The sequence below is a fragment of the Diadema antillarum genome, unplaced genomic scaffold (assembly GCF_040938485.1).
Source record: "Diadema antillarum isolate AM-2024a unplaced genomic scaffold, OU_Dant_1.0 scf00000204, whole genome shotgun sequence".
NCBI classification, from domain to species: domain Eukaryota; kingdom Metazoa; phylum Echinodermata; class Echinoidea; order Diadematoida; family Diadematidae; genus Diadema; species Diadema antillarum.
In genome coordinates, this window is record NW_027271093.1 from 1 (window position 1) to 72,089 (window position 72,089).

General features: G+C 39.2%; 4 protein-coding genes across 4 annotated transcripts; all 4 read left to right on the top strand.

The window, feature by feature from the left end:
• Positions 1 to 871: 871 nt before the first annotated feature.
• On the top strand, positions 872 to 2,335 carry LOC139723958 (uncharacterized). The gene is made up of 2 exons (XM_071635158.1): positions 872 to 914; positions 1,581 to 2,335. Exons 1-2 carry the CDS (start codon positions 872 to 874, stop codon positions 2,333 to 2,335), a joined length of 798 nt encoding a protein of 265 aa, XP_071491259.1.
• A 70-nt stretch (positions 2,336 to 2,405) lies between these two features.
• LOC139723959 (uncharacterized) lies at positions 2,406 to 4,169 on the top strand. The gene is made up of 3 exons (XM_071635159.1): positions 2,406 to 2,740; positions 2,823 to 3,777; positions 3,828 to 4,169. The coding sequence occupies exons 1-3, from the start codon at positions 2,406 to 2,408 to the stop codon at positions 4,167 to 4,169; spliced, it is 1,632 nt and encodes a 543-aa protein (XP_071491260.1).
• A 293-nt stretch (positions 4,170 to 4,462) lies between these two features.
• On the top strand, positions 4,463 to 28,446 carry LOC139723960 (uncharacterized). Its single transcript, XM_071635160.1, has 23 exons — positions 4,463 to 4,748; positions 6,198 to 6,461; positions 8,121 to 8,164; positions 8,700 to 8,903; positions 9,722 to 9,784; positions 11,460 to 11,559; positions 12,460 to 12,597; positions 13,128 to 13,185; positions 13,959 to 14,079; positions 14,859 to 14,932; positions 15,952 to 16,078; positions 16,821 to 16,924; positions 17,627 to 17,729; positions 18,403 to 18,559; positions 19,118 to 19,184; positions 19,626 to 19,692; positions 20,533 to 20,618; positions 21,261 to 21,387; positions 23,378 to 23,419; positions 23,998 to 24,096; positions 24,811 to 24,955; positions 27,570 to 27,685; positions 28,288 to 28,446. Exons 1-23 carry the CDS (start codon positions 4,463 to 4,465, stop codon positions 28,354 to 28,356), a joined length of 2,661 nt encoding a protein of 886 aa, XP_071491261.1. The 3' UTR covers positions 28,357 to 28,446.
• Positions 28,447 to 36,391: 7,945 nt separating this feature from the next.
• Positions 36,392 to 49,811, top strand: LOC139723961 (uncharacterized). Its single transcript, XM_071635161.1, has 7 exons — positions 36,392 to 36,509; positions 38,628 to 41,896; positions 43,091 to 43,175; positions 44,567 to 44,949; positions 46,897 to 47,007; positions 48,394 to 48,621; positions 49,596 to 49,811. Exons 2-7 carry the CDS (start codon positions 38,687 to 38,689, stop codon positions 49,647 to 49,649), a joined length of 4,071 nt encoding a protein of 1,356 aa, XP_071491262.1. The 5' UTR covers positions 36,392 to 36,509; positions 38,628 to 38,686; the 3' UTR covers positions 49,650 to 49,811.
• The last annotated feature ends 22,278 nt before the right edge of the window (positions 49,812 to 72,089 follow it).

Sequence of the window (72,089 nt, forward strand, 5' to 3'; positions counted from 1 at the left end):
CACAACAGTCCCAAGTCCATCAGCAACAAGTTCAGCAGCAGCAGCAACCACCGCAAGTTCATCAAGGACACCAGAATCAGCTTGCTGGCCAGCAGCCATCAATGGTTCATGCAGGACATTCTCATCCACCAGTATCAACAGCTACACATACACCTCCAGTACACCAGCCTGCATCAGTACCTTCCCAGACCCTGCTTCAATCCACTCCTCAGTCAGGTGTCAATGTTACTTCTATATCACAGCAGCAACAAGTGCCTAGTTCAGTGGTGACATCGATGGCTAGTGAGCAACCAGTATCTACAGCTCATTCTCATCCGGTGTCAGTAGCTCCTGTGCATGCCAGTCAAGGGCAGCATGTTCCAACAACACCAACCCAAGTGGCTAGCTCTGTTCCATCATCAACCCATATGCAGTAACACATCTTGTCTCATCCTCATCGAGCCAAGCAGCTGGTGCTCAAGAAAACTCTTTAAAGTTGCACCAGCCACACGTTGGTCAGGCTCACAGTGCCTCACTGGACGCTGTGCACACAACCACTCAGTCTTCCTCACAAGCTCCAGGGCACGCACCTCCTCAAGTTCCACAGCAGGCCCAACCAGGTGTGAACATTGCTTTCAGCCAACCACCACCCTCATTAAACACCCCATTGCCTCAAGTCCTCAGTGGACCACAGCCGCCCTCGTCTGCAGCTGGGTCAGTGTCTGCCCAACAGCCCCCTTCTCAGGCTCACCCAGACAGGAGTCTGGTGCTCGTCCAACTCAAGACCCTGTAGCACAGGCACAATCTGGTGCACCAACATCACACCCAGGGACATCATCCACAGGATCAACAGTACTGCCTCCTGCCACCTTGCCTCCAGGACTACCTTTACATGGCATGCCTCCAGGTCCTACTGGTCCTCCTGGTACTGGAATGTAAGTTCATGTCACCTCAGCTGAGTAAAGTCGAGTGAGCTTTATTCAAGGCATTCAATCTTGTTTTTGAGCATCTTATCATGCACACTCTAAGGCCTATTTTTAAGACAACTAAAGATGTGTTTTATGCAGTGTATACAAGGCCCTACAAAAATTTCACAAAGAACTTGCATTATTGGGCAAGCTGAAATCTCTCTCTATCTTATGACAAAATTTTAAATTTGCAATCTCTCAAAACTGATGCGGGAAAAAAGATATTGATGGCTCTACAAGGTGGCAGAGGATTTTGCACACATCGCCATGTTTGTGTTATAGAGCTGCTAAAGTTTGATTTCATTGTGCTCACAAAGTCGTAATCCAAGTGAGCATGTGAAGTGCTTAATGGAGTTCACTGCATTATTAGCAGTGACATCTGCTGCAAAGCACATGACTTACCAATATTTCAATAAGAAATGAGTTCATCAGATTTCAATACTCATTCTGCATGGGTGCATTGTACTGTAACTCTTGAAATGGGTAAAAATCAGGCACCAGTTTATATTCATTCCTTGCACTACAGGGTCCTTCAACAATGGCATCATTGTACTTAGATGAACATCATCATTTTGTGTAATTGCTTCAGTGACCAATAAAAATGTGCTCTTCATGTTATGTCTTTTTCTACAGGTATCATTCACATGATAAGGAAGCAGATGATGTTGCTCAGGAAATGGAAAAATTTTGCCAAGATCAGAAAAGGGTGTTGCAATCACCACACAGCTCATACTCCTACTCAAGAAGCTCGCGCTCATGGACCAGCAGCTCTGGATCCTGGTCCCGCTCCCGGTCTCGTTCGAGGTCCAGGTCTGGATCTAGTTATACTTCATGGTCAGGGTCCAGGTCAAGATCGCGGTCTCGTTCTCCATATTCAAGATCCTGGTCCAGATCCAGGAGAATTAGACCAGACTCGCGAGATCGGTCTTTTTCACCAAGGCGGCGACGGTCACGTGACAGGTTTGATCCACGGGGCAGACAGTTTCCCCCGAGGAGAGGTCACTCTCAATCTCCACCACCAGATTTCAGGCGAAGGGGTAGAGGAGGCTACTACAATCAACGTCACTTTCAACCCCGTGGCCATCCCCGATATGGTCCAAGGTTCTCACGATATGAGCCGAGGCACAGACCCTTTGATCACTTTGATCAGAGGTATGGTGAGCCACCACAGTATGCTTCATTCAACAATCCTCCCAGTGGACCACCAGGAGGCCCACCCAATGCCCAAGCAGGAGGCCCCCCTGGGCAAGGCATGGTTCCTCCTCACCTACCACCTGGACCGCACAATATTCCACCACCCCACAATATTCCACCCAATATTCCACCACCACACAATATGCCTCCCATGGCCCTCCCCTTGGCCCACCTCCAAACTTTCCTCCTTTTGACCCAAACTCTCCAAACTTTGCCCCCAAGGTCCACCTCCACCACGAATGGATATGGCCTATAGCCAAACGTATGAGGGACACAGGACAATGCACCGTACTGGGGTCCGTCTCAGGGTCCCAGGTTCTCCAGCCAGGGTCACGCTTTCCACCTCAAGGTAGTGAGGGTGGTCCTCCACCTCTGTTTCCGGAAGGAGAATACCCTGGTGAAGACTACAGAGGGCGTCAGGGGTGGAACCGGAGAGGAAGGGATCATGACAGAGAGAGGACAAGAGATAGGGATCAGAACACGGATCGAAAGGCCAGAGAGTCAGACTCAAAAATGTACAGAGAGAAGAACAGGGACAGTAGGGACAAAGAGAAACACAAGTCTGGACCAAATGAGGAAATGCTGTCAAGAATACTGATGTAGATGTAAAAGAATCAAGTAAAGAGTGACAATAAGGAGAAGATAAGGATAAGAAAGAAAAAGACAAAGAGGAGGATGAAGGAAAAAGACTTCTCAAGAAAAAGGAGATGATAAACCTAAGGACCGGCAAAGGAGGAAGGAGAATGTAAAAGATAGTGAATACGACCGTGACAGAAGTCGAGAGAATGATCGTGACAACAGTCGTGAGAATGACCGTGACAGACCAAGGGAAGACAACCGCGAGAGAGGTCATGAGGTTGACCGGGACAGAGGTCGGGATGCTGATCGCGATCGCGCTCGAGAGTCAGACCATGACAGAAGTCGGGACACTGACCGTGAAAGAGGTGGAAACACTGATCGTGACAGAGGTGGCAACACTGACCACGATAGAAGTCGGGACACTGACCATGACAGAGGTGGGAACATTGACCGTGACCGAGGTCGGGAATATAACAGAGAAAGAGGAAGGGATAGTGACAGAGATCGCTATGAACGAGAAAGACTGCAAGAAATCTCATGGGAGCGTTATGACAGGGAGAGATACAGGCATGATCCTGACAGGGATAGATTCTATGACAGGGACAGGGAAAGATACGAGAGGGAACGGGAGAGATATGAAGCAGAACGGGCTTACAACAGAGACAGAGACAGGCACCCAGACAGGGAACGGGACCTCGGCAGAAATAGAGATCGTTACCGCGAAAGAGACTATGAAAGAGAACGAGAAAGGCACTACGATGACAGAGTCGACCGAGAGAGGGACAGGAACTATGAGAGAAACTTTGAGCAGGAAAGATATGAAAGGGAAAGGGATCACGACAGAGAATACACAAGGGACAGGGACGATGATCGGGACAGAGAAAGACATCAAGAGCATGACAGGGAGTCAGAGAGGGACAGAGAACGAGACTATGACAGAGACAAGGAAAGGGAAATTGGTCGCGATCAAACACAAGATTCAGGAAGGGAGAGAGGGAGAAGCAGAGAATATGACAAGGAAGATGACAGAGAATCTTCAAGAAGCGAGAGGAAGATAGTAAAAGCAAACGGAGAAGAAAGGAAGAAAACGACAACGACCGGGAAGAGCGGATGCGTCAGGAGAGAATTGGAGATGAGAAATACAAAGAAGAGAGGGAAAGAGACAAAGAAACAAAACACAAAGACAGAGAGACAAAACACAAGCCGAAGCGAAGGCACAGTGAAAAGAGAAACGAAGAAAGGGAGTCATCAGTGGATGGAGTGGAGAAACAAGATCAGAATGTACGTAACAGATCTCGAAGCCCTGGGGAAGACCAGCATGAACAGCAGCAGTCTAGTAATGAGGTCTTGAAGTCTTCCAATGCAGAGACAAGTGTTAAGAAAGCAAAGAAGAGGAAGAAGCAGAAGGAATCAAGGAAAAAACAAAGAGGTCAAAAAGCGCAAACCTAAAGCTGAAGAAGACAACAGCCAGGAGTCGGGTGTTGAAGTAGAGGAAGGAGATAAAATGATGAGAAGTTTGAAAAGGATAAAAAGAAAATCAAGAAATCCAAGGATGTTGAGCCTGAGATCAGTGACCAGAAGTAAAGAAGGTGAAGAAGAAGAAGCCTAAATCTGTTGCCGTTGAAGTCATTCATGATGATGTCTTCTCATCTGGTGGACCCTTGAAAAGCCCGCTGAAATCCACAATCAACATAGTAGATTACTCAAGCACTAGTTCTGCAGGGTTGAGTCCAAAGTCCAAGATGGCAAAGATGATTGATTCACCACTTCCTAAAGGATCAAAATTAGAAGGCAGACTCGGTGCGACAGTCACTGACAGCAGACGAGTTGTGGTTGCAAGGTCACCAGACAGGCCCCGTGACAGGTCCCCTTCTAGGAAAGGTGAGCCAAAAACATACAAGAGGACAGTCACGCAGATTGATTCCAAGCCAGTGAAGGTCAAGTCTGAAAAGTCAGAGCGACTCAACCCGACAAGCATAAAGACGGTGATGACGAGGGCACGCATAAAAAAGAAAAAGGAAGAAGAAGGTGAAAAAAGTGAAAGTTAAGAAGGAAAAGTCTTTGAAAAGAAAAAGCAGTGGAGATGCAGAGAAGGATCATATCAAGAAAATTAAAGTGGAAAGGCAGAGTGATGATGAAGACGATGATAAACCGGTGGAGACGGAAGAAAAGCCCATGGAGACAGATGAAAAAATAGAAGAACCTAAACATAGTGAAGTTGAAAATAAAGAAAAAGAATCTAACGATGAAGCTAGTGACATGAAAGAGAAGAAAGAGTCTGCACAACCTGATGACCCGGAAGATGAAGGATGCAAGTCAGTCCAAGATGACAAGATGCAAAAAAGGGCAAGACAGCAAGGCTGTCGGTCGATCTGGGTCATGATGAGGAGCAATTCAATCCGGACTATGAGGAAGATGCAGAGGACGTGGACGCTCATCATGAGGCAACAAAGAAAGCGCGTTCCAGCGCTGGTGACGAGGAATCTGACCATTCTACGCAGAGTGAAGAAGAAGAGGAGGAGGAAGAGGAAGAAGAGGAGGAGGAGGACAGGAGTGCATCTGTCAGCCCCACAAGGACTGATGGTAAGCTCATTTTCTTAATCCATCGTCACTAATTGTTCATACTTCATCATCATCTTCCTCTGCTTCTTCTTCCACTGGAAATTCCACGATGAATAAGTCATCTCTATGTCAATGTTGGAGCGTCAAAAAAAAAAAAAAATAAAATAAAAGGATTTTTTTTTTTTTTTTACAATCACGATTCCTTTCATTAACTCAACGAGCCCTGGTCATCACAAAACGACCCTATCATCATCATACCTGACGATTCATGAAGTTTGACGATCTCAAAATTCCCATGGATCTGCATGACAATTAACAACAACCAGCTGATAGAGCTCATTCATGAAAAAAAAAAGACTCAAAATATATTCCCTCGTTTAAGAAGGAGAGTATAGTTTTGCTGAAGATGGGACTTCAGGTGTGCAATTTTTTTGTGTGAGATAATGACAAAATTCTTAAGAAATATGAAAGGGCATATATTTCTCAGGGGAATTCAAAGTTTATTCGATGAAAATATGGTTTTGAGATGGCTGAGGTATCCAAAGCAAAGTCACTCCTTTTATTCAGATCGCTGTGTTTTCCTTTGTATTTGGATGTTGTGGTAATTTCAAAACCTATTTTCATCAACAAACAAAAAAACAAAAAACACAAAAAAACAAACTTTGAATTCTTCTTAAATATAGGATGTTAAAAGCTGAATCCTCATCCAAACCGATACTACTCCATACCTTTAATGTATTTGGATTCTTTTACCATGCTGTTATTTTTGTCGTTGTCGTTGTTATATTTCATGGGTTTGATTGGAGAGTAACTTCCAGGAAAAGTTCGAATCTGATCCAGAGGCACCAATATCATATCAGCATATAAGAATATTAAATAAAACAACTATAACAAAACTAATTTGCATTCTTCAAGAAGAAATTCGCAGGCGGAGGGCATTAAGGAAACGTCCACGTCGGAAGGCAATGTACGATTACCATGGTCGACCCCATGGCGATGTCGGCGGAGATACACATTCCCGAGAGACATGTGAGCAAGCCCACTCGACTATCGGTGTCACGACGAATTCCCGCGGGGTGTCGACAGCTGCTGGAACCACGCGGACATCGACTCCCGCCTCCCTGGCAGGACTAAATCTGGGTGGGACCACTGAGCCCACCACGGAGCGCATCACTTCGCGTGAGTGCCTGGTCACCATGGAGACGTTTGCTGAAGGCCTTTTACTTCCCGATGGTTTCATCAGGGCTCACCATGATGGAAGAATTCCATTTGCCACTGTCATTTTTTTTCTTCGTCTACCACATTTTTATCAATTTTGGAGGGGATTATTTTTCTGTTATCATTAGTCGATCACGTCGACTGGTATAGTTTGGTTGGAAGCTGCGTGGTGGATTTGCGTGATTGCTGATATTGAGCGATCCTTTGTGGCAATCCGGATTCGGTGGATAACCATCCCATTTCTCCTGGATATGGCATTTCGTTTCAAAAAAGAATCACAAGATCATGTGCTCATTAATAGAAACAGTGACGCATCACGTTAGCCTATACATCTATACATACGCCTACTCTCTAATTTCTATAATATCATTTTTTCCTCTCTCTCTCTTTCTCTCTAATCAAACGTTGTTGTTCTGTTCTGCATGGAAAAATCGCTTGTGCATGTTCTAGATGTTCGCTTGTGTTTTGCTTGCATGTGTTTTTCATTCATTATTGTCGCATATTGATACAACGTTTTACGTCTCATCGCCCGATTGCGTTAAAAAGTACATTTATTTAGATTAGTATAGTTACGTCAGTGGAATCGATATCACTCTAAATACCCACAGAATACAGTCTTGTTTCAAAATCGCAGTCGCAAAAATTCACTCTTCCATAATATTATGTTGCACTCACCCGCAACTTTGCCCCGCCTGTCGACCATACAATCATATCCACCGCCACATCATCACATTGTGTAATACACTGCCCCACCTTTTTTGACACTTTCTTGATATCAATATTATCCCTCAACAATTATTTAGCCTATGTCATATTTCTTTTATTTAGTATCTCTTGCAATCATATTACTCGATAAAAGAAAAAAATCAAGCATGACATTAACATTATATGATTTTGTTGTTGTTGCATTCATGTTTCGCCCTTTCGTTTTGGTGTGATTGACCGCATTCTTTTGCAATTATCACATGCGTGCATTTTGTCAATTCTACTCTCAGCATGCAACGATGTGGAATCGTGATAAATGCTGACTGTTATCTGTTATCTGTTATCCATTGTTTTCCATGTGCATTATGTCGCGACAGGAGCATTTGAATTATGAGCACGTTTTGATAGCCATACACTTCCATTAAGGTACAGTATTTTATCTATTAAAAAGCACCACACACACCAAAAAAGAAAAAAAGAAAAGGTAACTTTGTCATTGGAGCGTTATTTGGTTATTGAAAACATAATGCTCTGTGAAGAAATATTTATTGACTACAATCAAACGGCTCTTTAATCGGGATTTATACTTCATAATCTAAGTCGTGCGTTTTTGAACGCTTTCTGTCTACAATGGAATATGTGTAATGTTAGATATATAATACCTGTATGTGGGCCTGTGTTATGTTATAATCATGTTATGTGTCTAAGATTTATTGAATATGAAATGATCCAAATTGTCCTTCTTGTAACCTCAATCAATCATGTATGATACAAACAAGGTGTAGTTGTATCACATTAATGCAAAGGTTTGTCTTTACATTCATTTGGTAACACGCAGTGATGTTCTACCCTAACCTCTAAAGACTTAGGGGGGCCTACCTCTAACTTTCCTTGTTTCACGTTTTGTTTGTACAGCTACCACCCCGTCTGGTTGCCTGGTTGATTGTCCTAAAAATGAGGTATGAATCGAAAAAAAGAATAGACTTCGTTGGGTTTTCGATATCATTTATATCTATTCATGTTTAATACACGCGCATTGAAGTTTTTGCTCCAGAAAATGAATTATATATGTAAATGTATATATGCATTTCTAGAAATTTTTAAAATTTTTGACGTAAAACTTAAATACTCTGCTTGATTTTCTTGGTTTCTATTTTTTTATTTGCTTTGAGAAGTTTGAGATTTCACTTTGAGGGAAAGAAATGGTGGCAAAAACCAATCGGCCAAGGAAATGCATGCTTTAAAAAAAAATGTTTTATTGAAGAATCTGGATTCGCGATATGCTTTTTTGCATCATCCGATAGTATTATAGAAAATTACGTCGAATGTTTTTATATTTTTATCTCTTTTAGGAGATTTGGGACTTTCGTTCCTTTTGTGTTTGTGTTTGTGTGGTTTGGGGTTTTTTTTTTATTGTTTGCTTGGTTGTTGGGGTTTTTTTTTTGCATTCTTATCTATTTTTATGTACCTATCATTTTTTTTTTTTTTTTGCAGACCACCACTCGTCTCTTACCGTCAGCGGCTGTTCCCGATCCCGATCCCGAACTTTCCGAGAACGTCACTCAAGTCCTGCAAGCCACCCAGAACAGCTCTCGTTTCGCCTCGCCGGACTTCGTGTCCAAGGTCGAGACCTGGTTGGTAGAGCACAACGAAATCCCCGACGACTTTGATGATGACGAGCGATTCGACTACGCAAAGGTATATATAGCCTTAAAGGCATTATCAATTTACCATTTGCAAATGGAACAAAAGATCCAGATTTAGTGCTTCAAATTAATTCTTAAATGTGAGTTAGGGATAGAAACAACCAGCGTAAAAAAGTTAATCGATATAATCATGTTAAGTAGGCCCTACAAAATGTGAACAGTAGTTATGATAAAATTGTTTCTAGACTAAACTGTCTACAGTCACGACAGTTATGGTTTAGTGGGAAAATAACGATATCTCCTTATATTTCAGGCTTTATTGCAAATCTTTTACATGGTAGGCTGTTTTGTGATACAATTGACCTATACATTATGCATCAAGCGTGATAACTCGAACATTCTTAAATCACTGCTCCCAATGGTAAACAGTACCTTAAGTGATATTCTGAAAGATGAAAATACATCAACATAGGTTCCATGATGCTGTTGTGCACTGTCATCATTGTTGGTCAAATTTTTATTAAATTTTTATTAATATTAGAGGCGCTATCACGGATTGTTATTCCAAGAAATAGAAGAAGCTGTCAAACCTAACTTGTAACTTGCCATATTGGTCATATCAACTACACCTGTTCCAGGTGTATTTGCATTTCTTGTCCTATTAAAATTCCTTCTTTTTCATTTGTTCTGTCTTCTACATTACTTATTTTTGTATTTTTGTTTGTCTTTTCATGAAACATGACACATACAGCGGGATGTCAGATTATACTTACATTTTTATTCATGTCACTTCGGCATAAAAACTATTGGAGAAAGATCAGTTTTATAAAAGTGAAAATTATTCTCCCTTTCACATTTTGACCCGCACAGGATTTCCTTGGAGTCTGCAGCAACGTATTTAACGTCGACCTGATAAGGCTGAATCGAACCGAAGTAAGTTTGAATCGTTAGTGTCAGAGCAATCTAAGCACCTTGGGAATGATAATTTCCACCATCATCGTCATGAGCAGTCAATATTTGTATATTGTGTATTGTACATACATATTGGTTTTGCTGACCCATTATCAAAATTGATTTTATAATCATTGCGGGGATGACTATATTTGTGAAGCAGTTACTGTGTATTATTTGTGTATAGCAGAATAATCAGAAATTGACGCAATGACAGTCCTAAGAATTACTTTGTAACATTTTGTAATATGTTTGAAATGTCACGCAGCTAGCAAGAATTGAATGTTCAATTGTAATCAAGGATGGATGATGGAATCGAAATAAAATACTGTTTGAAACAAAAATATTGCTTTTAGAACGTACAGCCACATCGTAGGTTCTAGGTTACAGGATAAAAAATAAAGAATTTCTTTATTTGAATATATAAATGCTCTGTAATTCTAAACAGTACTTGTGATTATTGCATATACTTTGTTTTGTGTTATGTTTGTTTTTCATTAACATTTCTATGTACATTCAACTGCATTGTATAATACGCAGCTCTTCCTTCAAAAGCAGAATTTCTCAAGTCTTGTAATTTCAATTCAATTCATATGAATTTATTGGAAATTTTCTGCATTGAAGATATATGAAAAAATAGAATACAGCTATTTCTTTTTATTTTCAAGACAGTAAAACATACAGTGTGTACATCCGAACAAAACTGAGATATAAATGTACAGATAAAAGAAAAGAATTATAGGAGAAGGGAACCACTCGGGATTAAGTGAATCAAATGATCTGATTGAATTATGGCGCATGTATTTGGAGTGTGAATGCAGAAGACTATCGTCGAATAAGTATTTGGCTTGAAAATACGAAAACCTTGAAAGAGAAGAAAATGGGCAAAACGTATATCATGTTTATTTATCGAAAACAAAAGAAAAGAAAAAAAGACAAAGTCATTCTGGCATCGCATTACGAAAACAAAAATTGTATAGACACAATAATTATGTACAGAGAATGAGGTGAGTGAGGTGAGTGCTGGTGCAAGTGAATCATGTTCTTGATTTTAGAATGTAAATTGGGCTAAACATAAAACGCCAAGACCTCCAATAGAACCCACTATCATTATTACTGCTATTGTCAATACTATTATTACTATTATTATTATCATCACCATCGTTGCTATTATCATAAATACTATCATTATCATCATTATTGGAATCTTCAATATTACTATCAGCATTATCATGATCAGTACAGTGATGGTAGTAGCAACAGTAGTTGGGGGGGGGGGGGGGTCATCCCACTAGACCGACACCACGAGTTCGACATTGAAAACATGCCCATGAGTCATACAGCCCATGAGTTCGACACTAGGCAAATAAAGCCCATTCGTTCATTACTAGGCAAAAACAGCCCACGAGTTCGACAGATACAACACGGCGCTTAATGTGTCGGTCTCGTGGGCCTTCTAGCTTAGTGTGGAACTAATGGGCTGTGCGACTCGTGAGCTGTATAACTCATGGGCTGTATAACTCGTGAGCTGTATGACTCGTGGGCTGTATGACTCGTGGGTATCGGTCTCGTGACGTGCACCCAGTAGGGGTAGTATTAGTAAGTATATTGCCAAATAACACGGTTTCGTTACCTTGGCGTTGCCTCTTCAAACCAGGCTGCCTCGAAAGTCGCCGATTCCTGCAGTAGTGTGGCTGAGTCCTTGACCTCTGACCTCGACGCTGGAGAATCTCTCGACATATCCAGATCCAACATTGGTGAGAGAGAACATAGTAGCACTTTAATTGTAGAATTATCAACCCAATCAGCATTGACTCATCCCTTTAATTCATCATGCGTAAATTACAACAATTATCTCACCGGCGTGACAGAAATCAGTTTAATAGAAATATTGATCAAAGAATTCATAAAAAGGAAACTTGTGCATTCAGTCTCGGTACCTGGAAAAGTTCACAAATAAGGAGAAAATTAATAATAGAAATGATTGAAAATGTATGAATGATATAAAATATACAGTATATAAAGATATGTAATTATTTCAAATGCTCTCAGTCCTTAACGCTCATCATGTAGAGCCTCTCTGACGACGATAATAATAATAATAATAATAATAAAAATAATAATGATAATAACAATAACAATGATAATAATAATAATAATGATAATTATAATAAAAATTAATGATCATAATACATTTATTATAATGATAAATATGAATGAGATATATAAACGGTGATAAGTTATCATTATCTGGGCGCCTTCGAATGTTTCTCAGATAAATGGCGCTATATAAATGTTGTTTCATCATCAGCATCATATGCTTTAGATACGAATATGATTACAGTTGTATTACAATGTTATTTCATCATTATGTTTATTATATATCATCATCTTTATCATCATAATCAAAATAATTATCGTTATCATCATTGTGCTCGTTGTTGCTATTCTCATTGCCATTCTTTAGACTACGATTGCCACCGACATGTATTATATGACTTTATAAAATGGTAGCTCAGTAGTGGCCTAGTTCTGATTTGAGGTCTTCGAAAACTGTCCAGGTGATTCCTGAGAACAGTATGAAATATAAAATATGTGCTAGAGATAATACACATCAGATAGTGCGTAGAAACATTTGGGGACATTTGCGTTCACAGACGTGCATGCAGAGGTGGAGACCACGCTCAACTTTACGGGCTTCTTGTACAGCTTCGAAGGCGAGGACGAGAACGATGCCGACGACGATCAGGTCGTCAGTATCTCCCAGAATATTGTGGACGATCTCGGTTTGACTGGTGCGTAAAAAGAAATTAATAATCAAACTTCATTACAGGACTGTGTATGTTTGATTCAAGCAAAAGTCATTTAAACATACGGAAATATCTTCTTTGTTTTTTTTTATTAAGATCAAATGCATTCGCCTGTATACATTAGTGTCCATCTATAGGGGATATGAAAATAAATACAAAGAAATGAGGAAATAAGATATTACCTTTTGTAAACGAAGAACCCAAGATATGTCTGAGATTCAAATTAAAAAACCATGATGGTCTTTAAAGTGTTCAAAATTACTATCATTCATATTTCATTACTGCCTTGATTATCGCTATTTTTATCTTAGTTACGTATTTTCATCATGTATGTTTGTCATTTTTGTAGTGTTCTACTAGTTTTATTATGACTGCCATAAAGAATAATACTAGTCATGTATAGTATATGTACCACTCTTATCATCATCAAAAATCACAGATAACATGATTATTGATAATTGTGGTAACTTACGTCGATTTTTTATTTCTTATCATTTTTTTTTTTTATTATTCAGGAGACGATACGATTGGTATCACTATAGTATTGTACAAGAATGGCCACTACATATCGGGGTAAGTTGACTCGGTTTAGTTTGTACGAAATGTATGTATCAGATCAATGAATGTTGACAGATGATCTGACCGAACTGTGAAGTTGCTACTCGTATTTTTACAAATCATACCCTCATTTTTTGAATGTATATATTCAATTGAATATAGAGACGTTTATGGTCAGCAACCCGTGTGTTTCTATAATGTAGACGCACTCAGCATCATGATATTGAAATCATGTAATTTACGAAAAGGTTTGAGTGTTTCCATTAGGTTGTTGGTTTTTCTTTCATTCTGTGAACGTTCGAATTGACTGTGTAACATAAAGTAGTTCCTATATATTATGTGACCCTGCATCACAAAACCAACAAACAGTCGCCAGACACAGATTTTTAGATAAGGGCAGATTCTGAAAGAGCAGACTCTAAGCTTTAAAATGATGTATAGCTCAACTGAAATTGACCCTTCTAACCTATCTAAATATTGGGAAGAAAACACACACTCTGGAAAAGTGTGAACCGAGAAAAGAGGCTCTGAAGTACAGGGTCTATTCAGCTATTAATCTTCACCAAACCGTGTTGGCTGTTGGATGAATAGGACAAAAAACAGATGACAAAGTGAATGATATCACCTTGATATTAAACTGTGTAAGTTCCACACTTCGGGAGATACTCCGACCTATTTCTGGTCTATATAGCGTATAGGTGGTTACTTTAAAATACTTTTTAAGTATAAACGGATTCGAACTTGAGCTGTAGAAATCTCTTCACATGTACCACTTTGTCTCCATACAGTCATGACAACGATACTATCGAGACCAACGATCGTCCAGCCGGTCCCGTAGTCTCCATATCAGTTGCTGTCAACAAGAATCTCACATCCGTTCCTGTAGCGTTCAAACTACCGAACTATTTGGTGAGTATTTTTTTTTTTGGATGATGATGATAATGATGATGATCTAAAACAAAAAACCCAGCGCTATTCGGAAGCTATACATTGCTTGCAAGAAGGGATTAATGCATTAGGGCCTATATTTCATTACAAAGTTATCGCATTTCCCTTTAAAAGGCCAGTATTCCTTCAGTGATGGAGGTCGTATGTCTTGTTTGTTGGGGAAAAATATCATAGCGGAAATGTTATAGACAGAAGAGGAAGGGTGGATCAGAGTCTACGGCCTCATAATGTGATGAGCCCCTGCGTTTTGGTGTGTTTGTTTGTGGTGTGTTTTTTTTTTGTCAGTAAGTGGTGGCACTTAAGGGGCTTTGTCCATCAAAAGAGAAACAGTATAACGGGCGAGAAATTTTGATAGCAATTCGTAGATATGTTTCACCTTCGCTTCGTGCAATGGCTTATGCTTATACGAGACTTTGAAAGGCTGTTGTAAATTGTAGCGCACATGATCCCTATAGTAGAATACATGTGACAATTAGTACTCATTCGAAAAGTTGTTCTGCAGTATTAAACCTTTATTGATTCGGTGTACAACCTGCGAGTTGCTTAGTTCCGTGTTCAAATGCGTTTTTTTTTTTTAAGCCGAATACCAGAATACCGCTTACCACGTTGTCATGCACATGTTACTGTTGCACATGTAATAATCAAATGAATTCTTCATAATAATTATTATCAAAAGAATGAGCCAAGCGTGAAGTCCACTGGCCATGTTATTTTTCAAAACATTTTTTTCCTCCTTACAGGCCCATCTTGATATCAAGAATGATGCCGAGCTAGGCGTTGACGACTTCAAGTGCGTGTTCTTTGATAAAAAAAGGTAAGCCAACATGATAATTGTGGTATTTATAAAATACTGGGGCGCTGTGGCATAGTAGATACGACTCCCAACTCCCGATCGGAGGATCCGAGTTCGATTCCCGCCCAGTGCTTACGTCCTTGGACAAGATGTTTTTACACACCATGTCCCTCTCGAACCAGGTGTATAAATGGGCACTATGGTAACGTTAGGGTAATGATAATGGCAGGGCCCTCTGGTAGAACTGTGGTTCAACACTGAAGAGGCCACCCTGGTTTAAAAAGACCAGTATTACTATTATATATACTATCATAAATCATGGAAATAGTAAAATAAAAACTTGCAACAAATCCTTACTATAACAAAAGTATGATAGGTAAATGGTAAATCTGATTATTAACCTCGAGGCAATGATGGTGTAGCTGCATCTTTATGTGCCAAAAATGGTCTTACCATAATGTTTGTTACCATACATGATTAAATCTGACAAATTAACCTTTTGAGATAAACTTAAATAAAAAAGTGGATTAGGGTAACCAAGCAGTACATGTCACCTACAAAATATATTATTAACAAGCACTTTCACAGCTCTTTCTGCGTGATGTTTGTGAGCTGAAGTGGAGAGGAATTGCCTCTCCTTGACTGCAGAACACTGATAGATTTGGGTTGTTGCCTTTTGTTTTGTACATCTATTATTCGCTTCATCCATTTTGGAACTCGCTCTAGCCTGTCGAAAAGACAGGTGTTAGTCTGCAATATCATTGTGTACAATACAAAGATCAATTCAGGCCACATTTCACTGTTAGGAACATGTTATTTGATTGGACGTTGTTCGCTTGATTGTTTTTTTTTTAACGTTCATACGTAGATGTTCGAAATCAAATTCAACGATGCTAATAACGCATGTAATCATTTTCAATGGCGCCAAACTCACACGTATTTTAATGAGCGTATTCAAGGAAGATGCGTCCAGATTTATACATGGATGGCAACCAATATAATCGACTATGAAATAAGCGACTTTTCTGATTGACCCTCAGTGACGGAAGGGGCGAGTGGAGTGATTTCGGTTGTCAAGTTCAGAACGCCAACAGGAATTTTACCGTCTGCTCCTGCAACCACACCACGCATTTCGGCGTGCTTCTGCAAGTGAACGAGGCCCCACCGGTAACCACACACACACACACACACACAAAGTATCGCTTCGGATGTGACTCATTACAATACAATCCCGCTGTCTTTTAAAGATCTATTCATCGGACCGAATATTATTTTGGCGATACAATGTGCTGGAAATGCGGCGGATGAAAAAAAAAAATCGAAATCACCATCAATAAGAAGTAATAGGTGGTGAAAATATGAGTTTAGTTCGTTTCTGACAAAGAGTTAGTTTGAAAATGGTTTTACGTCTTTTCTTAATTTGGTTTTGACTATTTTTGCCACATTCAATCCGTATTCAACAGTAGTGCTATCACCACCTATATCAACAGTCATGGCATTTTAATAATTATGATAATGATATTGGAAATAGTTACGATATTGTATTGATCATAGTAATGATAGTGACAACCAGTAACACATTCATAATTGTGATTATAATTATCCTCATAATGATACCAGTGATAACAATAAAAAAAGAAAGTAGGCCTAAGTGTTATTTCCGTCTTAGTGTATAAGTCCGCCGCACACCATGATACGACTTTTGGTCGCACGGCTAAGCGACTTTGGATCGGAAATAAACAAGCGTTTATTATTATACTGAGACTATTGTTATTTATTTCGGATCCAAAGTCGTATAGTGTGCGCTGGGCTTTACTGCTACCGATGCTACTATTGGTACCACTAGTATTGCGTACAGTCATCATCAGCATTATCGTCATCATTATCATCATCATTAACATGATTTCAGCTCCGACCTGCCGATGAGCTTGCCCTGAGCCTCATCACGTACATTGTGGGCGGAATCTCGCTGGCCTGTCTGCTTGTCACCATCTTCATCCTCAACTACCTCTCGTGAGTCCGATGGAGATTTTGAAATAAAAAATAATTAATTTGATTTGATTGCTGTGTTTTGATTTGATTTGATTTGATTTGAATTCAATCGGTTTATTATACTTGACCGTCAAGCTATATATGATTATGATTATGATGTGATACATGATATGACGTGACGTGACGTGACGTGACGTGACGTGACGTGATGTGATGTGATGTGATGTGATGTGACGTGATGTGATGTGATGTGATGTGACGTGATGTGATGTGATGTGATGTGATGTGATGTGATGCGATGCGATGCGATGTGATGTGATGTGATGTGATGTGATGCGATGCGATGTGATGTGATGTGATGTGATGTGTTGTGATGTGATGTGACGTGACGTGACGTGACGTGATGTGACGTGACGTGACGTGACGTGATGTGATGTGATGTGATGTGACGTGATGTGATGTGATATGATATGATATGTTTGATATGAAATGATATGATATGATATGATATGATATGATAATACATGTGTGAATATAATCGGTTTAACTTAGTGACCGCTGAGGGCAGCAATTAAAGCTTGCAAGCGACGACTGGGAGATAAGGGAAAAAGCATGTCTTCCCAAGGGGCACGGCCTTTAAAGAGAAATCGAAAATTTGCAAAAATAAACATATGTTTGATTAGTTTTCCTTCATCTTCTTCGATATTTATTTTATTGGCACAGGTCACTCAACTCCGATCGGGTCAGGATCCACAAGAACTTGGTTAGCGCCCTCACCGTTGCCCAGGCCCTCTTCATGTGTGTGTCCCTCGCCGGCAGACACAACGTAAGATTCTCACTTGACTGTTAAAGATGCATGATGTCATTCTACCTGTTAGCAACGTCCCGTGTAACGAACGACAATGCTGACGAACAGCAAATTCAAATGCTAAAATTGGAATTAATCCTTGGCATGATTTTAAGTGCTGACTGACACACACACACACACACACACACACAAACGAATGGCATTGTAACACAGTGTCAGAAATCTCTGGCACATAGAGTGGGTTAAATTGCTATTTGAAGAGAGGTAAGCTTGGGTGTATTTACTGTCTTAGAAAAATAATCTGCATTTTGGTCTAATTTGTCATGACAATGGATATCACTGGATTGAATAAAAGAGACAAAACAGACATACTTTGTAGTCTAATTTGTATGTGAGAAAGGAAACAAATAGAATGTTTAAGTCTTTGCTATTTTCTTGGCAAATTCTATGAGGAACATATTTGGAACAACTAGACGAAAGGTGTGAATGGTGTATTGCTGGAAATGACTGTCATAAATTATCATATGACCATAATAATCCAAATACAAGGGCACAATATGGCACGCTGTGAAAATTAACAACCGACCATTTTATTAATGCATTCATTCATTCTATCATTCATCTTTTCATTCATTCATTCATTCATTCATTTGTTCGTTCATTCATTCATAAATTCGATGCTGTTCCACAGATAAGCTGTCGTCTCGTCACCCTGTTCTTGCATTACTTCTACCTGGCCGTTTTCTCCTGGAGTCTGCTAGAGGGCGTCAACCTATACGTGCAGATCGTCAAAGTTTTCTCGACGGGCAAGAGCGCCAAGTACTGGCACTATCTCCTATTCGGATGGGGTAAACGCACTTATCTGCTGCATTCGTTCATTTTTTTTCTTTCTGGGGTTGTCAGACGCTGTTTATGCCCCTTGGAAACACCAAAGCAGTTGTTTCAATCAAAGTGATAAAAACCGAGCTTATTTAGAATCATATTTCACGTCCTCTATTCCATGGTCATCTATAAAATAAAGTCCCATAAACATGATAAAGATATCTGACCAAAATTTTGCTGTATTCATCATTGTTTTGTAAACATTGATAGAACACAAAAGCCAGCTTTCTTAGCTAAAGTTTCTTCAGCTTTAAATTTATAGGCGTCAATTGAGACACCAAGAGAGACGAAACATGCTCGACAGGACGACCAAGAATGTCTCAGTTAAATGCAATAATTGATTCTTGACGCAAAAATTTGAAAAACAGATCAGAAATCAACAAGAAAGAAAGAGATTATTATGAAACATTAGCAGCGACAGTTTTCGTAACATTTGCGGTTCGATTTTTTTTTTCAACATAATATTATATTTATGAAAATAATTCTGATCGATATTGTTCTCTTTTTCTCTTTGCCATTTTTAGGAATTCCGCTGCCGATAGTTGTCACGTCTGCCGCAGTGAGGTGGAAAATTTACGGAGCAAATGGCATGTACGTTTAGCACCGTACAATTGTCTTCTTCACTAGGCAAATGAAGGGTTTGTTTGCAGAAACGGATAAGTCCATTTTTGAAGATTTTGCGAATTAAGAATACAGTGGTCAATGAGGAATCTATATATCTTACTGATCATCTATCTGAAGAACTTTGCAACTGATCATCAATTTGAATATCTGAAGAATAGTCTCCAAATACGATACGCTCTGTCGTGGCATATGCTCTATACGCCCTTTCGTGACATATCACGCTCTCTACGCTCTTTCATTCGTGACAAAACAAAGAAACAAAAACAAAAACATAAGTTAACTTACAGCCTGATTACAAAATAATAATTATCGGATAGAAAAGAAGAGAGTTGATTTTTTTAAAACGAATTTATCATCACAGCTGCCGTTAGTGATGAATCATGTCTTCTCAATTCTAATATTCATCAGATGTTGGCCGACTTTTGAGAAGGGACTAAGTTGGTCTTTTGCTGGACCTGTTGCTGTCGTCATATTGGTGAGTTTCTGTGAGGTTTGCAATGTTTTAAATTTAAAAATAAAAGTAATGTGTCTCAAACCTTTCAACACAAACTCTTTATAAATGAAGTCACTTCATGGTGTCGGGTTTACTACTTTTTGGAGGATGTATCCTTCTTGATGTCCGTGATGGTTGAATAAGGAAAGTGGCAGGTCGTGGTTAATCTGTCAAAAATTTCGTTCGTTAACTTCCGCAAAACAATATGTTAGTTGCATGCGTTGGGGCGATCCACATATTGTTCAACAAAATTAAAGGGATTGTACAGTTTTGGTTGAGACCTAATTTAAAGTTTCTAACATTTTTGGGTGAGATGATGTGAAACCTCTTATGAAATATGAAAGAGCATGTAATCCTGTGAGGAATTCAACGTTTATTTGATGAAAATTGGTTTTGAAATGGCTGAGATATCCAAAAAAGAGCAATTCCAATAAGTGTGGGACCCACACTTTATTACGATCGCTTTGTTTTACTTTGTTTTTGGATGTTTCATTCATTCCAAACCCGATTTTCATCAAATAAACTTTGAATTCCTCTTAAAATGGTATGCTCTGTACTATATCATAAGTGTTTTCTTGGTATCTCGAAAAAATTTAAGAGCCCAATTTTCATCTCCACCAATACTGTACTATCCCTTTAAGAGGTGATGCGCTGATTTTTTGAAAGTAATGAATTTGTTTCTACATTGACAACACTGCGTCGTGTAGTTAGCGTAACGCTTTCTCTTCGACTTATTTGGATTGCATACATACTGTTTTCTTCTTCTTCTTCTCCTTACCTCCTCCTCCTTCTTCTTCCTTTCACGTTCTTCTCCACTCGCAGATGAATTTCATTATCCTCTTCATGGTGGTTCGCATTATAGTGGCGTCAGCTGCAGCCGTGAAGACAGACAACTTTGAACACATCAAGTGAGTACAATTTTTGCATTTACTAGTAGTCCACGCCAGCCAGTATTAACTGACCCCCTTCATTTATTGTAGTTACGAAGTAATATTGTCTGAAGAAAACTAAATCAACGCAAATTGTACAATTGGCTGCGCTCGCCACCTCAAAAAAGTCTATAATTGTTCGGCGAAAGTGCAAAAAAATAATGACGGCCTTGGATAGTGTCAGACTATAGTATCCAACTGCAAAGATTTTTTTTTTCTTCAAAGTAGATACGTGACAATATAGACATATGTATTGATTAGGAGGGGTTGGACACCAGAATATATCGCCTGATCCAAGATCATCTGGCATAACTCCAAGCCGAAGGCACTAATGGGTTTCACGACGAACACCCTTGTACAAATTGTACAAAGTACATGTGAATCATAAAAGTGGTTGGTATGGCACGGCCCACGCATCAAATTTTCAAGTGGATAAAATCGGTGGTAAGCGGGCAATTATACGCGTTCCTTATTGAGATTGTATTTCCCCACATAGGCGCCTATTGTAGATCACAGTGAGAATGTTGATGAGTAACATTATTATGCATATACTGCATTTCTATGCTAGCGGGGATGTACGTAACGTTGTTGCTTTTCGTTTGACTCCTTGCGTGAACGAAGAGCTGGAGTGAAGGGGGCTCTCCTCCTCGTGCCGATCCTCGGTCTCAGCTGGGTCTTCGGCTTCCTGTCGCTGGGCGGGACCAATATCGTCTTCACCTACGTCTTCGTCATCGCCGTCGGGCTACAGGTATTATAAACTTAAATGGACTGCATCATTGGCGCGGAGTCGACCCTGCCTCCTCCGCCATTGTCCCCGCCTCCCCCGCCATTGTCCCCGCCTCCCCCGCCATTGTCCCCGCCTCCTCCGCCATTGTCCCCGCCCCCCCGCCATTGTCCCCGCCTCCTCCGCCATTGTCCCCGCCTCGCCCGCCATTGTCCCCGCCTCCCCCGCCATTGTCCCCGCCTCCTCCGCCATTGTCCCCGCCATTGTCCCCGCCTCCCCCGCCATTGTCCGCACACAATCTTCTTTGCCCACCCCTTGCTGCCTGCCGATATTTGAATTAGGACACCCCATAATACGAATTGATTCATCAAATCAACCAGAAATTATTTGCTGGCATTTAAAAGATATAAGAATTTCTCATTTTGGGGGTAAGTATTGACGTTATTTGGAATGCTTATGGTAACTTTAGAGAGCTTCTGATAATTACATCGATATCGTTTCTGTAGGGTTTTTTTTTTTTTCAAAGTCTTTGCTATGAAAGCGTATACGACCAACTGTAATGCCATAATCTTAGGGGACAACCTGAACCATAAACCCGACAAAAAAGGTCATTATTTCAATGAGGTAATTATTTTAATTTATTTTAAAAGATAATTATTATCAGTGACCGAGGTACTTCTCCATCCTAATCATTAGCATAAATACTCATGACATAATAATCTGGAGTATACCAGGCAGTGCATACAATGGAGTATATGAATATAAAAACGACCCAAGTCCAATTTTTTGCCAAATTCTGTTTGACATGGGAAATTGTAGCTTATGCATGGACTCATCTTGTGTATAAATGATAAATCCTAATTACCCCCGGAAGTGCCTGAAATAAATGAGTTAAATCTTATACGAATGTTAAGAATGAAGGACTTGGGTCATTCTGACATTCATATTATTGCGCCCTCTCTCGTCCTTCTCTCATCTCTATAGCAGAATATCATGTATATGGATCAAAGAACGACCCAAGTCCATATGAATCAAAGAACGACCAAAGTCCATCACACAAAATGGCCTCTCCACAATTAATGCTAATGTTAATTGTCATAATAATATATGTTCTAATTTGTATATACAATGTTGCCTTCCCATCTCAGTTAAATAGAATATCATTGGACAAACAAAAAAGATATGAAGTTTTTTTTAGTTTACTCGAAATGGTCTTCTATGGACTTGGGTCGTTCTTATATTCATATACTCAATTGCGATATGACGACAATCTGCGAAATTTCGTGACAAAACCCATTCAAGTCTGTTATAGTTTGACCAGCTCTCTGAAGCACATCCTCAATCACCCCTGTTCCATTTCCCTTGTTCAACTTGTAGGCATTTTTTCCCTTTTTTTCCTTCCATTCTTTCCATCTATTTTGTCAAATCTTGTCATGTTGTTTTGTTTCGTCTTGTCGTGAATTGTTGGATTTTATTGATCAGATCGAAAAACATCGTGCTTTTTCACAGGTCATATGACAAATACATTTTTGACATCACAAAACAAAAGTTTGATAGCATTCAATGATAGTAAAACTACCAGGCGTCTGATCATTTTTGGACTATAGTCTCTAACACACGTTAACACCAATAATTCTAGAATCGTATACGTAAATTACGTAAATTGTTTTTGTGATAAGTATTTGTAAATGATATGTGATAAGTATTTGTAAATGAGTAATTCTTAAGTTTTTTTGAGAGGTTCAAAAGATACAATTGAGCTTGCTTTATAGTGGACCTCTCAATTCTTTTTTTCTCAACCGAAGCATAGCTTTGTATTTTTTGCCAGTATGCATTTTTATGTTTATCTGTATCGTTTATCTCTTCCAAATTCGAATGTTTATGTTTTTGATGTAATTATTGATTTATTCTGTGTTATGTTTTGTTGGAAAAAGAATGAAAATAATTGAATTGAATTGAATTGAATTGAATTGGTCTTTCAACCTTCGTCGTTTTACCTTCTCCTGTTTTGCAGGGCATCCTCATCTTCCTGCTTTACTGCGTGTTTAATTCAGAGGTAAGTCAAATTCAATGATGAATATCAGGACTTCATCGTTTCTATCTCATTATGTCTGTTTGTAAAGAAAGAACTTTTGCTTTGACTGATTTTGTTTTGAAAATGGCTCAAAAGGATTATGTTAAGACCTAGCAAGTAAAAGTAGTAGTGTGATGAAAGATAGTTCTCACTTTTGAACAACCATGCATGCAGACAAACATCACCAATCTTGTCTCTCTTGATTCAAATTTAATAAAGTGCATAAACTTGAAATATTGTGAATAAATGAATACATGATCATAAATAGTTAATTGATTATTTTAGTCATCTATGCATATTTATCGAATAAACTCTTTGATAGAAAACACAGTATTATGATAACGCAAATGTTGTTGAAAGAGATGTGATTTTTCCAGCTTTGTACGGTGACAAGCAGCAGCAGCCGCAGCAGCAAATTCCACATTTGGCCAAAATCTATGTATGAATCAAAGTATCCAAGAAGTATTTATTGCGTCACCAAAGAATTGACCAATCACCAAGTAGATGAAAACAATCTCTTTTTCTCTCCCTTTCCAAACTCTGTGTGTGATAAAAATCAGGTGAGGGCTGCAATGAAGCGGAAGCGCGAGAAGCGAAAATTGAGACGGGGTGACGGGATAAGCACGGGGCCCACTCCTTCAACGTCACGCTCCAAGGAGGTGAGAATAGAATGAAAGATATATAGCTAAGCAATGGCATTACAAGAAAGTCATACTTGCAATATAAAATATATTTCTGCTATTGTATATAACCATATTCAAATCTTTATTTCCTAGTTTGCTTTCAGAAGATGAGGTGTTAAAACAAAGTAACGAAGGATGACATATGAGAGCAAGAGAAAGGTGGACATACAGATATTCACAAAATTAGAAGACAGCAGACATACCTCCCAGTCTTTAATCTTGAGTCTTCTTTTGATAGTTGTCTTTGTGTTATATAAAAAAGATATTTATAGATGATGAACGGATGATGAATAAGACATATAAAAAAGAGAAAGTAATTACAACATGATTTACACATTACCAATTACTTGTTGGGTTTTTTAAAGGTAAGCTGACAGCAATTTCTATACTATGATCGAGGCACACGCTTTATATATTTTTTTTCTTTTTAGTAGTATGGCATTTTGCAATTAAGAAAGTAGAGACGTTAAATTCAAAATAAAAAACAATCTTTCAACTCTTGTTAAAGATTTAACTGTATTAAGCGCTTTCATCCATCTGTGATCAAAATAATGCGGACCTGTAGTATGAATGATTTTAAGTGGCAAACATACATGACATAGCCAATGCATTGCCGAGGTTCTCGTTTGCGAACAAAACCGAAGACAAAGTGAAATTTTATCACCTTTCATTTTCCTCACCTTGGGGCAGACAAATGAGACGTCGAGCACGTTTACCAGTCGGTTGTTGGAGAGGATGAAGCGACGGAAGTCGTCGGTGACGGGCAGGCGTTCGACGTCGCCCGTGGACACCATCCATCTCGTGGATCGGAGCGCCTACGCACACAGTACGAAAGGTTATTACCGCATTTCAACCACATGAAATATTAATGGCAAACTTCACTTTCAATAAGTCTATACTCATAATGTTCATTCTTTTAAACTGATAAATACACTGTACATAGGGAGATAAATGAAAAAAATACAGGGAGCTTATCTACCTTTATCGTACGCACAATACTCAGATCCAGAGATTGATGACAAAAAGCGAGTTCGAATTTCATTTGCTTCTGACTCAACTAGTATCAAGGTCTTATCAACGTCTTTGAATCTTACATAATCATCGTAAAATTATGTGAATTCAAGCTTTCTGAATTAATTGCTTTGCTTGATTGATTTGAATGTAGTTCCACTTTGTGTTCACAGAAACAAAAGACAAAGTAACTGAGTTACAATTGAGTATATGAATATAAGAACGACCCAAGTCCAATTTTTGGCCAAATTCAGTTTGACATGGGAAATTGTAGCTTATGCATGGACTCATCTTGTGTATAAATGATAAATCCTAATTACCCCCGGAAGTGCCTGAAATAAATGAGTTAAATCTTACATGAATGTAAGAATGAAGGACTTGGGTCATTCTTACATTCATATTATAGCGCCCTCTCTCGTCCTTCTCTCATCTCTATAGCAGAATATCATGTATATGAATCAAAGAACGACCCAAGTCCATATGAACAGGGAGGTTTTGTCTCACCTCCCTGATATGAATCAAAGAACGACCCAAGTCCATCACACAAAATGGCCTCTCCACAATTGATAATGTTAATTGTCATCATAATATATGTTCTAATTTGTATATACAATGTTGCCATCCCATCACAGTTAAATAGAATATTATTGGACAAACAAAAGAGATATGAAGTTTTTTTATGCCTCCGCAACGAAGTGGCCGGAGGCATTATGTTTTCGGGTCGTCCGTCCGTCCGTCCGTCCGTCCGTCCGTCCGTACGTCCGTACGTCCGTCCGTCCCGTTTTGTTTTTGTCGATATCTCAAGAACCGTGTGGTGGTTTTACATCAAACTTGGTATGAGGGTATATCCTTGGGGGATAATACTTTGTGTGTATTTTAGGGTCACAGGGTCAAAGGTCAAAGGTCACAGGTTATTTTGTGAAAAAAAATTGAAATTTCATGTTTTTCTCCATGTCTCGCAAATGGTTCAAGGTATCTTCATGGAACTTAGTATATATGCTTGTACCGATGGGCAGTGATTATCTAGGGAAGTTGGGGGTCATGGGTCAAAGGTCAGGGGTCAAAGGTCAAGGTCAACTCCTCAAAATATCACTACTTTCCTAATATTTATGCAATGAATGAAGGTTTTTTTTTTTTTTTTTAATTTGATGTATACGTGTACATGTATTACCCAATATATATTCTGTGGGAAGTTTCTTGCCAAAAGGTCAAAGGTCAAAAGGTCAAAGGTCAAGTGAAAGTGCTGAATTGCACTTTTTCCTCCATATCTCAAAAGTAACTCACTTATAGGTATCATCATGAAACTTACATATTTATGCATGTTCAACCTAACAGTGATTCTCTTTGGAACTGTGAGGTCAAAGGTCAAAGGCCAGGTTTAGATAATGCTATTTTCCCATTTGATAGTGAAATTATACTTTTTCTCAATACCTTGAAAACTTACTCAATGCATAAACTTATAAAAGGGTCAAAAGTCAAGTAAAAATCATCAGTTCCCCAAATACCTGCACTCTGACATTTTAATCATTCATCCAATTGAACCTAGTTCTAGGAAAGTGAACATTCAGCACATTTGTGTCAAACCTGTCATTTTAATATTTTGCCAATTGTTTGAAACTGTCATCACACATTGTCAAGACATTGTACTATAGACCTATTAGGAGAACCATGCATTATGGCGGAGGCATATCAGTCGCCGTAGCGATATATCTAGTTTTAGTTTACTCGAAATGGTCTTCCATGGACTTGGGTCGTTCTTATATTCATATACTCAATTATTACTATACTGTAACACTTTTTTTACTTTCAAAAATAATCGAAACAAATATTCTAATAACAGATCATTTGCAACAAATGGTAAATAAGTAAGTAAATGAATAAATAAATGAATAAGTAATAGTCATAAGAATCCCCTCCATTTCCAACAATTTATTTTCAGTATACAGTCATAAAAGTCACAATGGTATATCTCCGTTCACATTATTTGAAGAGTTTGTTCGCAAAAAAAAAAAAGATAAGTCCATATTTGCCAAATGGAGATATTTGCGATTAAAGGTCAAGAAAAATAAAGAGAATGATAGAAAAATGTTTGCTTCTTTTGACCTTAATTTCAAAAATGTACCTTTATATGTTTTTGCGAACAAACTCTTCGTTTCCTTTATCAGAAATTTTGTATCGATTCTTTATGATTATGTACATAAGCCTAAATGTAATTGTATTTTTGTTGGAAATGTGAAATGACATGAAAACATCCATATATGTATATATATATATATATATATATATATATATATTCAATATCTTGCTATATTGATTATCTATATAGGCCCTATATATAGGCCTACACAAAATATGTATTCTGCTTAAAACACTCCAATTAGGATAATCTATAGTATATGTAATACATGTATAACGTTTTCTTTACATCACCTGTCTAGACATTCAACTTCTACACAAGCCGCGAGGGAGTACAGACTCGGGATCCAGTCAGAATCCAATTCACACCCCGAGGACACTGCCCTCTGACAGTATGGCCTCCATTCGAACTGAATCGGTGAGTCGAAAAATCGCAAGAAAAAGTCTGGATATAAAGGTTATGGCTTATCATTTTTAACCGTGCCTTCAGCGAAAGAAAGTGATTTTGCCAAAAGTATCGAATACGTAGACATCTAAATTTGATCATGTTCTCTAGTTTGTATTTATTTTGATGTATCACAATTTCTAACACACACATTTACGAGTCATCAGATAATGTTAATAGGTAGGCATCGTCATGTATTCATGTAGGCCTAACCAATACATCAGGGCATAGTCGTTTGTAAATTCCTCAAAGCCAAAACAAGATGGTACTTTCTATGCGCAACATCAGATTTACACTGACCCTGTTCCGATCTCCGTAATTACCAATTATCTACACCAAGAATAAGTGGAGATTCGTATGTGATTACAAAAGTAGACATCTGACAGAATGACATAAAAAAAAAAAACTTGTCATCGTAGGAGACACGAGAAGATATTAGATTGCGTAGGTAAACTGTAAAATTAAGGGAATTCGGAATACCATATCAACCATTATTATTAATCAGTGATGTCATCTAATATCTGTGTGATAAGAGTATAATAGGTCTGATCCTTTTTCTTGAATCCCTCCAACAGCTACTGGCCGATGAATACGTACCTCCACATACACCTACGTATGAGAACGAGACCCACGGCGTTCCATAGCTCACCCCACGACTGACAATCTTTGCGACAATCGACCAGGGTTTTCACCACCGTCTCACTGATGGTGGCTTCGTTTGCCAGTTATATTCCAAAGCCAACCAATGCCTTCGACAATCCGACCAATTTTGGAATAGAAGAAGAAGAAAAAGAAGAACACTTTTGCCAACATTGTTCGCCTTTGTATCGGTATTTTGTAAGTGTTTGTATAAAGTTGTATTCTAATTTATATGTTCACGAGATATTGTCACTTGAATTGACGATGCAAACGCATTGTGGTAATATCTCGAGGTTGCGTTAATGAGGTATGGGTGACATAGTGATGAAAGATGAATCGAGTAAAAACTGATTGGCCAAATCGTTGGATAATCTTGTAGTGTTCGACGTCACTATTGCACACCTGGTACCATGTGACTCGAGAGATAAATCATCTGTCATTGATTGACATGGGGTATCCCCCTGTCAATCAATGACATCAATGACATTGATTGATGCAGACAAGATGACGCTTAAATTTGTATATTGTGATGATCTTATCACTTTGTTTAATTTGCATTAATTGTAATTGTTACCGATAATCAGTCTTGTAACTTTATGTCAAGTTAAAACTTCGGTGACTTTCATTGTCTAACTTCGATGTAACTTATCACTGGTGTAACTTATCGCTGTTCTGTTTGAGTGGCTTGTTTAAGTTTATGTGTGTGGGGGTGTGTGTTTTTTTTTAATCCAACTCAAACGGAACGCGAGTCGCGTTGCCATTGTGTGTCTCACTCGTACAATGAAATTGTGCTTTCCAGAAGAGCACGTTAATAATCACGGCAAAGTATAAATGTTAATATTGTTAGTAGATGAAATATGTATGTAATATTCTCAAAATTTGACCGCCATTCTTTCGTCAACAAACACACACCTAAACGGAACAGTTGAAAGAAGAAAGCGGATAGTCTTGTAGGCGTGGACACCACAGCTCCTGCTGTGTATAAATCTTTTAGGCAGAGCCGATTTAAGATAATGGATCGATGGCAGGACCGATCATTATTTTGATTTGATATATATGTTATCTTTATTATATGCTGCGAGCTAACTAACCGTTAGTGGGACCGATGCAAAACAATCATTTTTATTGCCCTCCTCACTGTGTAAAATATATTATGATAAATAATGCTGCAACTTGAATGGTGTAAGAATATTATTCGTTATGTCTTCTTATTATTTTACTCCGGTCTAATTGTTGCGGACATCTTGGAATATTGTCCACACTTTATCATCATTGCTGGGATGCTCTCGTCACAAATGTTTTTGTTTGTTGTTGTTCCTTTGTTGTTGTTTTGTTCCTTCATTCGTCATTTTCGTCATGCAGTATAGGCCTACACGGTTACCCTGCCCGGTCTATAGTTCAACACCTAATTCTGGCACTCGCCTGTAAATTGTGTCGCAGCATAATGTCGATTAAAGTTGCAGCACCACGTCACAGGTAGCCGTAGTCTACTTATTGTTTTCTTCAAGATGACGGGTATAATAAGATTGATACGGGAAGAAGTGTCTTTGTCAGGCTAAGTATCGCAACGTATCAGATTTTACAAACATGCTGCGTTTCCTGATTTTTTTTTTTTGAAAGAAGTTTGGTTGCTCTCCTTAACTTAATGATATATACAATATCAACAGAACTATAGGTGTATGTTAAAGGGTCTTACGGCACAGCATAGAGAAACAAGGCAGCAGGCCAGTAAGGCAATGCGAGCTTCATATAGAGTGCCCTTTCAATGAGACAATGGTATACTATTCACTGTTGGATAGCAGCATGCTATCTCATAGAATAGATGACAGAAAGATGTCTGATCTGTTGAATATGGTTTTCCTTTTGTTAACTTTGGAAAATTCAGAGGATGAAGTATTACATTGTGCTCCCTTCAAGATTGCACACACACACACACACGTACGCACTCACATAACAAATAAAAGAAAGAAAAACCGTCCGAGGCGATTCTTGGGCACGTACAAAAAAAAATAGGCCAAATAAATGAAAGTAAGTAAAATCCACCGTATATAGGCACGATGATGGTGGTGGTACTGATGCTACTGTTGCCGTAGGCCCTTTAGTTTTGGTTTGTGGTGGTGATGACTATGATGATCAACATTATTCCAAAGAAGATGATGACGGAAAAGATGAATACGAACAGAGAAGAAAGCCAAAGACCAAGAAGGAGATGGAGCTGAAAAAAAGATCAAAAATGTTATGATGAAGTATACAAACGTGAGTTTTGTCGGTGATGCTATTGAAAATTCATTTGGTGTTTAATGAGTCTTGACACTGATAGCATTGGTTGATAATGTAATCATTGATTAGTGACTTGAAATCATTACGACAAATGCTATTTATATTTCCATTTCCTGTCTGCCTATCGGATCGCTGTTTCGATCCTTGTACGCTGCATTCAACGTTGGGCTGAGCGTCATCGAGAATACTGTCTCACATGTATGATGATGATATTTTGTATGTCACCGAATATCGGGTATTATGCCTCTTAAACCATTGATTACGGGAATCGTCTGCTTATGTGCTGTGTATTATATTTGTATGTATATTGGTGTAAAGGGTGTAAGGATTAACGTCGAATCTCGTCCGAAAAGTCGACTTAAAAATTAATTAAGTATATAGCAGTCAGTTTCACGAAGCAGAATGAAGTAACAGTATGTATTATTCGTTAAACTCATTGTTTTAACCAATGCGATAAGAGGAAGATGTTATGTCGTCATGAATGCAATGTCGTCATAATTATCCAGAGTGTGATGAATACGGGAATAAGATTTCACATGAGGTATGTCCCTATATCACGTAATTGAATTAAAAAAAACTAAAGTATCTCAAAATATATCCACCCTACCCATTCACACACCAGCATGATAATTTTATGATGTTCAATAGTTTGAACATTCACATCGATTAAATCCTTTGTCGCGAAAACCAATATCATTTTCTAAATTCGCATATTGACAGCATAAGAATTAAAAAAAAAAAAATCATGCTCCTGATCTACGAGTAGATGTAGCAAAGATATCAAACGAAACTTTCTAAACCCCTTTTAATATCAATCCCAGATTTATTCAGTTTGTATACAATTATGAACTCCACAAACTCCACGAAGCACAATTACGATGCTTATCAGTCAAAAAGCTAAAAACACTTTTATTTTTTATACAGTTGAGAAAAGTCAACAAGCTCTCATACATTGTAGATTTCGTAGTAATTTTTTTCCCATTTTTTATTCAGTTTGAATGGACTTCATGGCTTCACCCTGCCAAACCAATATCATTAATACTAAGTATTTTAAAGTCAGAAGGAAATACAGTGCTGTAGTGTCTCAATGTTGGAATTATCTTGTTTAACAAAGAAAGAAAGATACTGTTTGATGCTTGAGCTTCAATAACATTATAAAGAGCTGGGAATGAGATGTGCGCTTACTTGTGCCAAAGCAAGATATGTCTTATGTTGGTATACGGAAATTATGGATTGACTGCAAATTACAGAAGTAATTTCTTTAACCTCATCTTTCTGGATATGACTATTGTGAGTACCCTTGTCCATGCATGTTTGTGTTCAAAATTGTAAAGTAATTTATTGAATGATTTCGTAGTTATTTATTCTGTGACGTTAAGACGGAAACAATAACCTGATCACAAAAATAAAGAAGTATTTGTTATTTGCAGACAGGTCGTGTATACTGTTTGTTTGTTTGTTTGTTTGTTTGTTTGTTTGTTTGTTTGTTTGTTTATTTAATCACGGGATAAAATGCCCTCGATCAGCCAGGTAAGGCTGTTTTTCAGAGAGGTTGTGAATGTAGTGTTACACAATGTCACACTGTGTCATTATTCTTTTGTGTGTGGGGGCGGTATGTGAGAGTGAGTGTGTGCATGTGTGTGTATGTTTCATGGCATTAGCGCCGTCCTGTTGAGAGGTGTTTCAAAATCAAATTTTCAAAAATCAAAATTATGTTTGATTATGTGGTTGTTTATTTCAAGTGCAATATACAGCTCGCCATCCATCATTCTATATTGATGTTGTCATTTTCACCAAATTACCACGAGTTTGATTGCAAAACGAGTCAACTCTATTTTTGTTAATTTTAAATTGAATTATTGAATTTAATTACTGAGACTATACTGGTCTCATATACACTCGAGACACAGCGAACAGTTCCAGCACGTTTATTTTCATATTTCACTTCATATCTATACATAATACTAAGCAAAAAAATAAAAATAAATAAATCAAAAAATCAAAAAATACAAGCAAGCAAGATACAAACAATGCTAAAGTGGGTTATGACAAGAAAATGTGTCAGCATAAAAAAAAAGAAAAAAAAATACCGATGTAAAATTCGTTTTGCAATGGAGATTATAGGACAATTAGTACTAATGACGAAACTATATGAAAGCTAAAATAGCGAGGTACAAAAGGTATATAAAGTACACTTTGAAACATTTGCGATCAAAGCTATAAAAAAGAAAGTGACAAGCAAATGATATGATAATTTCAGTTATAACTTCAAGAATACTTCTGCTAATACTACTTCAAACGACTCTGCGTTGAATTTACTTTGCATATTCCCTACATGTTCATGATTATGTAACTTATATATATTGATTTGCAGAAAATAAAGTATCTATAAAAAAAAACCCACAAGAATACTTCTTGCTATCAAACAGGTGAGGTATCACTGGAAAGGTTATACACTCAGCAAAAAAAGAAAGTAAACACTTTTTCAAGATTGTATTTCTCATATAACATTTGGCTAAAAGTTAGTGTATTATATACCATATTAAAGATAATCTAATTGGCTATCAACCTGGTAGGTCAACAAAAAGGAAAACTTTACGCATGAGTATTTCCCCCTTTAGTTTCCCACTATGTTTTTGGAGGTTATAAAGAGATAAAGAGAACGAAACACAAAAACTTATTCTTGCTATTTCATTCATGTTTCTCATTGTTTTAAGCTGGTCTTTTGCTGTCATTGTTATCGTGAAGGGCATTTGCAAATGAAAGACAACATGTCAATTTTTGCAATTTTTACTTTTCTGCTTTGGAGGACAAAAACGAATGTGTTCACTTAAGCGTGAAATTCCCTTTTGTAATAACCTATAGCTTGATAGCTAATTAAATTACCTTTAATATGGTATAGGATACATTGATTTTCATCAAAATCTTCTAAGAAAAATATGAACTCGAAAAAGTGTTTACTTTCTTTTTTTGCTGAGTGTATTTTGTGCTGTCTGATAGTTGACTTACTTTAAAATGTTTTAAAATGGCGCTCAACGGATGGTAATTTCTAACTGGGGGCTTCAAGTATGCCTAACAAAAGATTATTCATATACTGGCATTAGCAACGCACATGGCTCATTGAATAACCAATTGAAAGTGTTTTTGTTCTTGTTTGCCCCCCCCCCCCCCAACTTAATGGCCGGCATATAAGTTACAGTGTTCTGAGGTCGGATTCATCTTAAGATCATTGCAAAATTTAATCATCTGTTCCTTGTATCATCATCGACCTTTCGTGAAAATTTCACTGAAAGAACGACCCTTTCATAACTTTCTACGGTCAATTTACAAACAAATTGACACGCTGACAAACCAGCCAACGCTGGCAAAGACAACCACCTTGGGAGGGTAGTTAAAGGCCTACTACTGGTTATCGGGGGAAAACTATCATAGATATTATTTTCATGGAAACCAGCAGACGATGACGTCATTAATAAAATCTAATGTGATTACTAAGAATGTAAGATGTCAGGACTGCAACTATATACAACCACCAAAACAAAAAACAAATAAATCAAATTAAAGACCTGAATATAACAACGATCCAAGTCCAATTTTTGACCAAATTCAGTTTAACATGGGAAATCGTATCTTATGCATGGACTCATCTTGTGTATGAAATGATAAATCCTAATTACACCCGGAAGTGCCTGAAATGAATGAGTGAAATCTTATATGAATGTAAGAATGACCCAAGTCCAGGACTTGAGTCATTTTTACATTCATATTATAGCGCCCTCTCTCATCGCTTCTCTCATCTCATATTAGCAGCCTATCCTGTATTGTAATATTATGATTCAAAGAACGACCCAAGTCCATCACACAAAATGGCTTCTCCACAATTAATGTAAATGTTAATTGTCTTATGTTCTAATTTGTACATACAATGTTGCCTTTCCATCACAGTTATCTAGAATATTATTGGACAAATAAAAAAGATATGAAGTTTTTTTAAGTTTACTCGAAATGGCCTTCCATGGACTTGGGTCGTTCTTATATTCAGATACTCAATTAGATCTAATCAAATCAAATCACGTCAAATCAAAGCTACTCTTTTTCTCACCTTACGACCAATGCAGGGGCGGATCCAGAAATTCCGTAAAGGGGAGGGGGTGTAATTTAAAGCAGTTTAGGTCTATATTTCTGGTGCCACTTCATTTACTCAACTGACAAGTAAAAAAAAAAACCCACAAACATACATTTCTTAAGTTTTGTTTAAGAGAAAAAGAATACGAAATTAAAGGGGCGCGTACCCGACCACTCCCCCTCGATCGGCCAACATGAGATCCAAGTTTCAATATATTCTCCATATATCAATATAATAATGTTTGTGTCCCTCATTGAATAGTGAACCTTGAATGGGTAATCCCTGCAGTAGCTTGTAGAAAGCTAAACTGGGATGAACTGTGCGATGACGACATTGGCCGACGGTGCTTGAAAGTGCTGTACTATAGCTATTTACAATAAAAATGGAACGTGTGTGCAGATTAAAGAAAAAAAAAAATCAGACTGTTGGGCTTACAGCATTTTGGACCCTTCAGGAGGCTGCAACCTTCTGGGCCCTGTTTCATAAAGCTGTTCGTAAAGTTACGAACAACTTACGAGCGACTGGTGATCAGTTCTGATGTGCTATACTTATCAGAATTTCCACTGAATTCAGCACAAGAACTGATCACCAGTCGCTCGTAAGTTGTTCGTAACTTTACGAACAGCTTTATGAAATACCCCCATGATGATTGGTAGCTAGGCAACCGTCTTCTGGAGGGTAACAGTGGCTGATCCAGGGGGAGCGCACCGGGCGCCCCCTTTATTATTATTATTTTCAACAAAAGAATAAAACTGGGGGTGCGTGAGCCCTCTTTTTAATTTTGTAAAGGCGCCCCTCTTTACGGAATTCCTCGATCCGCCCCTGATGCAACAGTAGGTGCAGTACAGTGAGCATTGCTTGGTATGGTAGGCACGGGTTCCAGATCCAGACATACAGTACGTGGATAGAAGGAATATTTTTGTATGGGTCAGTTGGTATTTGAGCTTAAAAAGTGGTCATTTCTGCCTATTAAGGGGCTGTCCAGAGATGGAGGGCGGAAGTGAGATGGATACCGTGACGTTCTCGAAAATACATGAATTTAGCAGAGTGATCAATTACAGTACGATATAGGCCTTCTGTAGGTTTGTTCACAATTTAACGGGGATTTTTTTTTTCTTTAGCCCCAAACCCATTCCGAACATATACTCTCTCATTTATCATACCATGGGGCCTTCGTCTTTTGCTTTGATTCTTTCTTTCTTTCTTTCTCTAGATGCCAGAATCTAATTTTCATATTCCTTCTTACTTGTCAGTCTGCTAATATTCGTCTTTTTTTTTTCATTCTTTCTTTCCTTCATTCTTTCTTTTCTCTCGTGCTTTCTTTCTTTATCTATCTGATCTTTATTTCGTGTTTTTGTGTTTGTTCGTTTGCAACCCCCCCCCCCCCCCGCAACATTTTGAATGAACTTGTATGTTATGTTTAAAATCTATACGGACACCACCATTTATACACGCCCTCAATTTGTTTACGTTTTTCTCGAGGGCTGTTATTTCGTGGTCCGGTCCATGAATCCAATCCGCGCCGCCGCCCGCGCCATGCACTATCAACGAGCGAGCGAGAAGGGACTTTTCCCACATATTCCCTATCAATATTCCCGCAACGCAAATAATTGCGGAATTCGTTACATACAGCACAGAGGGCAGGACGAGTGCGAGAAATTCGAGCAACTTTTCTTCTACGAAAAGCTGTGACTGCTTAACTACAGCTACCCTCTGTGTGGGACGATTCCGGTTTATTTCATCACAATCATTGTGAGTATACTGCTTTTAGATTCCATGACACTACGGTAGGATTCGAATTTGTAACCGTTAAACTGCCAGGAGGCGACATTGCTTTGTCATTGAAATTTTGCGTGTGAGTGCCTGATTGATTAATACGTAATCGACTTTATCGTAGTCCCACGTACTACTAACGGTGTTACTGCTCTCGTACCTGTGAGCATAAATGTAAAATCGCGAAATAGGTCCCCACTCCATTCACCGCCATTCATTTCGTCATAGCCGGGGACTTCTTTCAACCTCCAGAGACTTTGCACATAGTAGAGACGCACACGCAGAACGAGGAGAGGGATCGATGTCACGATTTGGCCCTTTTTCCACGTAAAATTTACGTGCCTGCATGCAGCTGCATGCTACTGCTAGATAAATTGATGTTATCTGGCTCTGATCTGCTCTGGGATACTCGCTCAAAAAGGCTCTCTCCCCGCAGTGCCAGTGGCAGTACTCACGCTCATGAGGCCTCCTCTGCGCCCCTCAGAAAATGCACATAGCTAATAGTTTCAACCAGAGCTCAGGCCTGGCATATATTGTAGAACTTGGTTGGGTGTCCAATACATCGAATAGAAACTTAAAATATCTCATAATTTGCCTGCAATTTTACTCACATGCGCCATGTAAAGAAAATAGAATCTACTCTGAATTCACAAATGTGCATTAAAAATGCAATTTGTGGTACACGCTTGAAGATAGCTGCGTCAAACACATGGGGTGTTATTTTGACGCACTCAGCTGCGCTGCTTTTTTTTTAACTCAACACACACCCCTATTTACCCTAGAGCTATTGCCATGCCATACCAGTAATACATGTGAAGTGCACTAATATTAGTAATGCTTTTCCAACGTGTATTTATGATCTATGGTATTGTTGTTTTGCTGTAGATCTTGTTTGTTATCAGATTTTTCAGTAATATTTGGACATTTTCAAATCCCCAGTGAAGAATAGAAAACCACTGCGCGTAGTCTCAAGCGTGTATGCTCGTTCTTTATGCGCAATGTTATAATAGAGGGGTGTCGGTTTCAATGTACAGTGTCGATGTGTTGGACACCTACCATACTATAATGCCAAATACCGGCCGGAGTTACAGCTGGATGAGAATGTCAGTCTTGCAAAGCAGGCTTATACTTCTTTTACTAAAAGTTTTAGGGATTGACAGTCATTTTAATAGACATGAGATGGTAGGGGATGTTGGTACTAATACTACTATTTCTACAGATCACTTTCCATTCATATTCTTGATTTAAAAATCAAATTTCAAATAGATAGCATATTTCCCTGAACACAATATTGGAAGATGCTGCACTGTATACACCAATTTCCATGTATTTAGCAAGTGTACTGAAATTTATGTAAAACCAGAAACATACATTGCATGAAACTTTTGCAAATTTGAGCTGATAGAATACACTTGTACATGGCCTTCTTCGTGGCATGAAACTTTTGCAAATTGCGAAGCAGCATTCAAGGCATTGTGTAAACAAAATGTATCGCATGCATTTTTACTTTTGTGAATCTTGCTTGGCTCCTCGCGCAGTTCGTGAAAGTTTCATGCATGTGAAAATTTGTGGTTTTATATAGTGCCGATCAGGGCTTACCAGCCAATTTTCAAAACATTGCATTTTTTAAATCAATAATCCCAACAATATGAGTTGTAAATTGTCCTCTGTATTGTCAGTTTTTAAGGGGAAATTCAGTAATTTTTCACTGTGGGGATAATGGTATGCATTCCATTTCTGTTTTAAATAATTGTATACTGTGAAACCTGGTTTAGCAAGGTAATTTCACAGGTACCATTCCTTTTCCATCATTTTGTTTTTTCCCTGCTATTAGGAAATACTCAATATAACGAGGTAATATCTGTATCCTGAGCAGCCCATTCTAACAATGTTCCCCAGTATCACGCGCGTATCAGAAGAATACAAGGTAACTCTGGAGTAACAGTGAAAATGCTATAATCCATACAATGTATACAGCATGCAGTCAAGTTAGAACCCCTTGTTTCTCACAGCCAAACCTAAAGGCAAATTGAGCCGAGATTTGCTTCACTTGTGGAACTCATCGTGCATTCTCTCTATCTCATTTTCTTCTTTCAGATCTCTTTGCAGGTGCACTGCATCTTTAGTCTTCATCCCCCCTTCTCTCCCCTGCCATCATGGATGATGTTTCGTTCATGGACATCACATCAGATGACGACGATGACAGCTTCAGCATCCCGTTGTCCATAAGGGTGCAGAAGAGACTCGTGACCTCCGAGGATGGAGGCTCGTCTTCCGAGCGTGTCCCTTTCATCGCTGACAAGAGAGCAGTCTTCCCAGCATCCTCCGCAACCAGGAAACCGAGCAGCACCGCATGGAGTGGTCTGGCAGGCTTCAATGGTGGAGGGGCAGGCAGCACAGTCGTCAGGGAGCGCGGAGGGCCATTGAAGGAAGTCACGAGCAACATTGCCGGACACCCCCTAGACATAACGTTCCAGTCCCCTGGCGTGAAACTCAACTCATCTCTGGAAAGAAGGGAGCAAAGACAACAAAACAGCTTCAGCAAGAGACCCAAGGCTCATCATAGTGATACGGCCACTCATCAAGGCAGTAGTCTTTACAACGAACACTTACCATACTCACCTCATCGCGCTGATTTGCACATGAAAAAATACAAATCAGCTAAAGCTGGAGGGTACTCTGAGAGTAGTTCTTGGTCAGGAGGTGGAAATTGCGATGAGCACGTTCACAGCAAAGCAGGAAGCCAAAGTGATATCGCCAGAGAAGCAAACACACACAGACAAGGATACGATGACCACAAGAGTGCATGCAAGCAATTAGAACCAGGCCTTGTATTTCAGGGGTCCCCAGCAGACTTTTCAAAATCTAGTGCTGATTTCTCAAGCCCAGGACGAGAGGATGTAATGCTTGGCCGAAAAGCGAGCATCAGTGGGTATTCTCCGCATGGCACAGTGTCAAGCTCATTTGTTGGGGACGTGCTGTCCCCTGTCTTTGGGCGGAAGTCTCCTCGTAAATCTTCGTCTTTGTTAGATGTATTGCTGTCGGATGACGCAGAGCTTCCACAAAGTGGTAGACACCATGACAACATGGGCAGCATCCAAGATGGGAATGTAACCAAAGATCAAAGTCCAGGAAAGAGAGGTGGTAACTCAAGGACTTTGACTTCACCTAGACATATTAGTCCCAGACCCTCAGAATCAAATGTACAAGGGAAAGAGCACAATAGGAGCACCATGCGATCAAAACTTTCACATGATTTGGAACAGAAAACTGTTGACAGAGGTCATACCGACCCTGTGTGGGATTTTCTGGAAGAAGCCCCTGATTTCATGGGTGAAGCCAGTAGTGCAGTCACACAGAAGAGGTTCCATCAAAGTAACAACAGAAGAGATGAGCTCACACCGTCAAAGCACAACCAGTGGCCTTCCAGGCATGAGCAGTGGTCAGACTCTTGCAACATCAGTGGCACCAGCGTAAGTGACGAAGACTACCTCTCTCCGATCCAACTGGGACAGACGGGTCTACCACCAAACACTCCTGCCAAGGGGGAGGCACCTTCTATTTCTCCGAGTGGGCGGCCGCGAATCACAACCACCCTGAAGTCTACCAACGGTTCATGGAAAGTTTTGGATGGGACTCCTGCCTCCCCCAGCGAGAGGCATTTGGGACGGGGTGAAAGCATCGAGAGACAAGCTGCAAGTACAGCGCAGCCAGCTGGAACCCGATGGGAAGGGGAGAGGGATGAGGATGATGAGGAAGACCTTCCCCTGATTAAGCTGAGCTCCAAGCAGCATGCCGAGAGGATGAGAAAGTTGTTCGGCTCATCAAGTGAGGAAGAAGATGATAGTGAAATGCAAGACAGGTTCCAAAACATCATCAGTCGTCAAGGCAGTAGTGGGGAGGCTGCTTCGATGGAGTCTAGGAAGCCGTTTGGCTCTGACATTGCTGATGAAGACAGACACAGCCATAGACATCGTACAAAAGCTAGACATTCCCGAAATGGACATCTACGCTCACTCTCCAAAAGCAAGGATGGCAGCAAATATCCTCATAACTCAATAAACCACCTGAAGTCAGTAATCTTTCCATCAAGTGAAGAAGGTGTTGGCACATCTGTGAGAGACTCAAGATACCAAACCTCCCAGGATGACAGCTGTGGAGAGTCTGCTCCAATTGACTTCCGGAAGCGGTTTTACAGTGACATTGCCAGCATGAGACACAATTCAAAGGCTAGACATTCCCAGAATGGGCATCTACACTCACTATCCCAAAGCAAGGATGGCAGCAAATATCATCATAACTCAGTAAAGCAGCTGAAGTCGATTATCTTTCCATCCAGTGAAGAAGAGATTGGTTCTTCTGCGAGAGATGCAAGAAACCAAACTTCCCAAAGTGGCAACTCGCAATACACTTCAGCCAGTTTCCAAAGGGCTCCGTCCTCACCCAAATTCAGTCCCAAAAAGGAACTAGCAGAACGCTATTACAAGAAGAAGAGGAAGAGTGACTCATTTGATTCCAAGTTTGAAAGACACACGGATGGACATTACAAGAAGAGGAAAAAGCATGAAACCAACAATCATGTGATACCAACTCATGGTGACTACTCTGGAAAACCAAGGGCAAAAACTGCCCACCAAAGTCAGCCATCATCTAGTAGCTCTGTATCATCCTATGGAGCATCTAGTTGGCCATCAGACAGTGGAGTAACTTCTACCACAAGGGCAGATTTCCATCAGGGACATGCTGCGGATAGGCATTATGACGGAAATAGATCTGGTTCCTCCGTCGCCGGAGAGTCGTCATTGTTTCCGGACGTTGAGAGGAGACATGCACAAAGTCCGTTGAAGTTAAAAGGTAAGAGCAAAACAGATTGGTGGCCGTCTAGCGTGCCTAAACCTCAGGCGCATGTATCGCCCATTTCGAAGTCCGTCGATGAAGAATCTCGGGTCAAACCAGCAAACTCCAGAGGAAGGGAGGATTCGCCTTCCCTACTCTCACCGAAGCCTGCCAGTGGGCACAGGCGATTACAGTCAGTCGTGCAGGTACCACCAGTCAAGCAAGATGCCTCTGCAACCCCGTCCAGCTCTGCAGTGGACGAAGGCCCAGTAACTCTCGTCGAGGATGATCCTAATAATGATGATGACATTATAGTCCTTGACGACTTTTCCTACGCCGCTTCCCTGGTCAACAAGAACTCAAGAAAGAGGAGGAGTCACGCGCAAGGGGGTGCCAAAGGGGCATCCTCCAAGACCTCACCCGCGGGAGGGGCAACGGATCAGCCACTTGACAGGGATGCAGTTTCCCCGGCAACCCTGGAACGTTTCAAGCAGTTGGACGATGATGAGGCCATGGCAAGACAATTGCAGGTTAGCTTAAATTGCTTTGGTAGTGCTTTTCCCTGAGGGAGTGGATTCATGTAATGGAACAATTTGTAAAAGTCCCAGTGCATGCCGGTGTATATGAAATTTTTGCACAGTAGTCAATGCATTATTATGACTGGATGAGGAATGACTGCAGCGGTGGCAATCACTGAACATTGCCCGCACGGCTAAAAAGTAGAAAAACACCCTGAATTATCAGTTCAGCTACAGCTCCATTAGGTTTTGGGCCGCTAAAGACAGGTTTGAATCTACCGCGGAAACAAAATTTGTGGTCGCTGGCTGCGTGAGACAGGTGGTCGCTATACACAGGGTCTTTAACAGGGCTTTTCTCTCGGGGAGATTTTTCAGTGGCCGCTAAAGACAGGTGGTCGCCATAGACAGGTGGCCGCTAAGGCAGGTTTTACTGTATGTCCTAAACATGAACAAAAGTGTAGTAAATACATGACAAATTATATGATACCTCATTTAACCCCCCCATTTTGATAGCTTGGCAGGATTTGCAATGCTAATATTCTTATTCCACACAGAAGAACAGCCTGGGAGAATGAGAATTGATTTCAAGTGTTAGCATGATGATATATCCACAACTGCATCTGCATGTCCTTCAGGAGCTTTGATCTTCATGGAGGGCAGAGAAGGCAGTTGTGTGATAGGGATTACATATTGGGAAGAACTGGGAGAATATCTGTATGTGTAGAATACACACTTCTTTTAAATTATAGAAAGTAGCATTTCGAGAAAAAAATCACTCGACTATCTTCAGAACACTGGTGTTGCCACAAAAAAAAAAAAACAGGAATCACAGTCAATTTTACTGATTGATTGACTGATTTTGATAAGGAGATGGACCCGTTTCATAAAACTTGTCATCAGTGACTAGTTGTCATAGACGTGACAAACTACTGAAATTCTTGCATCTGATTGGCTGAGAGCAAATTTGTCATAGAAATATGGCAGTTGTCACTGATGACAAGTTTTATGAAACGGGCCCCAGAAGATGACATGTTATTTATTACCTAGCAGGACTTGGAAATGCCTTTATCAGAGGTATGTGTATAGTCCACTTGTGCTGACATGACGCATCAGTAGGAAATGGTGTTGCTGTCATTTTTGTCAAGATTGATTCTGCATTCAATCTGTTTCTCTGTATGTGTGTATATGAAATGGAAATATTTGCAGGAGCAATTTGATGCGGAGATGGCCCAGTCAGTCCACCAATCAGAAGAGAGAGCTGGACACCCACCTACCTGTCCCGTCCACTCAGGTAAGATCACTGTCCCAATAGTCTCAAACCCAAGCCAGGTTGAAGGCTTTTAGGATGTGATATGACTTTTATTTGATGAAGCAAAGGATTTAAAAGACAACTTCACCGTAATATACATGTGGATTTTGTTGTTGTTGTTATTCATGCATCACCTTTATTGATTTTTGCAGGCTTGATTGGTTTACTGCTCATTTAGCAATCTTTATGAATGTACACTCCATGTCTCTCTTCTCCTCAGTTGATGATAATAATAATAATAATAATAATGTACATTTATATAGCGCTTATTACAGTAGTTTCTAAGCGCTTAACATTTAAATCTTAAATTAATACATGTATAAGGATTATGAAAAACATAATAAATTATATAACATTACGTTACATAATATTACATTAAATTACGTGATATTACATTACATTGCATGACATTATAATAAGTAATTGAACGAAATAGATTGGATGACATGGAATCAGTGAATCGAACTACAGTCCATTGAATAGATATGTTTTGAGTCTGATAATGTGCTTCCAAAATGCAAACATTGAAATGACACCCAGTAATATGTGACCCACTACAACAAAAGGATCCGAAAGTCGGGGAAGGACAGTTTTCTGAAAATGGCATGATATTATTCCCTTACTCTTCTACTTTAATTTCATATATAGCACAACTCATAAAAGTACTTGGCTGCGGAGATATCAATGATTTAATGAGAGCATGTCCAGTAGTTGAGGAAATCAGAGTTTCAAGAAAAACGCCTTCAAAGTTTTCCTTCCGACGTTATCATGATCAAGGGGAGGCGAGACAGTTTTCACCGCTTGACAATTATAGAAGGCATGCTCCTAGCGACCTCCGTGATGTTCATTCAAGCTTAGCCTGCGCCAGCGGTCTATGCACGACCAATCAGTAATCAGGATGCCACGCACTGACCAATAAGATCACTCCCTTGTTGCTAGGGGCGGAGTCTAGCTGCGGCGCTAAATCCAAATCTTCGGACACGTTTCTGTTGCGTTGAAAGTCGGAAAATCATGGCCCAGAAAAACGCTGATTTCTTGCCTTTCCTCTGATCATTTAGCTTCGAAAATTCGGCAGATGATAGACAAGACATTAGACTACAAAATAGTGCCAAAAACTGAAATTCAATTGTTTTGACCAATTTTGATGACCTAACCTCAAACTCGATTTCCTCGGCTCAGCCGTCAGTGACATTAGGATCCTTTTGTTGTAGCGGGTCACATATGTCTTTTTTTCCTGTTTGAGCTATGAGTAGTTCGTTACTTATATTTTGCTGCTTGCTTGTCATTGCTTTGTGGAATATGAGATTTCTCTGTGGAAACTGAAATACTTGGTAACATTGTTTTGCTACTGTTCATTTAAAAAAAAAATGCAGCAGGATTCAATGCTACGTACAGCAATCAGAGTATACACGCAGGGACCTTTCCCTCCGGCACTCCGTGCGGACAGAATTTGCCACCCGTCCCCAACGCGCCTGGCCCCAACGCTCCCGGCTTCGAGGACAGGATCCCCGCTAGCTGGGACTTGAGCTTCCAGCCCGCATCGTCGCTGGTAGACATGCATCGTCACCATGACAACGGGGGGAGACGGGGGAGAGGCGCGAGGACCCAGATAGGCAGTACTGGAGCAGCAGCAGCAGCAGCAGCTGCGGCGGCAGTAGGAGCAGGAGCAGGAAGAGGAGGAGGAGGAAGTCATGGAGGAGATGACTTTTGGCATCTAAGCTCTGTGCTAGCTTTTGGAGTGGATCCAAGTGGACAGGTATTAACCCATTCCATACTGAATTCTGAAACCCCCATTGACTTAAAGGACATGTCCACCTTCGTAGACGTATGGGTTGAGTGAATGCAGCAATATCAGTAGAACACATCAGTGAGAGTTTGAGGAAAATCTGACAATCCATTCAAAATTTATGAATTTTTGAAGTTTCTGCTTACTCAAGGCTGGATGAGGAGACTACTATAGCTTGTGATGTCACATGTGTACAATGGTATAAAGAAAGAATAAAGAGAATTCAATATATTTTCACTTTTCTCACATAACAAAAGAACACTTGACTTCTCTCTTTTAGAAGGTGGGGGAATAATATTACCCTTAATATATGTCAGTAACAAGTCGAAGAAATGTGCACTTTATTCAAAAAGTTCAGTTTTGTGAAATTCTCTTTTTATTTTCCTTTTATCGTTGTACGCTTGTGACATCATACATGTACACTGTAGTAGTCTTCTCATCCAGCAGTGACTGTCCAGATATTTAAAAAATTCATAACTTTTAAATGGATTGTCCGATTTTCCCCAAACTTTCACTGACGTGTCCAAACGCTTTACGTAAATGCACTATTACCCAAGCGCATGGAGGCATTTTTGCGTGTTGTTAAATTCGCGATCCAACTGTGATTCGCGAAATTCATGAAAATTAAACCCTCACGAAAATAACAGCTTATACAGTACATGAAAGTGGATTTGTTCTTCAACCCGTCGAAGACGAGCCCTGAGTATACTCGAACAGGTGTCTATGAGTGTTATAGCAAAGTCAGCCCGTCCTCAACGGGTTAAACCTAACACAGTTCTCAGGAGGGCTCAAAATTCATCTTCCACCAATTTTAATTTGCTTGCAATACATCGAAAGGCTCTACCGAGAAGCTTCACAGGCTGATACAATTTGCAGGGGTAAAGAGTTGTATCGGAGTATTTTGTGATCAAAGGTGTGAAATGAGAACGGTCGGTGTACCCGACTTTTATTCCGGAAGTGCCCTCCCATTTCAGTAGTAGGTAGGTGGAAAGTTACTATGGTATTGTATAGTGTGATCATTGAATTGTGCCCTTGCAGTAGTATTGAATGGCGTGCCGCTATTAGAAGCTGCATGCATTCACTCTCACGCAATGAATACTACCGTGGCCTCAAATATTGTTATCAATATAATCAAATAAAAAAACATCACACGGCAGCAGTGAGCAGGGCCCTGGTTTATGAACAGTTAGAATTGATTATCTGTAGTTGATTTCTGTGGTAAATCTATGGCAGCCTGTGTGGTTATAGGAAATTTATAATCGATTATATCTTTTGAAAGAACAGGGCCCAGTTATGCTCTGAGCCTGCAATGACACTTCCGGTGTACCATTTTGGTTAATATTTTGCATTTTCATCATTACCGTCGGGTAATGTAGTTATGGATTACGATGATCGGGAATATTCTCAAGGAGATGCTGTTTTCCTTTGTCACGAAGGCACTGCTTGAAATATGTCCTATTATGAAAATAGAACCATGGAGAAATATTTCTTAAAAAGTAATAATGTCACTCCATATTCAAGTTAGTTTGTTAAAGGTGCCCCATCCTGAGTGACAGTTTAGAGGGCACTTCTCACACACACTGCATGATTCTGGTGATACCACATGCTAAAGATTTGTCAGAAAATGCCATAGTTTCCTTCAAAACCCCAGCGTTAGCTCTTCCAGTCTTTTTGCTCAGCATGAAATGCCTGATGCATGACCAGTAATATGCAGACGAATGACAACACACACACACTAGAGTTATCTCTTTAGTATGCAGGTTCATCAGGCTTTTTACATTTTTTTTTTCTGTTAAAACAGTCACTTGGCTGGAAATTTGATGTAAGAAACCATCGAGAGGATACAAAGCAGTCGGAAATAAGGCTCATCTTTCTTATACACCTTGAGTTTTCTTTTCTTCTCCCCCATCCTTGAAGCCCCCTCTCTACATGACACCACCGCGACCCCCACGCCGTCGCCGGGGACGACATAGAAGAGGGCACGTGGATCACAGCCAAGAAATTCCCTCAGGAGGGAATGACTATGAGGTAATTCTTCTTTTTTCTCCTTTCGTATGACTTTTTGCTCAGATAGAGAGGAAAAATACAAACGAACAAAAAACAAAACAAAAACCAAAAACTAAAGATGCAAGTTGAGGTTGGCCAGCAAAGCAAGTGCATACCCAGTTGCGAGATAGGGAACATCTCGTGGTTCACCCTTCTATTCTGACTTAGGGGTTGTACGCCATCAGCTTCACTAGCACACAGGATCCGCCACTAGTGATTAAAAAGTTTACTAATGTCTCGTCTGTACTGTGACTCTTAGGAGCTGAAAACCACATGACCCCTGTGAGGGTCAACCCTTTTGTAAAATCAGGAAATCTATGAGAAATCTTCAAATAAATTTTGAAGGTATAACTGTATGCAAAAGGTGAGTACCTTAGTCGCCCTGCCAAGCAGTATGAAGTATCATGAGATGCAACATTTCAAATCAGGGGGTCTACGTAAATCTTCAAGTGCTTGGGGAAATTTTTCTGCAGACATCATCAAAATTGGCAACATCAAATTGGTGCCTCCAAGTTTCAATGCATAGTTATACATGTACATTAGTGAAAGGTTATAGGAAGTGGTTAAATTTATCAGGTCCACAAAGAGTCAAGAAAGAATAAAATGAAAGAGATTGCCAATTTGAAAAAAAGGACATTAGCACTAATATTCTGAAATGCATTGCCAATTTGAAGATCAGTGGTAGATTTGATGATTTAGAGGCTTTTTCTAATCCTGCAACTGAAATGAATCTTCAATATGAGACCAAAAAGAGCCGAGCCATAATGAAAGAGAAATTTTTATTATGCCTTATGAAATACTAGCAATGAATGATTATATTCATGATAAGAAGATAAAGCATCAGACAGCATATTAGTGGTGTCTTGGAATTGATGGATTAATGAAACAAAATTGTAACGCATAGTATTCGTGCCTGTATTCAACTTCGTTCGCCAGTTGGTACATCCACTGGAGTGCATGCTTCACGAATTCGTATAGATGTCTGGACACTAATCGTCAATAAGTAAAGATTTTCTCATGTTTCTCTTGTGTCACCATGGCCTCCCTGTAAGATTGGAGTGTTGTAACACCTGATTGGGTTGTCTAGTTGTGATAAGGTCAGGTTGTTTGTTTGTTTGTTTGTTTTTTGCTGGGGGGGGGGGGGGGGCAGACTGCCAGTGGGGTTAAAAGAAGGATCCAAACAGTGATGGTAGTCTTAGGCCTATAGTAATAAGTGTCTGGGCATGCAAAGGCTCATCCTACTCCTGAACCACGCATGCTTATAAGCAAGATTACAATTTTCGTCCTATAGAACAAACTTATTAGGTATACTTTTCCAGAGTTTACTTTACCGCGTGTGACCATCGTTTCATTATGCGTCATTGCCAGGCCCTGCTGCAGCTAGCGGAGAGGCTGGGGCCGGCCAAGGACAAGCGGCTCACGCAGGCGGCCATCGAGCGGCTGCCGACCTTTCTCTTCCGGGAGGAACAGCACCAGGGCACCGACGAGGAGAAGGCCTGCCCCATCTGCATGGAAGACTACGAGGAAGGGGCGGAGCTTCGCCGGCTGCCCTGTTTCCACGGTTACCACAAGTCCTGCATCGACATGTGGCTGAAGGTATGCGACTCGTGTGATCCGTTACACGGTGACAATTTGTCGTACAATGACGAATACAGTGTGCATCAGGCAGTGAAATATGACAGTTGGCAGGAATGTATTGTTTAATCAAATCGCAGTCAGTGATTGGATAAACGTGATCACATGACGATGGAATACTTATCATGTTCTCCCAGAAGGTAAAATTGAAGCAGAAGGGCGCTATTGCATTCTAAGATTTGAGCTTAAAAAAAAATATGAAAGAATCAATTTTCATGAAATAAAAACTTCATTTAATTAAAAGTGGGTAGATTTAGCATTGTTCCAAATGTAGGGTAGAATAGCACCCTAGTGGTTTTGATTTTTAACATTTTACTGAAGACGAAAATAATTCAAAAATGACATCAAAATGTAGAGGAGATCGAGCTCTACAACTTGATACCAATAACTCAATAATCCCCAAACTTGTGATAAAGCCCTTTTGGTTCTCAGGCGACAAAATATTCTGAGATGTTCACCTCAACACATGCAAGTCTGAGTGTTTGCGTGTTTGCACAAATTGTCAGAGTTTTCCTCAAGATCTCACTGAGTATTTCTCTATATTTCTGCATTCACTGAAAGCAAGTAGTCAGTACAATATATGTTTTGCAGATTATTGATTCATTTATCCCTGTGTTGTTTTTTCGCATTAGTGATGAGAATAGGTCGGTGCACTTTAATAGACCAATGACTGTAACTTCAACAGTGCTTAGCTTTTCCTTTAGGGGGATCTGATTTCAGTCAATTATTAGCAGGTAATTTGGATATACAAATGTGGTCAGAGATTATTATTAAAGCTTATAATCTCTTCATTAGGTAGTTTTACCCTACCTAAAGCAAAGATAAGTGGTTAGCAACTCTTTGCCTGTTTTGTGATGTGATGTCACAAATTATATTTCTTTTGCTACATTTTCACATTTTTTTGTGACATTCTTGTTTTGTTCTTGTCTCTACAGAAAGGAGAAACACCGCTGTGTCCTATTTGCAGAGTGGAAGTGCGAATTGAATGACAGCTGGTTGCTTGCTTCTCAGGAAATAGATTCGGTTGAGCTGAAGAGAGAAAATCATCAGGAATCACATGAATTCCCAAGACTTTGAACAAGGACTGACCTGATTTGTTCATCTGTGTCAAGTGTTTTTAAGAAGAAAAGCACTTGAAGGGGAAAGGAAAAAAAAAAACAAGGAAGACGTTTGCCCCCAAAAATTATTCACTTTGTTCAGGAACTCGTGAAGCAGTTGCATTTTGAAGTGTCGAAAATGATAAATTGTAAATGGATGAGTTTGCAGTTGAATATTAGGACTAACAGCAACCATTTGCACTGGATTCTGGAGTGACATCACGAGCACGTTCACTCTTGGTGTTTTGTTGTGAGTTCTTGAAGGAAAAGAAAAGGAAAGAAGGACTAACTGTGTGAATGATCTTCTCAGGGTTTGACTACGTCAGGGAAATTGTTGTTCAGTGGATTCACAACTTTGTATTTGCATGTGCGGAAGACTGAGCGTTAGGGGGAGGGGGGTAAATTCCCTCCCTCGAGTTTGGCAAAGCTACGCTGTGACTGTAGTGACCATTCATGTGCTGGTAGCAGAATTTTAACTGATAATTACATAGTATTACCATTAGATTTGTTGTTGCTTAGAGGACGTAGAGGGTTTTCTCACATGACCATCAAGAGGGAATTCTTGGATGGACAGTAGACTTCATTGCAGAAGCATTCCGAGCACAGTCCCACCTGTGCATGTCTGTGTATGCTCTCTCAACATCCTTATAGAAGGCCCAAACTGAGCTACAGTACAGTATATCTTCATCGAATTTCACAAAAGGGAAAGCTGAGATAGAAAGCAGAGACTCCAACTCTCCCGCTTTTGACGGGAGATCTCCCGCCGAAAGCCCACTTTTGCAAAATCTCCCATCCTCCCGCTTGAGATTTAATTTCTCCCGCCCTGGCTCTATGTCTCCAGTTTGAAATGATTTCTTACTTTTTGTCTTAATCGTATGTTGCAAAATAAGCCATAGATAGTACGAGAGAGCATCAAGAACCCTAATTATTAGAGCTTCCAGGGCCCAAGCGGGCCCTAGACACCGGCCACAGGGCCACTTTACGCTCGTGATATGCGCTTTGCGCACATCAAGTTGGAGTCTCCCGTTTGCTAGGGGTTTCAGGAGGGAGAATCTCCAGATCAGAAGGTGCTTAGGGTTGGAGTCTCTGAGAAAGCCTCAAAGTATTTTGAGTCCTGTGTCAGATTAGTGTGTCCTGTATTGTTAGTGATGTCAAGAAAACTAAGTGCCATCAGGTGATTAACTCTTCTGAACTAGGTTTATGAGTACAGTGCACTCCCATCATAACAAACATGGTAATAACAAAAATTCTCATTACAACAAAGTAAATAAAAAATTCAGGTCCTAGAATTATCACATATACATGTATATGGCTTTATATACGTTATCGTTTGGCTACACTGAAATTCTGATTTAATGAAAGAAAACCATCAGTTCCAAGGATGTCGGTATAATGGGAGTGCACTATAATTCAATTTTTTTCAATTTTTGAGAAGAGGCGATTTCTGGTAGTAGGCCTTAAATGTCTGCAAGTCTTTCATGCCTGTTTTGAAAAGTAGTTAAAGATTGCATTAGTGACCCCACATGACATTACTCTGGTAAAGTCACAGACATTAAAGCTCTCAAAAACTGTGAAATTATGTGATTTGGTTGAGAAATAAATTTGACATCTTAACTACCTCTAGATCCTATCCATATTTGAAAATCTACAAATGTTTTGTACTCTAAAACTTTCCTTTCTTACTCTTTTGTTTTGATTTCAGTCTTAATCGACCTTACACAATCAACAATCAAACTAAAACTAGAAGTACCCCTGTTAGAGTCCCCCAAAACACTGTACAACCTCTTGGAGTCATGCCGTGTTTACCTTAAGACGATATTAGGGACTCTTAACGTTCATGGCACCAAGCACAAAGCACGAAGCACGAGTCTGGGACAATTCTGGCGCAAATCTGAGGTAAAAATCACATTGGACAGCCTAATGTGAATCTAGTACAACCTCTGGAGGTTGTGCAAGACATGTTCTAGATGAGGTAACTGTAAACCGTCTCGATGTGAACACAGCACACACTTCGGTGACCTGCACTGTTTGTGGCAGAGCGGAGGGCTCATACACTGTATGTGTGCCGGAGAAGCTGCCCACCTCTCTTGAGGAGAAAATCAAATGACCACTGGTTTCCATGGAAACATGTACTGATCTTGTGCTAGACGAACAGGGAACTCTGAACAGAGGTCCCTCCCACCCCCTGCTGAGTTGGTGTAAAAAATCACACAAAAAAATGGCAAAACAATGTATGCCGAAATTTCATGAAAATTGACTTAATCAAATATTTCAGCTTGATTTAGTATAATCTAACTCTTTGACCAAATCTTGAAATCAGAGCCCATTTTGTTACTGAGATATGACGTCCCCTCCCAGTGGGAATTGTTTAGATTTGTTGGCAAAACAACGTAAGCAGCGATACGCTTGCCCTTTGTCTAGACACATTGGGCATAGAGTTGGCAAACCAACGTATCCACACGCAATACGTTGTTTTGCCATCTATATGTTTACGCAGTAATAGGCTGCCTGCAGCGCGCGGCCTCAGAAGCGCGCACATAATGACGTTGTATGACATTGTACGCACCACTGATCGAGACGTATGTTGTATTGCTAGCAATGGCAGTAGCGTGGTTATGTTGAGGTGGCAAAACAATGTATGTGTTTATTAAATGCAAATTATTCTAAAAATAAAGGGTCTAGTGAAATCAATTTGCATTCACTGTATTATACTGTTGGTCCTTCTAGGGTAAATACGAAGTATTTAATAAAAACAGAAAGAGAGCTGTTATTTATATGTTTGCAAAACTTCAGACTCAATTTATTGGAAATGATGTTGGATGTAGATACATTGTTTTGCCATCTCAGGGCTGTCATTTGGCATGTCCTCCAGAGGTCCTTCGGAGGTCCTCCTAGACAAGGGGACTCTAAATGGGGTATAAGTTGAAGAAAACTTTCAGCCTGGATGGATATAACAATGTGTGAGACAATTCTCCCGTGTCCTCTTTTTAATTGACTTTAGTGAGGTTGACTGTAGTTCATGAATTGCCACCTAGCAGGCTTTGTTGGAGGTGCTTTGAGACTAAAAGCGAATTCCCTTTGAAATCTTGGTCGTATGTCACATTAAAGCTTCGTATCACTGATGTGAGGACATGCACGTATTTAACCACATGAATTGTTATACAAATTACCATGATAACAGTGATGGTAATAATGACATCAGTACGAAAACAAATTTTCTATGATAAATCCAGAAGTATTGTTTTTGTACTTTCCATTGCAGTGGCATTGACACTGTAGTGATGAAAATGATTATACCAACATTTCCTTGAGATCTGCCTTTGCCATTCCCTCAGCATTTTTTTTCCTTTTTTTTTTTTTTTTAAGTACATGTGCATTTTGTGTTTTCCCTCATTTATGTGAGTGAGGAAATACCCGTGGAATAAATGGTCGATTCTGAGCAAAATTGGTTTGTTATGGGCAGAGTTTCACATCTTTACCTTGGTCTCATAGTTGACCCTGTCAATTTTTGGGGGTAGTAGGCTGCCCTCTAGTGTTCAAATGTATAAAGTGCAAACCCCCCTGCCCGCAGGCAGTTAAAGAGGGAAACACCCACGGGATTGTATGTTTTTGTTTTTGTTTTTTCTTTTGTTTGGTCTATTATGTGCATGATCTCCATTAACCAACGCATCTAGGCGCCGTCTGCTCAGGAATGTTGTTACACAGAATTCGTCGCCAGCGGAGAGTGGCGCTATGTGTTGTTTGTTTTTGGTGTGGAGTAATTTAACCTGGTGCATTATAGAATATGTTCTGTCAAAGTCTTTTATGAGAGGGCAATAAATTTGTACAGATGCTGAAAGAAAAAAGAAAAAGCATACGCATGCTCTGACCTCATGAAGAGTTAGTCTCTTGATACAGTCTGGTGTTTGATTGTTATTTACAGTCATTAAGTCAGTGCGAGTGAGACAAAGAAGTGTGAGGGTATTGAGACTGTCCGTGTGACCAACTTTAGTTTGCTTTAAATTTGTTCATGGACTTAAAGGGGCATTCCAGACGATTTTCATAATTTCACGTCATGTAGTACATAAATCAACAGTTCCATGTACATAACGTATAGATTTGTGGAATTTATTGTGGTCCTTGAGCAGAGAAACCAATACTCTGAAAAATCTTATACAAATTACACTGAACAGTGTTGATGACGTAGGAGCCTCATATTATTTTCAGAAATGTAAAAGCATAATTCCATTACAATACCGCTTGCTTAACAAGTTCACCCGTGTAATATCTATGCATGCCTTCTTCTGTTGTTCTGCTTCCTTGAGCCCCAACTCATGCATTCTTATGGTGAGGCTGCCATGTCATCATCCTTGTTCATTGCAATTTATTACATTGTATAGATTTTGAAAACATTCTTATTCGTCATCGCAATCACTATGAATTCTGAAACTTTGTCCTCAGTATAACTAATACTTGAAGAGTTTGTTCACAAAAACCGATAAGTCCATTTTTGAAGATTTTTAAGGACGGTCTCTGTCATAAAGTACAAAATAATACCTTTTAAATGATATATTGGTCACTACATATAAAGGTACATTTTTGAAGTTATGGGCAAAAGAAGCAAAAAATTTCTTATTATTCTCTTTATTTTTCTTGACCTTTAATCGCAAATATCTCCATTTGGCAAATATGGACTTATCTGTTTTTGCGAACAAACTCTTTATTGTTCAAATGGAAAAGTCTGAAAATCATCTGGAGGTTTCCTTTAAGGAAGACAAAGACGAGGCAGAAAGAGAAGAATTAGAAGGAGAGAGAAAGAGGGAGAGATTAAAATAAAAGAGTGAAGGAGACTGGAGAGGAAGGGGGGGGGGGAGAGAAATTTCAACTACAGGGTGCTGTCGTTACAACAAATAAGGTTACAACGAAATTTCATTTCAACTAAGTAAAAACTCTCGTCCCAAAATCATTACCACTGATGTCTATGTGCAAAACCCTTCGGTAATACAGATGTAACAAAATTTCAATATAACGAAAGAAAACTGCTAGTCCCGAATATTTTGTCATAAAGGGAGTCACCTGTATACTTCATTGCATGTAAAGGGGGAGCTTCCCATAACATGCATGAAACTCAAATACAATGTATAATACAAGTGTGTGAATGGAAGGAATAGAGCAATACTATGGTACAGTGTGTCGAACACATCAAAGAAAATTTGACGACAATTAGACAATCCGTTGACAAGATATGAATCTTTAAAATCTCTGTACAGCCATCGCTGGATGAAAAAACTTCTTTAGTTTTAGTTTGTGACATCACCCAATCGTGGAAAACAGTATAAAGAAAATGTAAAAGAGAATTCCACAAAATTTCATTTTCTTTATGAAAAGTTCACATAACCTCCACTTTTTATACCGACATACATTGTTTTACATTGTGGATATGTCAACGGTATATGGCCCGGCTTTGTGAAAGATGTGTCAAGTGCTCTTTCGTGATGCTACAAAAATGAAACTATATTTATTTTTTTCTTCTTTTATATAATATTATTTTCTTCATGATTAGAGTTGTCCATACCACTGACATGACGTCACAAAGTGTTGCAGCCTTCTCATCCAGCAATGGCAAACCAAAACATCTAAAATTCATAACTTTTAAACACATCGTTCGATTTTCCTCAAACTTTTTTTCTTATGTGTTCTACTGATATTGCTACATCTGAATTCACAATGATATTTGCATTTTAACGTAAATGTAAAGGTAAATTCGTTCACGCGAGACCCTGTTCCCAAACGGTCACGTGAGGAAAAAACACACACAAATCTGCTTCTAGTTCTAGGTGCGACAAAACGTCCTTTAAACATTACAGTGTATTTCCTACAGATGCTATCTATTACCCAACCTGATCAACAATTTGTAGACAAAGTCATAGCCGAAAGTAGGAAAAATAAACACAATACACCTTGTAGTCGTGAATAATAGAGAGATACATTGCTATTATATTTAAGAATTATAATGCCGATATTGTTTTTTTCCCCAGGAGTCAACTGATAAAAAAAATGGATTTACATCAGCGGGGAAATTAACGTCTTGAAAAATCTATCGGAGTTCTGTCTAATTGTAAGACGTAAGAGTCGACGTGTTTTGCTTCATTTAAGCGATGAAAATGTTCAATGAATATTTCACTCGCTGGTAATCATCCATACGGAGGTTTTAATAGGCTTCAGAATCTCTGTAATCTGATTGGTCAGTTGCCATGCATCGATTTTTGCTGGTCCACACTGAGCCAATGCGTCCGGTAAAACCCGTATACGGCATGGCTGAATCTGTGTAATAGTGTTGTAGGTGCACTGGATGAAAGATGGGGGAAAAGCTTGAATTTCATGAATTTAATTTTATAAAACGAATACTGCACAGGTCTATTACGTGGATCGGTAAGAATTGTATGCTCTCGTTTAACTTTAGAAATCTCAAAACCACCCCCTGCCTGCGCTCGTGGTTTTAAGCAGTGCCAAAGTAATTCATCCAATGCTCACCGAATCATCCACTCGGTCTGTCCTTTGCATCACTTTTGTACCATGACTTTCTTTTTAAGAACTGGCATTATTACAAGAGATTTAATTCTTGTCGAATATGAATCTGCAGTTTATGTTTCTTTCTTATTAGAATGAGTTTCGTCTCATACGACAGTTTTCGAATTATGACAAAATACAGAAAGTGTACCTCGATACGTGCAAAGTGAGAGTCAACGAATCCATTTTCGCCAGATCATCCGACTTTATGCACCCAAGGAGGAACTTGCTAGGAATGTTCCACACTTGATCGAGGGTGTGTTTGTGGAGTGAGTGTTGGCCAGGTGAACTTACTGTGGGGGCACTTTGCATTCCCGTCTCTGGGGTAATATATTTAGATTTTAATGCGTTGTAAAGTAAGGCATCATGACGTGACGGAACTACAATGCAGTTACAGCGCTTGAACGAAAACTTCTTATTACTGTTAATTATTTATTATTATTATTATTATTATTATTATTATTATTATTATTATTATTATTATTATTATTATTATTATTATTTTTATTATTATTATTATTATTATTATTGCTTGTTAGTAAAACCCGGAAGTGCAATCAGAAATGTAAACTGCCCGCACTTTTAAAAACGTGGCGCCGACCGTGTCATTAGAATCCTCATTGCTATTGTAAATGATATAACAACAACGATGACAATAATTTCATTTATTTCATTTCATTTCATTTATTTATTTCCATATCCATATGATACAAAATTATTGCTACGTAGGATTTAACAATTTGTACAAGAAGAGGTGGGAGTGTCATAAGGCAAATACAAACAATAGTATAACAAAAGTAAATACATACACACCTGCAACTACAAGCACATATGAACCTACGCAATATACAAATAATTATGATCTTAATGAAATCACTTTGAGTTGAAATAGCACTAGCTAATCGTCATCGCCATAATCAGCATCATGAATGAGTGTTATTTATATTCAATACAAAACAATTTAATCATTGTCATTAATTTTTACAACGACACGGGAGAGAACGAAGAGGGCTGGTGCGCAGGTATATAATACATGTATTGCTTGTGTCGGAATGTGTGAATTAGCGGAAGAGAGACAATAGAAAAAACAAGAAGAAGAAAAGAAGAAGAAGAGGAGGAGGAAGAAGAAGAGGATGACTTAAAGGAATTATGTGTCGAGTATATGCCGGTGGAAGAGATTCCAGAAACATTGCATGAAAATGTGTTTTCATTTTGCAAAGTGTGAAACGAAAATGGGATGGTATAATTTTGGTTGAAATGGGGCTTCGGGTTTCCAACTTTTTTGGTGAGATAGCAGAAACCTCTTATGAAATACTAAAGAGCACGCCTAAGAGGAATTCTAAGTTTATTTGATGAACATTGATTTTGAAAAGGCTCAGTTATTAGGGCCTCTTTGTTTTGGATATCTCAGCCATTTCCAAACCAAACTTCATCAGATATACTTGGATTCCTCTTAGAATAGCCCCTATGCTCTTGAATATTTCATAATTATGTGGTTTCTTTATTATCTCGCAAAAGTTAAAATCTGACCCCCCCCCCCCCCATCTCAACCATACCATACGGCGAGTAAGATTTGCAAAGTGGCGTAAGATTCAACGTTCGTGATGACTGCCTGACTTGCCTGAAGGACCTAGCACTTCTCTGATTAGATACATGAAAACAGTGTTCAAAGGTAAAAACATATAATACAACCGTTCTCGCAAAGTTTACAAACAAAGTTCTCTCCGCTATGTCAAAAGATGGCGCTCGTCGTCTTGTCACTGTGTCACACACACGCATTATTGCCCAGTTTGCAAAGCATCCGGCGGATGCGACGCAACCAATAACGTTACATTCAAAAACGGGAAAATACCCTCGGTACAAATTTGCGGTTGCGCTCGTTGGTGGATGGACGGATATATGACTTGCAACAACGGCAGAATCGACTGCTTCTATCCCAGCTCAGCTCCGTCACCCACATAAAAATCGGTAGCATCTGTACTCGCTTTGCCAGTCAGTCGCGACGGTACATCTCGCCGACTTCCGTCGCATTCCTTTCCGTACAGCTTTACAGCTAGCTTCTGCATCAAAGTGAAAAGAAAGGCGCATAACTTGAAGCGACGGAGATATGAATGAAACTCGCTGTTTGAGATGCCAAGAATATTTTCCATTGTGAACCTGCCATCTGGCACAGTCCTAGCCTATCCATCAACTTCTCTTGCACTTGGACCTTGCTGTCGACATCACATCAGCATCCAACAAGTAAAGGCAAAGCGGTGATGTAGCCAGTAAGGTGATGACGATTCAATGAAGTCTGTAACAGATGAACCGACGCCTGTTCCCCCTCGTAATTTGATGATAAACATGATAAATGCGAAGGCACTTTGAAATTTTGATCATTATGCTACGATGGTCTACGCTTGAGAAGGAATTATGATTCGTTTGAACCGGTCCAACGGTTGCCGTGACGGAAGGAACGCCGTTTCACCGAAATGGATTTTGGTATTGATGTTCACCTGTGCAGCTTCTTTGACGACGCGTGCGGTTGCTCAGGAGGGGTCGACGCCAGAGATGCCCGCTCTAAATTCGTCGATGTCCCGCTTGAGTATTGCCGTGGTGACGGGTAAGGGTTTTGGAAGGGAATGATTTATATGTTCCCTCGCGTGTTGTTCTTGTCATTGTTACCGTCATTGTATTTCGTGTGATTGCCCTTTGATTTTTGTTCGTGTTCAATTGCCCTTCCCTGCTTAGGAAAATGTTGTCGAGGAATTGTTCAGCTGTTCCTGGATCTGGATCATGACTGAAGGGGCAAGTCAAGTGTTCTGTTAGTTGCAAAAATGAGGAACTACTGTACTGAGGATACCTATCATTGGTAGCTGATCTAACTGTGGTACGAATGTTAGTCATTTCCAGGTGCTAGACCAGCACTACCCTAATGTTACAGTATCCGTCACAATAAAGTTTCACTTCTAACGTTAGCTAACGGAGATTATCGTTAGCTAACGTTAGCTAACGGAGCCGCCGGGAAGTCAGCTAACGTTAGCTATCGATAACTAACGTTAGCTGACTAACGTTAGCTATCGATAGCTAACGTTAGCTATCGATATCAACTAACGTTTGCTCATAATGTAGGAGTAGTGAGGGCTAACGTTAGATGGAGAATTTCGTCTGTTCGGAGTTTTATTTTACTGTTCAGTATTACGGTCCTCCTCCGAGCTCCGGAGATCGAGACACACGGAAGGCCGACATAATTTACAACGCTGCGTAGCGGGATGCACCACTGTCCCTACACTGACTATACGGGCGTGATAGATCGGCAAAATTAATCTTATTACATTGTATGTATTATCTCATAAACACATCGGCAATCACGCTCACCGACTGTTCGAAAAAGCGAAGATTTGGGTGTAGTTTTCATGGAAAACACAGCTACCAGCTCGCGCTCGTCGACACTGTTTGCAAACTCACGATGCATACAGATACAGTACAATAAATCGTACACTCAACGATCTATCTTGACAGTGAAATGTTCATAATGTATAACGTGTTGAGTGCAGGAAATCCCCTTCCCACATACTTCCACCTACCTGTACCAAGTACTAGCTCTGCCAACAGCATGTGTGTGTCGTGTAGTCACGCGCACGTGCGGCGCTTCTGAACTAGTAACTGATTACGGGCGAATCGGTTTCCGTGCTAGAGCATCCCACCTGTTGTACAATGTACTTAGCCTTCAGTTTGTATCATTATGTAATTTGGAGGGGGTTCCGTGAAGCCAGACGTACCAGTGATGCCCACGGAAAATATCCCCAACGATAATAATACTGATACAATGTCAATGTATTTCGGTAGCCCAGCGACCTCCGTGATATAAAGTAGCGTTCCGTGTACTGAAAAACATTATCAACGTTTGTATAGGACTAATTTTTTCCCATAATCTGTTATTGATTCCATATTCAAAACAATTTCACAACAAATCAAATCACATGTATTACAAAATCCACGATTCAGCATGACATAATTATAATGAAATCAAACCAAGCTGTACTTTCAGCAGAAACAGTACATTCGTAAAGAATGTACAATGCACCAGAGAAAGAAAACATCATACACTGCTTACTTACTTTCGTTAAAATCAAATCGAACTGTACTTTCAGCATGACAGTACAATGTTAGGCCTAATGTTAGAACTAATGTGAGGCCTAACCGATACTTGGGATGAAAAGCGGCGGTTCGCCGGGCAGACCGATCGAGTGTATCGCCATTTTATTAGGTGATCCGAGTATTTAATTTTTTTTTGTGGACATTTCCCTGTCTTTTTTTTATTTCGATGTCGTTTCCGATCTTCATTGTGAGATCGGCAAGCATTTATGTTCAGCTAAGGCATTTTTTTTCTCTCTCTCTGCCGAGATATCGAAGCGTGGATGAGCGTCGGTCCCGTAATTTTGAAATGAATTCTATACCTCTCAATGTGCACCAACAATTTATTTTTTTTCTCTCTTTACGATCGCCAAGCTATTAAAAGTGTTTATACTGAGTATTTACAGGACATTATTTGCAGGTTTTCCGAAGAAATATAATTATAACAGTATGACATTTATTTATGCGCGCGGGTACCGGGTGTAACTTGACAGTAAACGTGCCTAGCATGTTCAATACGCTGTTAATCTTGCAGTTTATTTATATGCTACGGTAGAATGACTGAATATTATAAAGACTCACTTTTAATTGCAAATAGTTATGTTTATACCTATACCGAGAAAAAAAAAACACTTTCATTTTCCTTTTTCTATTAAACAGTAAACGGCATGTATGAAATACAAAAACCAAATCAGCTAACGTTAGAGAGACAAAACTACATGTCTACCGGGTAGCCAGCGAGTTTTTCTCTGTGTAGGCCGAATTCAGTGGGTTTTATTCTGCAATTGCATTCGCTACGAGGTTTTGGTATCATACATTAAAGTAGAAAAATAACAAAATTCAAATGTTGATAGTTGTAAAATATTTCACTATGCATGCTACATGCAATTGACACGCTTCATCGTGCTTGAGACTGGAGAATACGGTTGTGTTGCCATTATTTTCGATTCTATAAGTTCCGTGCACATCGCGTTCGATACGCGGATGAAGTGCAAAGATTGTGAACATTGGTCTTAGATTGATATTTGTACTTACTTATAACTCCACACGTTCAAACCTTCATCGACATAATGATTCATTATAGCATCACTTTAATTTCATTTTGTCTTCTTCTCTTAAACTCAGTTAATGGCAATGCCATGTAAGAAAAGCAAAAACTGACGTTAGCTAACGTTAGCTAACGTTAGCTAACGTTATTCTCTACTCTCCCGCAGTTCTGCACTAACGTTAGCAAACGTTAATTTTGATACTGAAGCATGTCAATTCGTTCCAGAGCATATACATAATGAAATATTCTTACAAGTATCAACATTCGCATTTTGCGATTTTGTCTACTTCTATGCATGATACCAAAACATTTTGAAGCAAATGTAATTGCAGAATACAGACCATGATTGATACCAAAGAGAAAATTCGCTGGGTATCCGGTAGAGACGTGCAGTTCTGGTCCCACTAATCTAACGTTAGCTAACTAATGTTAGCCATTGTGGGTTTTTTTTTTTTTTTCATACATGCAATTAACTATGTTTAAGAGAAAAGGCAAAATGATCGTAATATTCTCTTAATGAACGTTTGAACGTGAGTAATTTATATTTGTGTACAAAATTAATATAAGACCAAAGTTCACAATCTTTACGCTTCATCTTCGTGTCCAACACGATATTCACGGAACCTCGCAAAAATTATGGCAACTCAATCCGTATTCTCTACTCTCAAGCACTAACGTTAGCTAATGTTAACGTTATACTGAAGCGTGCCAACTTGTTCTATGAGAGCACGCAAAATGAAATATTTTTACAAGTACCAAAATTGGCATTTTGCGATTTTTGTTTACTTTTATGCATGCTGTTATAGAACAAGTTGACACGCATCAGTAACGTTAGTGCTTGAGAGTAGAGAGTATACGAGGTGAGTTGCCATTATTTTTGCGAGGTTCCATGAATATCGTGTTGGACACGAAAATGAAGCGTAAAGATTGTGAACTTTGGTCTTATATTTGTACACACATAATCAGCATCCCTTTTAATTTCATATTGCCTTTTCTCCTAAACATAGAAAAACGTATGATAAACAAAAACCACAATAGCTAACGTTATAGCTATAAACGTTAGATTAGTGAGACAGAACTGCATGCACGTCTACCGGGTACCCAGCGAATTTTCTCTGTGTTATCAATGGTCTGTATTCTGTAACTACATTCGCTTCACAAGATTTTGGTATCATGCATAAAAGTAGACAAAACAAGATTTCGTGAATATCGTGTTGAATACGAGATGAAGCGTAAAGATTGTGAACTTTGGTCTGATTTTTGTATGCACATGTAACCAACACACGTTTAGCATCACTTTAATTTCCTTTGGCCTTTTATAGTTAATGGCATGTATAAAAAAAAAAACAACATTAGCTAACGTTAGCTAACGTTAAAGGGACAGAACTGCATTGTCTGTACCGGGTATACAGCGAGTCTTGTTGTTATATTGGTTTTATTCTGCAATTACATTCGCTTTACGAGGTTTTGGTTTAAGGCATAAAAGTAGACAAAATCGCAAAATGCCAACGATGATACTTGTAAAAATCATTTTGTTACTGTGCATGCTCAGAAGAAGTTGACACGCTTCAATGTTATAGGGATATGACATGAGAGAATACGGGGTCTGTTGCCGTTATAATTTTTGCGAGGTCTCGTGAATACGCTGTATCATGCTGGTTACGAAGATGAAGAGTAAACATTGTGTTTTTTTTGGTCTGGAGTATACCATATTAAAAAAAAAACAACTTAGACACGTTCAAAAGTTCATTCACACTAACAGAATTATATATTAGCATCACTTTCATTTCATTACGCCTTTTTTTTTTCTTAAGCATAATGACATGTATGGAAAACAAAAACCACAATAGATAACGTTTGTAGCTAACGTTAAAGTAGAGAGACAGAACTGAGTGTCTGTCCCGGTTACAGGTTGTTTCGGCAAATTTAAAAGAAGGTTAATAAGGACATGCTTACCGAAACGTTGAGATAGAGAAGGTTCTATTCAGGACCAATCTCCTATCCACGAAAGAATTCAAGGCGTCCCTTGAAACCATCCGCCTGTAAAAGATTAAGACCTCATTGTCTCCGATCACGCAATGATGATGCCACTTCGAGATGCACGATGAAGACAATTTGAATCGCGGCGATCGTTTGTTGACGAACAATAAAAACCTCGGCAAGCGGGAGGGGCAACGAACAAAGGATTGTCTTAATGACTTGCTATAGAGCTTCTCAATGGCAGGAAGAGAGTGTGACAATGGATGCCACCTGTTACGATCCAGGGATGATGAACATGGGATGTAAGTTTTTAGAACGTATATATATGCTTATAGTATATAGCAAAGTGAGATACACATTATAGAGAGAATGAAACGTTACCGTTTTTATCGGTAATCGGTAATGATAGACATCATTGAGACTACAGTCATGTTGATATATAACAGTATATATATATATATATATATATATATATATATATATATATATATATAATGAGCAAATATTTTCACTCGGATGTTTCATATATATATATATATTCATAATTAATCTTGCGTGGTCTAATATGAATACTCTTCAGTTTAGAAAACCAAGAGAAAGTTACAATGTATTAAGACAGTCATAAGTAAGTTGGCGCATCGACACGTAAACTTTTTCAGCTTATTCTAGATGTTGGTGACACAACATTTGCTCCTGCAACAGTTGCGCCGGATTATGTTAAGACTGTAGGGCTTTAGATTTAATTTTGATATGATGATTTGGACTTGGGTTAGGGTTATATAATGTTTGTAGGTAGAATTTTGATTGGATTAGTCTAAGATATTTCATGGGAATTAATGATAACAGTATAGGCCTAATAAAATATACTGAGATGGATTTTCATCTTTATCTGTTGAATAACGCGAGCGTGAGCGAACAGATTACAATTTACAACGAGTATAATTTCTGTCTGTCCATAGTTCATTTCCAGAAATGAGGTATCAAGTCCTGTAACCCATACCTATACAATTGTACTTTCGAAGCAAAATCTAGTTCGTATAGTTGTCAAGGACCTGTGTGAGGAATGTGCTTTCAATCCGTCTTTTGTCGTGTGTTTTTGTCGAAAATGCTAAACCATTATCGTTGATCGGGCGATGCGAGAAAATTCTCCTTTGAAACCGGCAGGCTTTTGTTGTTGTTTTTGTTTCTTGTATACAAGGACTTTGGTTTTGTTTCTGTTAAAATCCGAACGTAATTAGCTGGCCCAGTTGATGCAGGGATACTTTACCAGCTATATGTGACTCTTTTGAAATCGGCAGACCTTTAATCAATGTGCAAGATTTAGCGTCTTCTTTTAATGGAAATCCAAGGAGGTAGGCCTTTATCACGGCTCGCAACTAAGATTTTTGACTTTGGATGATCTTGGTACGCGATATCAGCGTTGATTGACAAGGAAAGACACCTTTGAATCCCGCCAAATCATGCCATTACATGCAGTAATTAAATGAATTACAAGAAAGGCAAATACGGAAATACATTGTACATTTAAGTTTGATTTCTGCTGTGCTTGTTCATTTAAAAAGTAATTGAACATCACGACAAACTACATGTAAATGTTTATGAATTTAAGAAAAGACATGAAGACAATACAACTTTGCCAAACTAATATTGAAACTACCTCCCTGTTTTGACATTCCGCGCGCCTTACATATTCTCGCTGATGAACATGTCTAAAAGCGTCGTCCCCCCCCCCCCCCCTTGAATATCACGAAAAGATTTAGAGTTTCATCGTTTATCACACGCACAACATTGATGGTTCAATCTCGTGTTGTTGCAAGCGTTGCGGAGATGAAGCGAAGAAATGCGTTATCACAGTCATAATGTACATTACACTGCATATTTTTGTTATACCTATCATGATGAAGAAAGAAGATTGCACTGTTATTTATTGACCCACCCCCCCCCCCACACACACACACACACTCACACGTCCACATTGTTTACACGTTACCCCAAAATATAACGTTTTACATTTTAAAGACATGGCCACCTCTGCTATATTGTCTATGCTGTTTATAACTCTGACCAGCTGATGTGGCGAGACTGTCTTTGCAGAGCAATAATTCTGATGCGGCGAGACTACGAACAGTAGACGCGAGCGAAGCATCCTGATCCACTTTCACTGTTCGTACTTCGTAGTCTCGCCGCATCAGACGTGTGGCTCAGCAAAGATAAGTCTCGCCGTATTAGATGTACATAGCGTAGCAGCAAATAATAGCTGCATCCTCCGCCTATAGGCAATAGGCCACTTCTCGTTGAGTTTACTAGTATTTCACAGGCGCAACGTGTGGAAAAAAAATAATCATCATACGAACGACGGATGATGCACATCCGCAAAAGTAGTTATTGTCTGAACAAAAAGAATTTTCTGCGCTCCAAAAAGACATTCAGAGTCGAAAGAGTCATAACTACCTGCATTAACTGGGCCAGCTAATTACGTTCGGACGTTAAAAGAAACAAAACAAAAGCCCTTGCACAAAAAAGGTCTGTCGATTTCAAAGGAGAATTTTCACGCATCGCTTCAACATCGGACAATGGTCCAGCATAGACAAAAAACAGCAGAAGTCGGACTGAAAGAGACATCCTCACACAGGTCGTTGACAACTAGATTTTGCTTCGAAAGTAAGGCATGAGTTACATGACTTGATAGCTCATTTCTGGATTATGAAGAGACAGAAATTATACTAGCTCAAGTAACTGCAATTCGTTTACCAACGCTCGCGTGATTTAACAGATACGAAATATCCATTCACCATCTGATTATTTGCTACGTCTCCACTTAAAAGTATACAACATGTACATTGAGGTATATTCTGTATAAGTTAGAAAGGTTTACTGTCGACGCGGAAACTTACTTTTAACTGTCTTACTTTCAATCTTCTTTATATTTACCATTTCAAAACTTAAAGTAAACTCACCCACGTATAAGGCGTAGATGCTCTAAACACATTACGACATAATTTATGCCAAAGTACGCTTTCATCTTTCACGAGAGCTTTTGTGTAAGCGAATGCAAAACTTTTTGGGGCGGGGTTGTTTTCAATTGTTTGCTATAGTCATGCGTTATTTTCAGGCTGTTTCATTTTTCAATTTCATGGATTTTAAACATCGTTTTCTTTAAGTATTCCAGTTCTCTCCCCCGCCCTCCACCTCACTGAAATCAGAAAGTCTACCATAATCTGATCGATAAATACAACGTGGCATTTAGCGATCATTGTTATGGCAGATCACGGTTATGGCATACTCGATTAAGTACACTATAATAATCGACTGATATTTCGACTATGAGCCAAAAGAAAGGCTCTAAAAGTAAAATCATTATGTTGCTTAAAATTTTGATTTTTGCAATGATTCTTTTAACTCAACTCACTTAGCTAATTCTTGGATCGACATTTCCAGGCTAATTACACGCTGTATATTACCAGAACTCCAGTGCGTGCGTTCTTTCGTCTGGCACCTGATGGTCCGGCACCTGATGCTTTTGTGAAAAAAAAATTTCACAAGGGTTGGGGGAGGGGTGTCAAGTTTCTTCTATCTGAAGAGACCGCATACAATCTCTTTGCGTTTTCCCCTTATTCTTTGGTTCTTTGTGTTGTGTTTGTGTGCTTCTTTTTGTTGGGTTGTTTGTATTTTCTTTTAATCATTCATGGGAGGGGAAAGAAGAGTAAAAGAGGGAGAAATGAAATAAGTATGCCACGTATGTTGTACACCAGCATCACAATCATCACCATCACTTCGATCCTTAGCCTTTTTTCATTCAGAAACACGACCACCATCATCACTCGAGAAACACACCGAAGCAAACAAATCACGTAACAAAGTACCAAGAACCTTCCCGACAACAACACAAACGCTACAAAGATCAAGCTGGATAAAACTTCGTTCAAAGTATTTTGTTAGGGCTAACGATCCACTGTATACACAAACGTATTCTGAGGACTAGTCTGAGCTAACGTTAACCCGAGTGATTGTACTACGCTACTATTATTACGTTACATAATAATAGGGTTATATTTATAGGTTTGTGAATTTATAATTACAGTATTTATGATAGTGTAACACCGAGGATCGTGAACTGATTTAGCGAGATATTGCCGATTTTTTTTCTTTCCGATTATTCATGATCTTGAATATTCAACGTGAAATCGGAAAATCCTTTTTTTTTACTTATTTTTTTCTTTGCGAATGCATATTAGAAGTTCCCCTTTTTGACTAAATATAGGCCTAGTCTTCATCGCTAAAGCGTTTTATTGACAATACTTAATGAACAATGATAAAAAGAAGTGCTTTGTCCAATATACTCATTAAAAAAAAAAAAAACGTTTCTGCGAGCTCGCTGATATCTGACACAGGGTAACCAACAAACTTCCGTTAGCTAACGTTAGATGCAGGAGAGGGATAGAAATTTCTCAGAGTGTACATCTAATGAGCTTTAGGTGGCTGTACATAATGTGAGAGAGAGAGAGCGTGTCTATAAAGAATTATACAGACTAACGATAGCTAACGTTAGCTAACGTTACGACTCACGCTCCATTGTAGTTACACAAGACACAATTCTTTGCGAATTCATTAAAAAAATATTTTTGACTGAATATAGGCCTAGCTTTCATCACTTATGCGTTTACTGACACTAATTATTGGACTGAAAAGAGAGGGTTGGTCTGTCCTGTTCAATACTGTCTCCTCAATTCTGCCGTTAGCTAGTAATTTAATATTCATTGTTATCTGACAAAAGGTAGGGACGGGAGAAAGGAAAGATATTTCTCTGCAATGCACACCAAATGAGATTTGTGGATGGATGTGTGTGTGTATGTGTGTGTGTGTGTGTGTGTGTGTTTGAGCGTGGTTAAAATATGTAATGTATATAAAAAAAACAACAACCAAATAACGTTTGTAAAGCTGTAGTTGAATAGGACTAAAGCTAACGTCAGCCCAAGTAATTGCATCATAGGAATAAAAAGATCCGTCTGTCCGGAGTCTTCTTTTCTTTATTTATCCATTAATTCTTTCTATTTTTTTTCATTTATTATAATTATTATTTTATTTATCTTTTTACTCTATTGCTCTCACCTCCCTGGGTCAAGGTACACACACCTGCACTACAGGTTGCCACGCGGGCCCAGCAGTGCCATGCGCCGCGTGCTACTCAATTGCGCAATGAAATCTCAGCTCACAGACTGATCGACATCAACACGTGTTCGCTACCAGTTATTGTATGTGCCGTGGCGTGGTATTGTGTCCATACTCAACTCGCGAGCTCGCTATATAAAACGCACGGTACACAGCTATCCAACGAAGAAGTCTAACGTTAATGTTAGGAAGGCCGAATGTACTAACAGTTACAGCTACACAGTCGAATGCAGTGACATAGTAACAGTAAGAACGTGAATGAGAAGGCATCAATCAGACTGCCTGTAACAGTGTACGCTGTATTGCCTGTAACGTTAGGAATGATACGAGGCACGATCATGCTCGCAGCTCGATCCATGCACCACAGGAGCGTTAATTTACATGATAAACTGTCCACTAGCAAAGTTACGATCAATCGAGCGAGCACTACGAATTCCCGATGCCTTCAGGACCGAGATATCGAGTGAGCTTATCGAAGATTAATTGTATTTCTTATAGTTATGCATGATGCAACGTAGGTCTGAGATTTTACGAGACCTAGATCTAGTGCAGTATCTGGAAGAAGTTACCTCTGTGACGCGACCTGCAGGTGGTGGAAGCGTGCGGCACCGCCGCCGCGCTTCCGAGTTTTCCGTTCCGAAAGCAAAGAAGAAAAAATCACGATCGCGAATTCGCTTTTCGGAACCGAGAAAACTCTAACGTTAGTACTCGAGTCCGGTGCACGAGTTTCCATCGAGCCAACACACAAACGAGTTAGCTGCCAGCTAGCTAACGTTAGCTGGCATGATCTAACGTTAGCTAGCTGCCAGCTTGGCAGCTAACGTTAGCTACAGTATCGATAGCTAACGTTAGGTATCGATCGCTAACGTTAGCTTTCGTTAGCTAACGTTAGCCAGGACAATTTTCACGACACCAACGTTAGGTGAAACGTTAGGTGAAACTTTATTGTGACAGATACTGTACACTAATGGTTAATCTTTTTTTTTTTCATCATAATTTGGGTTTGAACAAATAAAGAAAAATGTTTGTTAACATTTCAGTAATTTTCCTTGCTTTAGTGCTTTTTTTCAAAACATTTATCCAGATGATTCTAAAACTTTTAGCTTTATAAAAAACAAGTATGAAATTGGGGTTTTGAAATTTGGTGAAATGTTGCGTGAATATTTTGAGCATTTCTCGTGTTGTAAAAGAAACATCCATGGAACAATTCAGAATGAATTGATTGTGAAACACTTCGGTATAGTAGGAAATCAAAATGTTAGAAACTTTGGCTATCCTGGGTTTTAGGGGTCTAAATTATTTTGGGCTGCTAACTTCAGCACAGGCATAGATACGGACTATGGAAAGCCAAAATGGTTTCACCATAACCCTAACCTAAACCCTAACCCTAACCCTAAACCCTAACCCTAACCCTAAAACCCTAACCCTAACCCTAAAACCCTAACCCTAACCCTATAACCCTATAACCCTAACCCTATAACCCTAACCCTAATCCTATTTGGCTTTCCATAGTACCTATGCATGTGCTGAAGTTAGAAGCCCAAAATAATTTAGACCCCTAAAACCCAGGATAGCCCAAACTTTATTGAACATGAAAATTACACTTTTGAGAAAAATGAATTCTTGAAGAGGTAAAATTTTCATCTGCAGAAGTAATGGCTTTATTAAACAAACCAAACAAAAGCAAAACAAGTTTGAGTAATGACTCAAGGATGTTGGGGATTTATTGTTCAATCAAAACTCATTTAGATGCAGTATGGAGTCTACTAAAACTTACCCCAAGCTATTAAATGAAGCAGGCTGAAGCTCTTAGACTATAATGCGTACACATTTATGTGTCCATACTACGAACTTGTGTTCTACAATGTAGAAGAGTGTGATGGGCACCTTTAAAGGGACTGTACAGTACTGGTTGAGGTGGGGATTCATGTTTTGAACATTCTTAAGTGAGATAATGAGGAACCTCTTATGAAATATGAAAGAGCATGTAATTTTAAAAAGGATTCAACGTTTATTTGATGAAAATTGGTTTTCAAATGGCTGAGATATCCAGAAATGTGATAATAATAAAAGGCGACATGCCACAACTTTATTAGGATCTCTTTGTTTCACCTTGTTTTTGGATATCTCAGCCATTTCAAAACCGATTTTCATCAAATAAACTTTTGATACCCCTTAGAATAGCATGCTCCTTGGCATCTCATAGAGTGGTTTCTGAATATCTCGCAAAACGTTAAAAGCTAAATCCTCACCTCGACCAGAACTGTACACACCCTTTAAGGCTTTTTATATTCAGTTGTTGGCTGTCTACAGTGTATGGACATTATGAAGATGAGTGTGAGTCTAGAATTGAATGTGATGGCTGTGCTAGGGCTGTGTATAGCTATGAAATTCAAGATTACAGTGATGCTTTGAGAAAATACTGATTTACCATTTTCTATACCATTACCAATAATCTGTGGTCCTGTTGACTGTACAGTGTACATACAACGTACTGAGCCACAACATCTCTTCAAGAGATTGTATTGTGTTGAATAGAAGTTTGTACTGGACGAGGCAGCAGCAGCAAAAGAAAAAAAATTATAATAATTTAATAAAAGAAAAAGAAAGATAACGAAATGTAACAGTTGCTTCAAAGATGTTTGCACAGGTCGACAATTGTGCATCCGCACCAGCGACCCCAACACATACCGTGTTACTAGTTAAAGCGCCCCGCGCTGCGGTTACAAGATATGCAAACTGCAGAACATTGTCAAAAAATGCATTATTATGACTTGAGTGACTTGGGAGTGAATTGTGCGAATGGCTGAATAATAATTTTTCGCATAATTGTCACACTCATTGACCACTTTATTTGTAAAGTGTTCCTGATACAGCGTCAAAATTCTTCTACAGACACTTTTGATGAGGAAGTACCTTGGGCATAATTACAACAATACACAAAGGGGTTAGTGGTTCTGCACAGAATGATCTGTGCTTTGAAAGACATCAATGACATCAGATGGCCAGAGCTCTTTCAAAACATTTACAAACCCTATCCAAATATTCGTACCGTACGTAAATTGATAGCCCATTCAGTAGTAGGGAAGTACACGTTGTAAACTCTTTGTCTCTGGAAAGAAAGCCAATGAATATCTGTAAAAAAGATATTTATGACTATAAAGTTACGTCAGTTTTAATTCCCTTCCCCAACTCTGTCTATCCCCCACCCCCTCCCCCCCACACCCGCTCCAACAAATGAAAAGAAAAAGCAAAGAAATAAGGGTAAAATGAAAATGAAGGGGAAACAGATCACAATCTTCAAACCATCCTATGAGTTGGTGTTTTTTTTTAATATTTTATTTTCAAAGATATTGTATGATACCATGATTACTGGTTTCCAGAAACATTTACCCCCAAACCCAAAATGCTCCCACTCAACCTGGCTGAATAGTTTAGGGGAGGATCTGTTTCTTTTTTTTTCCCCCTAG

Excerpts from the sequence above, each read along its gene's own strand:
- LOC139723959 (XM_071635159.1), top strand. The coding sequence starts at position 2,406 with ATGAGGGACACAGGACAATGCACCGTACTGGGGTCCGTCTCAGGGTCC. Across the intron at positions 2,741-2,822 it reads ATGCTGTCAAGAATACTGAT|GAAAAAGACTTCTCAAGAAA; the intron begins GTAGATGTAAAA and ends AGGAGGATGAAG. Across the intron at positions 3,778-3,827 it reads CAAGAAGCGAGAGGAAGATA|CGGATGCGTCAGGAGAGAAT; the intron begins GTAAAAGCAAAC and ends GACCGGGAAGAG.
- LOC139723961 (XM_071635161.1), top strand. The coding sequence starts at position 38,687 with ATGGATGATGTTTCGTTCATGGACATCACATCAGATGACGACGATGAC. Across the intron at positions 44,950-46,896 it reads GAGTGGATCCAAGTGGACAG|CCCCCTCTCTACATGACACC; the intron begins GTATTAACCCAT and ends CCATCCTTGAAG. Across the intron at positions 47,008-48,393 it reads CAGGAGGGAATGACTATGAG|GCCCTGCTGCAGCTAGCGGA; the intron begins GTAATTCTTCTT and ends CGTCATTGCCAG.
- LOC139723958 (XM_071635158.1), top strand. The coding sequence starts at position 872 with ATGGCATGCCTCCAGGTCCTACTGGTCCTCCTGGTACTGGAAT. Across the intron at positions 915-1,580 it reads GGTCCTCCTGGTACTGGAAT|GTATCATTCACATGATAAGG; the intron begins GTAAGTTCATGT and ends CTTTTTCTACAG.
- LOC139723960 (XM_071635160.1), top strand. The coding sequence starts at position 4,463 with ATGGCAAAGATGATTGATTCACCACTTCCTAAAGGATCAAAATTAGAA. Across the intron at positions 6,462-8,120 it reads CACGGAGCGCATCACTTCGC|CTACCACCCCGTCTGGTTGC; the intron begins GTGAGTGCCTGG and ends TTGTTTGTACAG. Across the intron at positions 8,904-9,721 it reads AGCGATTCGACTACGCAAAG|GATTTCCTTGGAGTCTGCAG; the intron begins GTATATATAGCC and ends TGACCCGCACAG.